Source organism: Gobio gobio (genome assembly GCF_949357685.1).
Source record: "Gobio gobio genome assembly, chromosome: 3".
NCBI classification, from domain to species: Eukaryota; Metazoa; Chordata; class Actinopteri; order Cypriniformes; family Gobionidae; genus Gobio; species Gobio gobio.
The window spans coordinates 64,026,189-64,097,384 of record NC_137099.1 but is presented as its reverse complement, the minus strand read 5'-3'; the positions used below and the strand labels follow the sequence as shown (position 1 = coordinate 64,097,384).

The following is a 71,196-nucleotide window of genomic DNA, read 5'->3' as shown; positions in this document are numbered from 1 at the left end:
GCAAGTATATTTATAGTTCATTACCGCGTGCGTGTCCATGATGAACGTAGGCTACTTCTCGCGTGTGAAAATTATGTCTGTATAGGCTACACAGAGGTGGCAAGATCGCAAGAAAGGCTTGTTGTAGTTTCCCCTGTTGCAAGTCTGCGGAGTGCACTCTTTACACTGTCCGAGCACTTTCGTGGTTGACTGTCGTAATTTATTTTTTTTTTTTTCTAAAACAACACGCTGTTAACATGCATTTAGAACAACGATTTGAATTTAGAAGTCATAATCACAATTGAGAATTGTGGCAAACACAATTAACAGTTACATCTGGGAAAAGCTGAATTTATTTTACCGTGAATGCTGATGGAAGCGGCCGAAATGGTTTAGAAATCTGTAAGGAAAAGATTTTAGCATTGTAGAATTGCTTCGAGCTGTTTGAGCTATTTTTAGGGATGGCAGACGCGAAACAGACGTTTCGGGGCTTTGCCGAGATCCCAAAGCGCAGATGTTTCGAAACACTGCTCCGAACTGTGATTCGAAACACCAATGTCACGTGACTACGGCTAAATGAAGCTTCAGAGTGTTTCATCAGGTGGCGCCTTCCGAAACTGCGTTGATTAAAGGGGGCGGGAACAAACCATACAGTCACACATCTGTATAAACCTAATTCACCACAGTTTAAAAGTGAAGTTAATCCATCTTCACCTCGTGGGTTTTTGTGAGAGGAGAGTGATTTTGTGATAGCAGTGAGATTTATAGTGCGCTTTGGTTAGTTATATTTAGGCTAGATTTAAATTAGATATATTGACTGATAGGTATAGACAGTGACATATAGTTAGGATAGATATAGTGACACATTCATATAGGCTAAGTTAGATAGTGACAGATAGATAGCACAGCATAAGTTAGATATATAGAATTATATAGATATAGATTCATAGGTGATATATAGATAGATATATTAATAGAATATATAAAAATGGAGGCTACACGCAAGAGATGCCGTACATCTGTGGTGTGGGAGCATTTCCATTTGGAAGCACCAAATAAAGTGAGATGTGTGTATTGTGATAGGCAGCCTTCTGCAACAATACATCGTCCATGTATTTACATCATCCAAAAATATTTGTGCATGCCAGCATCAAGTGTCCCTTGTGAGAGGATTTTTTCAAAGGCTGGAGAAATTATATGTAAAAAAAGAAGTCAGCTGAGTCCTTCAACAGCAGAGCAATTCATATTTTTGAATAAAAATGTTTTGTGACAAATGTGACACATTGTGGCTTTATTTATTTTATTAATGTTCATTTTGTATAACAAACAAAATATATATAGTTCTTTACAATGACGAGGCTACAGGTTACAAAACCAAGATCATGTAGTTGTCAGACAGATGTTAAAAACATTTTTTTTTTTTTACATGGATCATTGTCAAGGTATTTCAGATCAACACATGGAAATGACCACTAGGTGTCGCCGTAGAGACGGGTGTCAGATTGATTCGAAGCTTCGAAACAATATGACACATTTGCTTCAACTGCTTCAGTGCTTCACGAAGCCTCGGTCTGCCCATCACTAGCTATTTTAGGCTATACAGCGTGGGCGGGTGGGGCGACCTTGCTAGCAGTCCATGCTAAAATAAAAACGGTCAACGAAAGAAGGTGAATATGCTGTATATATACACACACCTCTTATCGTTGATTAAATCGATTGGCTTGATGTGCTCCACATGTGTTTAATTAGGTTTAATTATCTGAGGGTGCTCCACTTGGGTTTGATTAGGTTACATTATCTGGCGTGCTCCATTGTTTAGATAGGTTTAATTATCTGGACGTGCTCCTGCCGAAATTAGTTACTAAAACTTCACTTAATATCTGTGAGTGCTTTCTGTTGCCCTTTTTATAATACAAAACTATTATTTTAAATATATTTACAATACAATGTATGTATTTTGGGGAAAAAAATCTAACATTTTAAAGAAACAATCCTTGCCAAACTGCTTGAAAAGGACAAATGTAAAAGCATTGAGGAGAATAAGAAATGCTGGTTAGGGTTATTTTCTGTGGTAATCGACAGCATGGACAAAAACACTGGCGTTTACAGAAACTGTAAATAATATTTAATATATTATAAGATTAAGATCACTCTCCATCATATGAGCTCTGGGAGAAGAGTTGCATTGTGGGAAATGTAGTGTGTGTTTAGCTGAAGCCTCAAAGCTCTTCCTGTGGCTGTAGTTTCACTTCCTGTTTGGCAAGTGTGTGCCAAAGACATCTCATGTTTAATTGAAGTAAAGGCCTCCTAGTGTTATGTTGATAAAGCTATCCATTAGCATTAGCATCTCAACAGCAGTTGCTTTTGGGAGCCTCTGAAAATATGATGTTTATACATTGCTTTCAATGATTTATCAGGATATTTTGACAGATACTTTGGCAGCAGATTATTGTAGCTTCAACATCAACCAGCAGGAGAAGATGAAACTAACCAGACAAACCCTGAACTGAACACATTAATAACTACAGACTGACACAATTGATGTATATCAGCTATAAACATATCAGGATCAAACATGACATTGCTACAGCACAGATTATTACAATAAGAAAGACCAAATAATCAAGTCATGAAGATGAATCTGATATTTCTGAATTGTGAATAGAAAAGACTAAATGAGCTTGGTGAGGACTCGTTTTCAGTAAAACAATGAACATTGTGAGAAGGATGAAGATGATTTCTCTTGGTTCTTAATATTCTTATGAATATATATTATATTTTGTTATAGTATATCATATTGAAATGAACTAATTTGTGTTTGTGGTGTTGGTTGAGGAAACAGCTGTAAACCAGTTGTTTCTGTGTCCTTGTCCTCAGTTGGTTAGTTAACCCTTAAAGACCTAGACAGCCGGCGGCGGCTAAAAATAACTATCGTTCTAAAATGTTTAATAACTTTTAAACCGCTAATCCAATGTATGCTGTATAATGCACCGTAAAGAGGAGAATCTCAGCTTTTCAGAAGTATCACATTTCTCGCGATTGATTATTCAGAGGCTCAATAGTGAGCGTGGATGAGTCATCAAAATCTGCAGCATTGATTCGTCAAGGAAACGCATGTGGGTTCTTCCCCTGAGCCAAACAGAAACGATTGCTGATCATTAGTCCCACCCCCTCCCTCATCAACTCGACCAATAAACATAGCGTTTGGTCTTTTGAACCACCAATCACAATAAACGCATGCAGAGCACTCACTCATATAGCACGGCACACAAAAGTCTGTATATTTCTCTATTTGTATGTCATTTGTGTTTTACACTGTTTCAGTGTTCTGTTATTATATAACAATCTTTCTATTTACTTTACTCCCTGGACTTTTGTTGGACACATCTACATTGTCAGTAAATAAAATACACCTGTTTTCACTCAAAAACTCCTAGAATAATATTATAATAAATGGCTATAACTTGCTGAGGGATTGTTACATGTAGACAAAATTTCATCTGGAAGTCTAAAACAACCAAATCTAACTTTCTAAAGGAAAAAATCCAAACTTCATGAAGCTCTGTTTGAGTTCACAGTAAAAACACAAAAGTTTTGCTGCCTTTTTTCTTAAAATTCTATTCATTTAACCCATGCTCAGACTAAATAAATGTAAAATTGGGACTTTAAATGAGCTAGATGGAAACTTCATGTTCTCCAGTTTAAAATGATATATGGCACTTGATGCTAACTGCTAGAATGGTTGAGAAAATCAAAAGAAAGTAGAGGCAAGTCAGACGCCCCAAAAATGTCCTAGGTCTTTAAGGGTTAACAGACCCCTCAAACATCTCAATAAGAGGAGAAATCTGTTTTTCAATTTCAAAGTACTAAAAAAAATCCTATTTCAGCATCATCAGAGTCGAGCAATAAATACAGCTCAGATTGTGTTTCAGGAAATCTGTTCATGCAGGAAACTGAAAAATACAAAATCAGACTCACCCGTTCATAAATCACTGGATTAAACACTACAATGGTGGATGACAGCAGACCTGAGCAACAGATGAACTGTAGAGTAAAGTGTAATTAGTTAGACTTACTTATAGCTAGTCTATTTTTCATTTCTTTTAAAATTGTATTGCTAACGCATAAACACTGAAACTTGATATAATCCCTGCATATTTGTGGCAATATCTTGCACATAGACTTTGCACATAAACAAAACACAACAATGGTAACAATTACAATTTATTTATCATGTAATCTTTTTTTAGTTACGAAAACTCTTACTAAAACTATACTAGCATTTGTCAGCACAATATACATAGGTACGGAGCCCGGCACGTCACCTATAGGAGACAAACAATCAATCCGTGCCGACGGTTTTGCAATCCGTTCCCTCAGTTTATAAACCGTGATCACGAATTCTTAAACTGTTCCCTTGGTTTAACAAATCGTGCCCACGGATTAATAAACCGTACCAATGAATTTCCAATCCGTGCGCTCAGATTTTGCAAACCGTACCCTCGGTTTTTAAATCCGTTCCCACAAATTCATAATCCGTGCGCACGGGTTTGTAAAAACTTTACTCACGGATTCATTTTAGAAGAAGAACAGCAAACTCCCAGGTAGCCTATAACGAATCTTATTGTTTTATTGTGTATTATTCATCAATTTATATTAACGGCAGTGATTCTCTATAAACGGGTGGCGGAATACAACGATTTAATAAGAATTATGTGCGTCAAATCTTGTTTAACTGTAATAATCTTAGCACTTTATTATTATTGCCTAATAAACCAGACATTGTGTATTATGACTGACTTTTAATTTCTTTGTTCCCTTTTCTTCTTCTAAATGCATGTAGCCTAAATGTAACAATAGGCAAATAATAATTATAATAATAATAACAACAACAATTATTATTATTTATTGTATTGATTTTTTTAAATGTATTTATTTATCAATTATTTTTTATTTCTGACTATAAATGAGTGCACTTAAAACAGTATGTTTATCATAAAATAATTAATTAATGCTTTATTAAAAAAATAAAAAGTTTTTACCGTTTTAGAAATGTTTGTGTAGGCTACTACTCATTTTTAACATGAAGACTTGTTTTGGTGATTTTATTCTACTATGCTTTTTGCCCAAAATATACTTTAAAAGATACAAATAATGACTCTCTGTGTGTCTGCCCTGAGGCGTCATGCTCGGCTAGATTCGCCTCGAACTCGTTCATCTTCAGACAGTGGCGGCACCAGACAATTTTGATTGGGGGGGGGGGGGGGGTCCTGGTCATTTCAAGGGGGGTCTCATGAAAACCAACAAAAAATACAGTGGACACGGCTTATAACTGCATATTACTGTTACTAAACAACAATAATATAACTTGAACCAAATAACTTTTTCGATTTGGTTGACTGCATTTTTAGTTTGATGAATAGACTGTGAAGTTTGGATTTTCCCCTTAGGTCTATAGCAGCAACAACTTATAGCCTACTCCTTCATTTATGGTATTGTAGCTTGTCTATAGGCTACGTGTTGAAGGTCTTGCATATTTGAGGTTTTTTTTTTAATATAAGTTGTGTATTTGTTTATTATTATTATTATTAGGCTATATGTTACGGTGACACATTGCTGCCACATACATATTACTTTTTTCACTCAATTATGTCGTAATAACGAGATCTTATTACGAGATCGTATCTTATGTTGTTAAAACGACATATTTTTCTCGTTAAAACCACATATATTTTCTCCTAATAAGGACATGTGTTGTACAGTGATGTCTACAACATATGCCTGTATCCACATTAGAGAATTCATATAGCCCATGTGCATTTGTCACACTTCCATGTCTGAAAAGCAGAAGCAAGCTCAGAGTAAAATAGGCTCTTCCGCTGCCTGTACCAATGGCAGTGCCCATAGCACGAAAGTATTGTAATTTATTGATGTAACCTACAGTTCATAACAGCCACGGGTAGCAGGTGCCATGCCAACTTTAACCTAGAAATCACGGACCCCGGTGCACAAATATCATAACTATCTATAATAGGCCTACTGTAATATATTGTATGTTATACTGTAATACATATATTCTAGAAATGTATTAAAAAGAGAGATGCTTTCAGCCTTACTCAAAGGCCGCGGAAACAGGCCAGTGTCACATGTCTGTCCTGTCTTGTGGAGCACATGTGGTGTGTTGTTGTTTTGGGCTGTGCTCATGTCTTTGTCTGATCCCTCCCCCTTGTTATCTGATTAGTGTTTGATTTCCTCCACCTGTGTTCCCTCGTTACCTGCCTTATTTGTCCCCTTCATAAGTTCCTTTGTGTTTGCAGTCTGTGTGGTATCGTTGTAATGTCTACGTCTCCCTTCCCTGTGTTCCGCTCCCTGACTTAGTTTGGTATGTTGTTTGGTTTATTTATGTTTTCCCCCTTGTGGGTTTTTGTTTTGTGTTTCTGTTATTTTGTTAAATAAAACCTTTATCTGCACTTGAGTCCTCGCACCTCAGTTTTCTTTCAGCGTAACGTGACAGAACGATACCACCACTAGAGGACTCAGCAGAAGATGGGTAGCTTCCTTTTTTCATCTCCCTCCAACTACCTGCAAATTGCCAAGTATGTGAGTTTCAACTACATCCGTCAGCAGGGGGCTGACGTGAGGGACTTCGCCTGCAGTCTCCTCATTAAAGTAGACCACATGACTTACACTGAGGCTGAGATTAAGGAGGTATTGAACATTTGTTTGGACATGCCTCTCAGCCCGGGGGAGATGGAAAAGCTGGGGCATCTGGGATTCTGGGACTTTGTCCGCCACATCTACCATCTTGGTGAGTCGGAACATCTGCGGCTAACAGAATCCCAGCCCACTGACAGTTCCCTTCCATCGACTGTCAGTGGAGGCCCCAGTCCTCCGATGACCCGGAAACGGAGAAGGAGGAGGAAGAGCAGGCCTACCTTGTCAGACACCTCCACTGGAGAGGATCCTACTTCGGGGGTAGGAGAGCCGGTGGTCCCAGTTCCGGTGGATGGTGTTCCGGTGGATCGTGCCCCGGTGGTCCCAGTTCCGGTGGATCGTGTTCCAGTGATCCCAGTTCCGGTGGTCCCAATTCCGGTGGTGGTCCCTGTTCCGGTGGTCCCTGTGCCGGTGGATCGTGTTCCGGTGGTCCCTGTGCCGGTGGTCCCTGTGCCGGTGGATCGTGTGCCGGTGGTCCCTGTTCCGGTGGTCCCTGTTCCGGTGGTCCCTGTTCCGGTGGTCCCTGTTCCGGTGGTCCCTGTTCCGGTGGATCGTGTGCCGGTGGTCCCTGTGCCGGTGGATCGTGTGCCGGTGGATCATGTTCCGGTGGTCCCTGTTCCGGTGGTCCCTGTGCCGGTGGATCGTGTTCCGGTGGTCCCTGTTCCGGTGGTCCCTGTTCTGGTGGTCCCTGTTCCGGTGGTCCGTGTGCCGGTGGATCGTGTTCCGGTGGATCGTGTTCCGGTGGTCCCTGTTCCGGTGGATCGTGTGCCGGTGGTCCCTGTTCCGGTGGATCGTGTGCCGGTGGTCCCTGTGCCGGTGGTCCCTGTGCCGGTGGATCGTGTTCCGGTGGGTCGTGTTCCGGTGGGTCGTGTTCCGGTGGTCCCTGTGCCGGTGATCCCTGTGCCGGTGGTCCCCGTGCTGGTGGTATCAGGGACGGCGGACACTGCTGTGCTGGAGGTGCCGATCGGGCGCCCCGCACCGCCCCGGCGCCCTGCTCTTCCCGCGCCGCCCCGGCGCCCGGCTCTTCCCGCGCCGCCCCGGCGCCCGGCTCTTCCCGCGCCGCCCCGGCGCCCGGCTCTTCCCGCGCCGCCCCGGCGCCCGGCTCTTCCCGCGCCGCCCCGGCGCCCGGCTCTTCCCGCGCCGCCCCGGCGCCCTGCTCTTCCCGCGCCGCCCCGGCGCCCGGCTCTTCCCGCGCCGCCCCGGCGCCCTGCTCTTCCCGCGCCGCCCCGGCGCCCGGCTCTTCCCGCGCCGCCCCGGCGCCCTGCTCTTCCCGCGCCGCCCCGGCGCCCTGCTCTTCCTGCGCCGCCTGAACTCTGCTGGCCGCTTGAACTCTGCGGGCCGCCCTGGCCTCCCGAACTCTGCGGGCCGCCCTGGCCTCCCGAACTCTGCGGGCCGCCCTGGCCTCCCGAACTCTGCGGGCCGCCTGAACTCCCCGTGCCGCCCTGGCCGCCTGAACTCCGCGGGCCGCCCTGGTTCCTGAACTTTTTGTTTCCCCCTTCCCTCCCTGGTCTGTCTCCCCCGTCCCTCCCTGGTCTGTCCCTCCCGTCCCGCCATAGGTCTGTCCCTCCCGTCCCACCCTGGTCCGTCCCTCCCGTCCCGCCCTGGTCCGTCCCTCCCGTCCCGCCCTGGTCCGTCCCTCCCGTCCCGCCCTGGTCCGTCCCTCCCGCCCCGCCCTGGTCCGACCCTCCCGCCCCGCCCTGGTCTGTTCCTACCTGGTTTGTCCTCCCGGTCCCGCCCTGTTCTTGTGGAGCGTCTGGTAGCCGCTCCTTAAGGAGGGGGTAATGTCACATGTCTGTCCTGTCTTGTGGAGCACATGTGGTGTGTTGTTGTTTTGGGCTGTGCTCATGTCTTTGTCTGATCCCTCCCCCTTGTTATCTGATTAGTGTTTGATTTCCTCCACCTGTGTTCCCTCGTTACCTGCCTTATTTGTCCCCTTCATAAGTTCCTTTGTGTTTGCAGTCTGTGTGGTATCGTTGTAATGTCTACGTCTCCCTTCCCTGTGTTCCGCTCCCTGACTTAGTTTGGTATGTTGTTTGGTTTATTTATGTTTTCCCCCTTGTGGGTTTTTGTTTTGTGTTTCTGTTATTTTGTTAAATAAAACCTTTATCTGCACTTGAGTCCTCGCACCTCAGTTTTCTTTCAGCGTAACGTGACAGCCAGTGGGTTCGTTACGCACGTCAATCAGTTCCCGGCGTTCTTATTTTGCTTCTTATTTATTAAATATAGGCTACAGGCAATTAGTTAATGAAACCTTGATTAAAATTAAAATTCAATTTATAGAAAACGAAATTCACTTTAAAGAAATTATTTCTGCAAAACAACACTCAATAAAAATCATGTCTGACCCCACTCCATGTCTCCAGACATATTGCGTGTCTTATAGCCTATCTTACTCATGCCGACAAAAGTGCCCGCGAATTCTTTAATATTTATAATTTTTGCAGTTTTTTAACCACTTCGTTATTTTGGCTCGGAATTTCGTTTGTTGGAAATATGAACTGAATTTAGAAATTAAATTTGAAATTAAAAACCTTGCGTTTAAACAAATACATTTTTGAAGCATTTGGAGTGGATTTGGCTACATGCAAAACGTAGCCTATTAAGATTCATAGTTAGGCTATATGTTTAAATATTAGCCTATTATATTATTGTTTTAATTATATGTTGATGATGAAAAGTGAGCAGCATGAGTATAGGCTATAAGACGCGCAATATGTCTCGAGACATGGAGTGGGGTCAGACATGATTTTTATTGAGTGTTGTTTTGCAGAAATCATTTATTTAAAGTGAATTTCGTTTTCTATAAATTGTATTTTAATTTTGATCAAGGTTTCATCCACTAAATGGCTGTATATTTAATAAATAAGAAGCAAACCAAGATCGTCGGGAATGTATTGACGTGCATACGAACCCACTGGCCTGTTTCCGAGGCCTTTGAGTAGTCTAAGCCTGTCTTTCTGTTTTTAATAATTTTTTTGAATATATGTCTTAATTACAGTAGGCCTATAGATAGGCTAGTTATGATATTTGTGGCTGCACCAGGGTCCGCCATAAGTTACGGCTCTTCAAGGCGTTTATTAGGAGGGTCTTGAGACCCCTCCAAGACCCCCCCTGGTGCCGCCGGTGTCTTCGGATGCGGAGCCGCGCGCACTGTTACAAAACAAGTCTTCATGTTAAAAATGAATAGTAGCCTACACAAACATTTCTAAAACTGTAAAAACTTTTTTTTTTTTTTAATAAAGCATTAATTAATTATGAATTTGTGGGAACGGATTTAAAAACCGAGGGTACGGTTTGCAAAATTTGAGCGCAAGGATTGGAAATTCATTGGTACGGTTTATTAATCCGTGGGCACGATTTGTTAAACCGAGGGAACAGTTTAAGAATTCGTGATCACGGTTTATAAACTGAGGGAACGGATTGCAAAACCGTCGGCACGGATTGTTTTTTTTTCTCCTATAGGTGACGTGCCAGGCTCCGTACATAGGCAATTGGTTCGCATCATTTTTTTTTTTTAAGTAATTCGATTTTACAATCTAGCGGCTTAGGTCTTCCCAGTCAACAATCTGATCTCACAGTGATTTCACCATGAGCTCCAGGATACTAGTGATGTGGTCACAATGTGTGGTCCTACCAGCATCATATTCATGTGGTTTGAGGCTTTATAAACATCTATAGCTACCCCTACCCTAAACCTACCCTTAAAACAATGCAACTTTTTGTTAATAAATATAAAATATTGATTTGGGCATGCGCAGTAAGCCCTGGTAGGACAATCTGACGGTGGAATGAAATGTCAGGACACCTGTAACATGTGAGAAGTACTAAGTACATAAGAGAAAAAGTGAGGGTACGCTACTGAGAAAAAGTGAGATTGACACTGTTGACCACAACATACTTCTTGACAGGCTGGAAAAGTGGGTTGGGCTTTCTGGAATGGTCCTCAAATGGTTCAGGTCATACTTAGAAGGGAGAGGTTATTATGTGAGTATAGGTGACCATAAGTCTGAGTGGACATCCATGACATGCGGAGTCCCACAAGGGTCAATTCTTGCACCACTCCTATTCAACCTATACATGCTGCCACTGAGCCAAATAATGAAAAATAACAAAATGGCTTACCACAGCTATGCTGACGACACCCAGATCTACTTAGCCCTATCACCTAATGACTACAGCCCCATTGACTCTCTATGTAAATGCATTGATGAAGTTAACAGTTGGATGTGCCAAAACTTTCTTCAGTTAAACAAAGACAAAACTGAAGTCATTGCATTTGGAAACAAAGATGAAATTCTCAAGGTGAACGCATATCTTGAAGCTAGGGGTCAAACAACTAAAGATCAAGTCAGGAATCTTGGTATGATTTTGGAATAAAATCAGTAGTCATGTCAAAGCAATAACTAAATCAGCTTACTATCATCTCAAAAATATATCAAGAATTAGATGCTTTGTTTCCAGGCAAGACTTAGAGAAACTCGTTCATGCTTTTATCACCAGCAGGGTGGACTATTGTAATGGTCTCCTCACCGGCCTTCCCAAAAAAGACCATTAGAAAGCTGCAGCTCATACAGAACGCTGAGCAGAACCAGAACATATGACCATATCACACCAGTCCTCAGGTCTTTACACTGGCTTCCAGTTACATTTAGAATAGATTTTAAAGTATTATTACTGGTATATAAATCGCTTAATGGCCTAGGACCTCAATACATTGCAGATATGCTGATTGAATACAAAGGGTTCATACCAAGGGTTCACTAAAAGCAAGGAGAGTCTGCTTTTAGCTATTATGCCAGCCGTAGCTGGAACCAGCTTCCAGAACAGATCAGATGTGCTCCAACAGAAGCCACTTTCAAATCCAGACTCAAAACACATCTGTTCAGCTGTGCATTTACTCAATGAGCACTGTGCTTTGTCCGAACTGCTTGCACTTTAATTTATATGTTTCAATTTAACCCTGTTTTTATTTTTATTTTTAATTATACTTTTTTTTTTTTTAAATTTATTATCTTTTATTTTGTTAAGGCTGTCTGGGTGGAAGAGGTTGAGAGACGGGGGAGCGATAAATTGTAATCCCTCCGGCGCGAGGACGATCCGTTTAGATCTGCTCTGACGGATAGATCTGTATAGCCTTGGTGGTAAGAGGAAGGACCGTGTAGATCCGCTCTGACGGTCAAACAAAGTAGAGATAGACCTGGTGTTCCTGTCCAGGAAGATTTGTCTGTAAGGATAATGTTTAAATGCACAGTTACCTGACAAATATTTTTATAGTAAACCTGACTCCATTTTCTTCCACTCCAGATACAGGATTTTATCTTTATTTTTATTTATTTTAATTCCTATTATAACTGTTTCAATTATACTTTTTATAATTTTTTTAAGGCTGTCGGGGTGGAAGAGGTTGAGAGATGGGAGCGTGATAAATCGAAATCCCTCCGGCGCGAGGATGATCCGTTTAGATCTGCTCTGACGGATAGATCTGAGATATCCCTGGTGGTTCAGTCCAGGAAGATTTGTCTGTAAGGGTAATGTTTAAATGACAGTTACCTGACAAATATTTTTAACGTAAACCTGACTCTACATTTTCTTCCACTCCAGATACGGGTTATATTATATATATATATATAAATATATATATTTTTTTTTATTTTTTTTTTAATTCACTTACAAATATTTTTTATTAATTTCTGTGTAAAGCACTTTGAATTGCCACTGTGTATGAAATGTGCTAAACAAATAAACTTGCCTTGCCTTGCCTTTCCTACAGCTTAACCCCATCAGACCTGAATTATGTTTCAAGTTTCGGAAATTTCAACACTCTTTTATTGTGATTTTTTTGTCCATTTCAATGGACATCAGGTCAAAATAGATGATGAAATATAATGAAATAAAATAATAAACATAAAAATTGTTGGTCTATACTTTAAGCTTCTTCTCAAGGTCAATAACTTTAATTTCGAGGTTTTGGTTTTTGTACAGATTGCACATCGTTTGTAACAAACAAAATATCTTAGAATCAATCAATGCAGTCCCGTTAGAGTCATTTCCTGTGTGCATCTTTGAAACTATTTCTCTGTGACACAAAGCAGTAGTGCACCTTGCACTCATCACAGAAGACGTGTTTCCATTTTGCATCTTGTTGCTTCTTTTTTTTTGTATCATAATTTGGAGGTGGTCCACCATATCTTTTTGGACTTCAAGAACTGGCCACCATTCCCTTGCCCCTCTCTTTTGTCCAGCTTCATCATGTGGAGTTGGAGAGATACTGGCTGTGTTAGAATTGCTTGGCCTCCCACATTTTTTGAACCCTGTGGCTTCCCAGAACACGCAAGCACTTCGGCCACATTCATGTTGAATTCAAGGAGATCCATGCTTTTCTATGGATGAGTTCCTTTGTATTAATTGTCCCTGCGGTACTCAAGCCAGCTGTTCACTTCAGCAACATCAAAAGCATGAGTAATCATGTGCAGTGGCCATTTGCGGGACTTGATATCAGTCCTGTAATGGCTGAATAGCTGATCAAGCTTGTCCACCCCTCCCATCACCTTGCTGTATTTCTTCTTGACCTTCATAAACTGCCTCTCTTTCTAACCCCACCTCTCAACTTCGTCTTCATCTCCAAAACCAACAAAGTTGGAGGCCAGCACAACAAATCAGTTCACTAGAACAACTTTTCCATCCCTACTTCTAACTTCATCATGGTATCCCAGCATTTTCTTAGACATTTACTGTCTTCAGTGTCGGATTTGCTGTTCCAGCAACATTCAAGGATATTGGTGAAGTAGAGCTTGTGGTTGGGAGCTTGGATTCTCTGGCACAGGGTGAAGAAAACAGAAGATCCACGCCCTAGAACCTATTGACGGTACTGCCAACTGGTCCACTTTGAGCAGAGTTACTTGTCAAGTAAACAAAAGAGAGTGTAATTCAAGTGAACATGGCCACAGTGAAAATGCAGTTTATAAGAGTCTTTTCATGAGTCTCTTTGCAGCTGATTTCAGTTAAACTGGGTCATTTAGATGGAGATTTGCTACATAATAGTTATAGGAGGGTGCACAAGCTCTGTGTAGTAGTTTACATCACCCATAGAGGGCGCAATGACGAATATATATTTTGGAGCAAAACAACTGAGCACCTGTGACAGTGGAATTTGTAGTTGTAGAGAATAGACACAGGTGTGTATTAAGGGTTGAATGACCTCAGAGTTTTCTAAGTAGACTGTTATGTGATTAAAGTTGAGTTGACGTTAACTACTCGCTGATAACGTCATTAATAACAACACAAGAGATGGGAATGCTTTGTTACATGCCACAATTTGCAACTAGAGTCTAAAGTTTGTGAACAGTTTGAGATGCTGGCTTGAGAAGCCTAAACATTGAGCAGAGACTCAAACTCGGGTCGCTGTAAGGAACCACCAACTTCACCCATAATCACCATTATGGGTGAAGGTATAATGCGTGTAGGATTTTTAGCGTTTCTGTGAAGTTCCTTTAATTTATTAAAATTTTGTTTACATTTTACTTTAGCCTCACACTTAATCTGACTCCAATTTTTCACTGTTTATTACATTTAGATTGTGTTTCTAATTAGGAGCTAATTATAAATATTGAAAGATATAAACAGCAAAAACTCCAGTGTTAAATTAACTCTCCTGAGAGTAAATGTGAGACCACACTCAAGAGTGTTAAAGTGTTCAAATAAGAGTGTTAAAGTAACCCTGAAGCAGTTTTAAAGTAATGAGATGATTAACTGATTAACTGAGTGATGACTGACCATTAGTGATGAACACCTTATGATAACAAGCATAATCACCAAAGGAGAAATATCAAAATCACCATTATGGTGATCAGTGTTTGTTTTAGTTGGGCTCTTGACCCTTGACTTTTTCATATTTAATGTATTTATTTAGATATTTGATTATACAGGGTATCCCATACTTTCAATTATTTGTTCATTAGGAACCCAATATTGCACGCCCTGGTCAGTGATATTCAGAAATCAAAAAATCCCACATGATGTGCCACATGCTCCTTTCATTGGGCCTTTAGTTTGACCTATCCTGATGCAGATTTGCAGAAATTCTAAACTCCACTTAATCTACTGGTCATAATGATTTCAGAAGAATCCAGAATAAATAATTTTATTTATCAGGTAAAAGTATATCATGCCAATTACATAATTAAACAATTAGAAGCCAATTCAGAAACAATAAATACATAACATCAATTGCTCAAAGATGACTCTAAAGGTCCTTGCACAGTCCGAAATTCTCATCCAAAATTTCTGCACGTTAAAAAATAATAAATACAACCTCACATTGTTTCAAACACGTTGTGTTTACACACTGCCTCTGAAAATTCGGGTTTGATTTTCGGTGTTTTTCGAATTCATAGCAAGTGTTTTGTGCATTCAGAGCCACCGTACAAGCAAATGCCAAAATCCGGATTGGCGTCTGACAAGTTAATCCACTTCATCTTGCAGTACAAACCACTGTATGACAAACAAAGTGCGGGATACAAAGTATTTGCTAGCAAAGCATCAAACTGAGCCACTGACATCCTCAAGTAAACATTTCTCAGATTTAGGAGCTGGTTTTAGCACTAAAATGCTTTGTGAATACTCTTAGAGCCCTAAAATTAGGACTGATACACCCATTATTTTTTAGAGCTTCTCCTAAATCTGCAAGTTAGGAGCTACTTTTAGCTTTAAGATGTTTTGTGAATACGGCCCCTGGTGCACTAATTACAACAACAACAAAAAAACATTAATTAACACAAATTTTTTTATATTTTCGGCTTATCTTGTTAGTAAGCCATAACTGACTGTAAACCTTATTTATAAATTATACACTTTAAAAAAAACAGAAAAGTGTAAAAATATAGAATAATTAAAGCAAAGAAGATTTGACCAGATTCTCATTCTTTCATTTATGGTTGATCACTGAATATATCGGACCCTCGTCTGTTGTGGTGTTTTGTGGATGTGTTGCTGTTGTGTAGATCAGTTCTGTCCTGCTGTCCTGCGTTGCTTCAGGCGACTTTATATTGGCATAATAATCACAGTCTGTATCTGTCACCGGATTGGTCAAGTGGGTGTTACCAGGGTTTGAATCCGGCTGCTGATTGGTTACTGTGGCGTAAACAATAGAGACTTTTGGGCGGGTGTTGAGGTGTGATGCAGGCGTCTGATTGGATGAAGATACAGGCATCTGATTGGATGAAGATGCAGGCGTCTGATTGGATGAAGACGTTACTGCGGCGGCGTCTGTGTTTGGAATCTCTTCATACATGCAGTCAGTCTGAAAAACAACACATACATCAATAATTTAATAGTTGATATAAATAATCATAAAATCAATAAACAATAATTGAACATGTATGTCTGATCTTCTACAGGTAAAGATTTGAACACACACCTCTGTATTTTGATGCACACTTTGCTGAAATAAAGCTGAAAGAAAACAGAGAAATACCAAGTCAATTCCCACTCTAAAACATAACTTAATAATAATAATAATAATAATAAATATAGCTGCAAGCAGCAATACCGGGGCCAAGCGCAAAGAAGAAGACAAGACATGCCAAAAATGCTGGCAATGTCAAATCAACTGCAGCAATGAGCAATTAAAGACCTATTAAGGTTATTTTAGGCAAAATAGCTGTAAAATGATAAATACAGTCAATAATAATGATTTAATGATTTATCACTTTCAACCAATAGGTGGCACAGTTACAAAATTGATGTGGTGTGGTCAGAATAAGGGAACAATGACACATGCAAAGATTGGTGTCAATATATCAAAGCAGAGTGTCAATATAGTGTCAATATGTCATTGCAGAGATATAGCCTCAAGAGGCCTTTTCATTATAAGTATGGACCACATGGCGGTGCTGTTTTGAAACCGTTTAAGCAGCTTAAAGGCATGGTGCTGATGGCCAATTTCAAGTTTCGTAATGATACACCAATTCATTTGTGAAGCATAGCATTTTATATCATAAAACTGCATTGTAGTCAATGGGAATTTCATGTTTTGTTCTATTATAGCGCCACCAAGTGGCACAATCCTATCATTTTTTTATGTGTCCTTGGAGTGAGCCCATACATGTCTGTGTCAATTTTGGTGAAAATATCTTGTTTAGTTTTGGAGTTATATACATTTATATGAAAAAAGACATGAAAAATGACTGACACCTGACTTTGATTGGATTTTACACCCCCTTACTATCAATATTTTGACATTTGGGCATTAACATCTAGCTATCGACCTATGTTTTCGAACTTCTGATGCTGGTTTCGTCTCGATCGGACTAGCGGTTTCGAAGATATCAGCTAATGTTTTTAAAGTGCTAAATTACAACGCTGCACAAATAATACGCCTAAACCTGGCAAGTCTGGTATCGTTGGACTCGGCGAGGATTCAGGAGACAAAAAAAGTTACTCTCATGAAAATAAGTCAATCTCACCTAAAGTTATAAGCATTTGAAAAAAAAAATTATCCACTAGGTGGCGCTGTTTCGAAACTTCTTGGGCTCATTCAGGGCACCGTGTTGATGACCCAAACCGAGTTTCGTAACAATCCGTTCATGTGTTCATAAAATACAGCATTTTAGCACATAATTCAAAATGGCCGACAGCCAAAATGGCCGATATGGTAAAATTGAATATCAGACGACTCGGCATGCCGTCCTGAATGTAACGAGACCACTTTTATGATTTTTGGACAAACAGTTCAGAAGTTATAAGCAAAAATAGCAATTTTTCGTATCTCCGGACCAGTAGGTGGCGCTGCGCCGAAACACTGTATGTTGCCTCAAGTCATGCTTGTGATGACATGTACCAAGTTTGGTTTGAATACGATAAAGCGTTGTGGAGATATAGGCTTATGAGTGTTTTTGCAACCGCTACGCAAAATTTGTGCGCGTTTATCGAAAACGATTTGACAAATCAACTTGATTTGCAAGATTTTTTGTCAGCGTGGTCTGAAGATGATCTGGTTCAATTTTCGTGCAAATCGGACAAACCGTCTAGGACGAGTTCGTAAAAGTAGGTTTTTTGGAAAATTAAAAATGGCGGGGAAATTATCATGACCGAAAATGACATCATAGGTTGCAATTGAATCGGCATGAGCCAATGACTCTATTATGACCAGTTTCAATATACTAGGCTAATTTAATCAAAAGTTATTAGCATTTTTGTCAAGTTTGTTATATCTTTTGACCACAAGGTGGCACTGCCCTAAAACTTTTTGAGTACCTTCAGGGCATAGCAAGGAAGTCACATACCGAGTTTAGTAACAATATACTAATGCATTTGTAAAATATAGCATTTTTTGACAAAATTCTAAATGGCCGACAGCCAAAATGGCCGATATGGTAAAATTGAATATCAGACGACTCGGCATGCCGTCCTGAATGTAACGAGACCACTTTTATGATTTTTGGACAAACAGTTCAGAAGTTATAAGCAAAAAGAGCAATTTTTCGTATCTCCGGACCAGTAGGTGGCGCTGCGCCGAAACGCTGTATGTTGCCTCAAGTCATGCTTGTGATGACATGTACCAAGTTTGGTTTGAATACGATAAAGCGTTGCGGAGATATTGCCTTAAGAGTGTTTTTGCAACCGCTATGTAAAATTTGTTTGCGCGTTTATCGCAAATGATTTGACGAATCAACTTGATTTGCAAGATTTTTTGTCAGCATGGTCTGAAGATGATCTGGTTCAATTTTCGTGCAAATCGGATGAACCGTCTAGGACGAGTTCGTAAAAGTAGGTTTTTCGGAAAATTCAAAATGGCGGGAAAATTTTTATGACGGAAAATGACGTCATAGGGTGCAATCGAATCGTCTTGAGCCAAGGAATCAGAGGAAAAAAGAATTTTGTTTCTAGCCCTTATGGTTCAAAAGTTATTAGCATAAACATGAGTCAAATTTTGGACTGATGGTGGCGCTAGAGGGATTGAGTTTGAGACTCCAAATTTGCTACGGTGACATTTCAGACTGTCCTCTATTAGTGTGCCAAATTTCACAACTTTTTACCATACGGTTCTATGGGCTGCCATAGACTTCGTGGCGGAAGAAGAAGAAGAAGAAGAAGAAGAAGAAGAAGAAGAAGAAGATGAATAATAAATATAGCTGCAAGCAGCAATACCGGGGCCAAGCGCAAAGAAGAAGACAAGACATGCCAAAATGGCTGGCAATGTCAGATCAACGGCAGCAATGAGCAATTAAAGACCTATTAAGGTGATTTTAGGCAAAATAGCTGTAAAATGATAAATACAGTCAATAATAATGATTTAATGATTTATCACTTTCAACCAATAGGTGGCACAGTTACGAAACTGATGTGGTGTGGCCAGAATAAGGGAACAATGACACTTGCAAAGATTGGTGTCAATATATCAAAGCAGAGTGTCAATATAGTGTCAATATGTCATTGCAGAGATATAGCCTCAAGAGGCCTTTTCATTATAAGTATGGACCACATGGCGGTGCTGTTTTGAAACCGTTTAAGCAGCTTAAAGGCATGGTGCTGATGGCCAATTTCAAGTTTCGTAATGATACACCAATTCATTTGTGAAGCATAGCATTTTATATCATAAAACTGCATTGTAGTCAATGGGAATTTCATGTTTTGTTCTATTATAGCGCCACCAAGTGGCACAATCCTATCATTTTTTTAATGTGTCCTTGGAGTGAGCCCATACATGTCTGTGTCAATGTTGGTGAAAATATCTTGTTTAGTTTTGGAGTTATATACATTTATATGAAAAAACACATAAAAAATGACTGACACCTGACTTTGATTGGATTTTACACCCCCTTACTATCAATATTTTGACATTTGGTCATTATCTTATTGCTATTGACCTATGTTTTCGAACTTCTGATGCTGGTTTTGTCTCGATTGGACTAGCGGTTTCGAAGATATCAGCTAATGTTTTTAAAGTGCTAAATTACAACGCTGCACAAATAATACGCAGAAACCTGGCAAGTCTGGTATCGTTGGACTCTGCGAGGATTCAGGACACAAAAAAAGTTACTCTCATGAAAATAAGTCAATCTCACCTAAAGTTATAAGCATTTGAAAAAAAATTTCTCCACTAGGTGGCGCTGTTTCAAAACTTCTTGGGCTCATTCAGGGCACCGTGTTGATGACCCAAACCGAGTTTCTTAACAATCCGTTCATTTGTTCATAAAATACAGCATTTTAGCACATAATTCAAAATGGCCGACAGCCAAAATGGCCGATATGGTAAAATTGAATATCAGACGACTCGGCATGCCGTCCTGAATGTAACGAGACCACTTTTATGAATTTTGGACAAACAGTTCAGAAGTTATAAGCAAAAATAGCCATTTTTCGTATCTCCGGACCAGTAGGTGGCGCTGCGCCGAAACGCTGTATGTTGCCTCAAGTCATGCTTGTGATGACATGTACCAAGTTTGGTTTGAATACGATAAAGCGTTGCGGAGATATTGCCTTAAGTGTGTTTTTGCAACCGCTACGTAAAATTTGTTTGCGCGTTTATCGCAAATGATTTGACGAATCAACTTGATTTGCAAGATTTTTTGTCAGCACGGTCTGAAGATGATCTGGTTCAATTTTCGTGCAAATCGGATGAACCGTCTAGGACGAGTTCGTAAAAGTAGGTTTTTCGGTTAATTAAAAATGGCGGGAAAATTATTATGACGGAAAATGACGTCATATATTATATATTATATAAAGATTCACTGATAATATAAGTTAATGTTTTATCACTTTTGACCAATAGGTGGCACAGTTAAAAAATTGGTGTGGTGTGGTCAGAATAAGGGAACAATGACACATGCAAAGTTTGATGCCAATATGTCAAAGCATTGCAGAGATACAGCCTCAAGAGTCATTTTGGCATCATGGCTCAACTTCGTCACTGCGGTTTACAAAACGGTTTCATCTATTGATGCAAAATCCCTAACTTTTTGTTGACACAGTCTGAAGATGATACGATTCGATTTTGGTGGAAATTGGACAACCGGTCTAGGATGAGTTTGAAAAAGTAGATTTTGATCAAATAAGAACATTGAGGACAGTATGTTTGACCAAATATGGCAAAATTAGTATCTATATTCTTGGCATGAGCCAATAAATGTATTTTGACCCGTTTCATTAAACTCGGCTAATTTAATCAAAAGTTATTAGTTTTTTTGTACATTTTGTTATAACCTTTGACCACAAGGTGGCACTACCCCAAAACCTTTTGAGTACCTTCAAAGCATGGTGCGGAAGACCCATACCAAGTTTCGTAACGATACACTAATGCGTTTGTAAAATATAGTATTTTAGCACATAATTCAAAATGGCCGAGAGCCAAAATGGCTGATATGGTAAAATTGAATATCAGACAACTCGGCATGCCGTCCTGAATCTAACGAGACAACTTTTATGATTTTTGGACAAACGGTTCAAAAGTTATAAGCAAAAATAGCCATTTTTTGTATCTCCGGACCAGTAGGTAGCGCTGCGCCGAAACGCTGCAAGTTGCCTCAAGTCATGCTTGTGATGACATGTACCAAGTTTGGATTGAACACGATAAAGCGTTGCGGAGATATAGCCTTATGAGTGTTTTTGCAACCGCTACGTAAAATTTGTGTGCACGTTTATCAAAAACGATTTGACGAATCAACTTGATTTGCAAGATTTTTTGTCAGCATGGTCTGAAGATGATCTGGTTCAATTTTCGTGCAAATCGGACGAACCGTCTAGGACGAGTTCGCAAAAGTAGGTTTTTTGGAAAATTAAATATGGCGGGGAAATTGTCATGACCGAAAATGACGTCATAGGGTGCAATTGAATCGGCATGAGCCAATGAATGTATTATGACCAGTTTCATTATACTAAGCTAATTAAATCAAAAGTTATTAGCATTTTTGTCAAGTTTGTTATTACTTTTGACCACAAGGTGGCACTGCCCCAAAACTTTTTGAGTACCTTCAGGGCATGGAGTGGAAGTCACATACCGAGTTTAGTAACAATACACTAATGCATTTGTAAAATATAGCATTTTAGCACATAATTCAAAATGGCCGACAGCCAAAATGGCTGATATGGTAAAATTGAATATCGGACGACTCGGCATGCCGTCCTGAATCTAACGAGACAACTTTTATGATTTTTGGACAAACGGTTCAAAAGTTATAAGCAAAAATAGCCATTTTTTGTATCTCCGGACCAGTAGGTAGCGCTGCGCCGAAACGCTGCAAGTTGCCTCAAGTCATGCTTGTGATGACATGTACCAAGTTTGGATTGAACACGATAAAGCGTTGCGGAGATATAGCCTTATGAGTGTTTTTGCAACCGCTACGTAAAATTTGTGTGCACGTTTATCAAAAACGATTTGACGAATCAACTTGATTTGCAAGATTTTTTGTCAGCATGGTCTGAAGATGATCTGGTTCAATTTTCGTGCAAATCGGACGAACCGTCTAGGACGAGTTCGCAAAAGTAGGTTTTTTGGAAAATTAAATATGGCGGGGAAATTGTCATGACCGAAAATGACGTCATAGGGTGCAATTGAATCGGCATGAGCCAATGAATGTATTATGACCAGTTTCATTATACTAAGCTAATTAAATCAAAAGTTATTAGCATTTTTGTCAAGTTTGTTATTACTTTTGACCACAAGGTGGCACTGCCCCAAAACTTTTTGAGTACCTTCAGGGCATGGAGTGGAAGTCACATACCGAGTTTAGTAACAATACACTAATGCATTTGTAAAATATAGCATTTTAGCACATAATTCAAAATGGCCGACAGTCAAAATGGCCGATATGGTAAAATTGAATATCAGACGACTCGGCATGCCGTCCTGAATGTAACGAGACCACTTTTATGATTTTTGGACAAACGGTTCAAAAGTTATAAGCAAAAATAGCAATTTTTCGTATCTCCGGACCAGTAGGTGGCGCTGCGCCGAAACGCTGTATGTTGCCTCAAGTCATGCTTGTGATGACATGTACCAAGTTTGGTTTGAATACGATAAAGGGTTGCGGAGATATTGCCTTAAGTGTGTTTTTGCAACCGCTACGTAAAATTTGTTTGCGCGTTTATCGCAAATGATTTGACGAATCAACTTGATTTGCAAGATTTTTTGTCAACATGGTCTGAAGATGATCTGGTTAAATTTTCGTGCAAATCGGATGAACCATCTAGGACGAGTTCGTAAAAGTAGGTTTTTCGGAAAATTCAAAATGGCGGGAAAATTTTTATGACGGAAAATGACGTCATATGGTGCAATCGAATCGTCTTGAGCCAAGGAATCAGAGGAAAAAAGAATTTTGTTTCTAGCCCTTATGGTTCAAAAGTTATTAGCATAAACATGAGTCAAATTTTGGACTGATGGTGGCGCTAGAGGGATTGAGTTTGAGACTCCAAATTTGCTACGGTGACATTTCAGCCTGTCCTCTATTAGTGTGCCAAATTTCACAACTTTTTACCATACGGTTCTATGGGCTGCCATAGACTTCGTGGCGGAAGAAGAAGAAGAAGATGAATAATAATAATAAGAACGGGAACGGTTTCAATAGGTGCCTCCGCACCTTCGGTGCTTGGCCCCTAATAATAAGAACGGGAACGGTTTCAATAGGTGCCTTCGCACCTTCGGTGCTTGGCCCCTAATAATAATAACAACAACAACAATGAGTCACAAACTGTTACCTGTCCCACTTTTCCTCTTCCTCTTTTTCAGGATGAGGAACGTTCCAGAACACAGAGTCAGAACCAGCAGAACTAAACCCAGACCACCAGCAACAGAAGCCAGGTCTGTACCAACATTATATTGCATAAAATACACTGCTGATTCTGATTATACTGTCAAATGAACAATAACATTCTTATCATTGTTACAAATCATTTTTATTATAGTACTATAGCGTATTGTAATAGCTTATTGTGTAACTGAAGTGAAACCACAACGGTAAACCTCAACTCTTCAGAAGGAAACGCTTCTCTTTATGGTTGATGTCAAAGCAAGTTAACCACACGAGTACGTGCCTCCACATGTTCAAACCAATTTCCTTTCTCCAGAATGAGCTTATGCTACGTGATCAAAGCTGGGGCCGTTGCATTATGGGTAGTGTAGTTTGTGTACTTACTGTTGTTTGGCTGAGAGAGTACATCTGTAGTATTTCCTGTTGTTGTTCTTGTTGTTGTTTCAGTTTCTGTTTGATGAGTCACTGATGGAGAGAAACACCAGTGACGTGTGAATGTGCCGCTCATGCAGTCAGAACATGAACACACATAAACACAGCTCTAAAGTCACACACACAAACCATTCACATCATGTGAATATGAATAGAAGCTGACTTTTTTATTCATAACACTGATTACTTACATTTTAATGTTCATTCTAAAGACCAAACATCTGAGGACTGAACCGTCAGTGTTCAACACAGAGCTTTAATCTCATATTCAAATGTATTCAGGCACATTTAGATAGACAATATTCAATAAATAAGAGTCATAGAGCGACAGACAGAACTGACCTGACTGTGGATTCAGTTCTGTTGTACTGAAAGACGACAGTGTTTTTGAAGAAGAGCTGATGGTTGAAACCTCAGTGGTCTTTTTTTCTGAAGGGTCACAGGAAAGATCAACTTAAAACAATGACACAGAACTCCTTTAAAATACAAACAAGCTTACAATATATCCCTGTTTTAATCAGCGTCATGTTGTGCAAAAGAAAGAACATTAACTGAAAAAAGTGTAATTAAAAGTAAAGGTGATATGACAGTGGAAAACGTTCCTCTGTTGGAGTGTGTTTCAGACATCAAAATCACAATGTGTTTATGTTTACGAAATACAATTAAGTTGTTCAATGAAAACATTGGGAATACTTTTTTATATATATTTTTTAAATATATATATATATATATATATATATAAAAAAAGTTATGCTATTAACAAAATTAATCACTTACCCTTTTTAACCAGCAAATAAATCTCTGAATAGACATCAGTTATAGACATATCAGTAGATAAAGTCCTCTCCACAGCACACCAGTATGGGCCTTCATCTGCTGTTCTCAGATCAGTGATGGTGACGGTGAAAACTCTGGCCGTCGTGTCGTCAGTCAGAGAGAATCTCTCGTCTTTAGCTGGAGATCCTGATTTAACCATGATGTTTCTAATCCCAAAGATACACTCGCCTTTACAAAAAAACTTTGAATTTGTTTCATATCCAGATTTATATGAGCATCTGATGTCAACTCTCTCTCCTCTGTGTCCTATAACTGTCTCTGGATCACCAACAACAACAGCTGAAAACACAAATATCATTATATAGAGCTGTTCTGTGTGAGCAAGAGTCATAAGCAGACCAGAATAACTTACAGATATCATCCATATGAGTCTGATGATCATGTGATAACAGAGGAAAAACAAGAGAACATGTCAAACTCAGTGTAAAAGAGCTCAGAGTCTCAAACTCACCTGTACAGATGCTGGAAAAGAGCAGCAGGACGTCCCACATGATGAAGTGTTTCGCTTAAATAAAACACCAAATTCTGTGTGACAAACGTTGCGCTCGTTCTCTTCCGTACTGAGTGAACAGTGTGCGTCAGTAACAAAAATAACCATTTCCTTCCCCTTTCATCACTTCAGCTCTACACGACATCTTAAAAAGCACATTTACTCTAACAAACAGCACATGCTTTGCTTATTCTGATCTACAGTAGGCTACTTAGTTCCATAATACATTAATGTTTGTTTTATCAAAATAGGTTTTGTAACTAGATTCTTACCTTCACTAGTTTATTTTAAACGGTCTTGTGGTGGACTAAAAGTAAAGATATTCTGTAACTGCTGTTCTAAATAGTTTCATAGAGAGTATAAAACATGGATGGCGAGTTTGAAATCTGCTCAAAACTGAATATTCACCTCAGAATGAAGTTATTTGTCAAGTAAACAAAGAGAGTAATTCAAGGCCACACAGTGAAAGTAGTTCAATGAGTTCACTGTCTATTTGCAGCTGAATTCAGTCAAACTGAGTCATTTTAGATGGAGATGTACTACATATTAACGCTTCCCCGCCAAACACAGAATTTTCTGTGTTTCCATGTTTTTACTGTTAGACGCTAGGGGGCGCTATTACACATCTTCTGAATGAGTACAGAATCTCCTGATCAAAACACGCGTGAGGAAGACGCAGTAAAACAAGCGGTCGCATGTAAGCAGATGCTTATGTAAAATAACGTGATCATCAATATTAAACAGCATATCAAAACTATCTAATGTTACTGAACGAAATGTGGACCCAGGACGAGCTCTAGAACTGTGCAAGCATTAGGGGTGTTGATGGAGTCGATCTACTCCATCTGTGTTTGATCATCACTCTGAATCTGATCTGGATGTAGTCTTTCACAAAAAGATTGTAATGAAAACCAAACCCAATTGTCTTCTAAGTATTTTATTCGTGCAAGAAGGCCATTCACATACAGACAAAGTTTCTGCAGAGAAGGACAGCCTCACCCAGTGCGGGCTGCCTTATATATTCACTGTTACCCCTCACTCTGCTGTTTTCCTGTTATGCTTAAATGGAATTGAAGATATATACAGCAAAAGGAGGCAAAGGCCATCTCTCATTCTCCGAATAGATGAACCACTTCTAAGAAACAGCAGGATGTAGACATGTAACACCTTTTGTTGCGAACACAATTTTAGTTTGTCTTGTCTGACACATGAGATAGCACACATGCACAGTAATTTTCCACTAAGATCAGTTGTCTGTTGTTATGCAAACACATAAATAATATAAAGTAAATACAATCTGCATAAAAGCAAAATTTATTTCCACTACAATATGTATGTGTGTGTAGTCTGGAGCAGAACTGGGCCACGGAGCAATGGAAGAAGGTGGCCTGGTCTGGTGAATCACGTGTTCTTTTACATCACGTGGATGGCCGGGTGTGTGTGCGGGGCTTACCTGGGGAACACATGGCACCAGGTGCACAATGGGAAGAAGGCAAGCCGGAGGCAGTGATGCTTTGGGCAATGTTCTGCTGGGAAACCTCGGGTCCTCCATCCATGTGGATGTTACTTTGACACACACCACCTACCTAAGCATTGTTGAGACCATGTACAGCCTTTCATGGAAACGGTATTCACTGGTGGCTGTGGCTCTTTCAGGAGGATGAGTTTGCTGAATGTATCAATATCTCAGAGTATAATCAAAATACTTGACTACTAATACTATCAATTTCCGTCCACTAATTGATAAAGATAATAAAGAAGTAAACCTAATGTTGTTTGCATTTATTTACTTTTTTGCTCCATGTTTTTTTATGCCTTTGTGGCATGATGAGCTGGAGTGACGTCATGGAGTTGCGCCCGCATTTAGGTTGGAGCGCACCTGTGGTGGGTTCTCGTCTGTTTGTTCGCGTGCCTGGCATGGCGCTGCGGTTTTGTGTGTTGCTGCGACCGTTTGAGGTGAGTGGATTGATTGTAGTCTGAGTGCGATCTCCAGCGTGTATGTAGTAACTAAATGGTTTGTTTATTTAGTGAGCAATGGTTTGCTGCTGTAACAGAGTTCCCATCAGACTTTGGTTCGGGGATTTTCCCGTTTGTTATCAGCTGGCTGCTGTGCGGGCGTCTGTGCCCTTCAGTCCATGATGTATGAATGGCTACTGCGAACTATTAAAAGGATGTCTCTTTCTCATTGTGTACCTGATCCCACAGCCATGTAATGGTAAGTCAGAATCTAAATTTCCCCTGGTAAAAGAGAAAAGAAACCTAAATTGTCTTTTAACCATTTGTATGAATTTCAGGAGGATTTTGGTCAGTGCAGTGCACCGCTGTTTTGTCATGGGATGTTTTGATACTGTTGCTTGAAGTATTATACTCACATACTCGCTACTTTACATGGTTTGAGTGTTCTTTTGTTTCCTATTAAGATTCTTATTTTGTTTGGTTTGTTTTCATTATTTCCTAGCATAATTTTGTTTTGTGTTTTTGACTGATTTGGTCATGAATTGTTTGCTTAAATCCTGATTTATTTAATTTGATTTAATTGTGGATTTGCAAATTGTGTATAACAATATATATTTGTTTATTGGTTTTAATTTGAGCTTGATTGTTTGACATTCAATTGTTTTTTTTAATAATTGTTTTCTTTTTATTGTGTGTATGGTGTGGAGTGTTTATTTCTAGGAGCTGCGGCCGCCTTGCGTAGGTAATTGACTTCCCCTTCCTTGCTGTTGGTGGTGGTGTTTACACCGTGTGCCTGACTGATCATTTTCACTGGCCCATGTGATGTGAGCGTGCAGTACGTGTGAAAGGAGCGTGTCTGTCTTTTGCCAGGTATTCCTTGAACGAGGCCGCAGCTTCTGTCCTTTTAACACCATAACTGAGTGATTGGGGCTTGCCCTTTTCTTGTGCCTCAGATTTTATTCTGATAAATCATAATAAACTTTTATACTTTTGTAGTAAATACCTATGTCTCCATTCTCCTTCTCTTTAGTAGGGAACCTGTTCACTGGTCATATTCTCTGGGTGAAATTCCTAAGGGGGCGTAGTCGCAGATTAATATATAGAATATAGTATTTTGTCTCTTTAGTGTATGATTTATTTTGTTTTTTGAACCCCTTTCCATTGTCCGCTCCTCGTGAATGCCACACCTTCTATATTATGTTCTATATTATTTCTTCTTGTAACGTACTGCTCGGAGACTTAACTGGTTGAGAATCCAAACACAGCTTTATTAAAGGGTAATCCACACTCGTAGTCAACAAACAGGCAAGACGTCATAACAGGTAATCAGTCCAATCAGGCAAACAAGACAGGAGAGACAGGCAAACAGGTAATCCACGGAACAGGCAAGAAATCCTAAACCAGAGGCATGAAACCAGGGAAACCGCTGAGAAATGCAGTTAACAACAAACAAGACTTTGCAATGAATGAAAGACATGACCAGGCTTATATAGTGTGAGCTAACAAGGTAATGAGGTGCAGGTGGATGTAATAAATGAGTGCTGATGAGTCCGGGTGTAGAGGGGAACCTCTGGATTGTTCAGATAGGCCTTGAGGACTGGAGACTCCGTTAAGAGAGTAAGGGCTCGGAGAGTTTCATAAAAAAAACTTTAATAACGTTGGGCACTTAAATACAGGTCGTTGGTGAGCAATTGGGTTGCAATAGATTACACAATTACAGGGGTTTGTGTATGTAGGTATGTGTGTGTGTGTGTGTGTGTGTGGTCTGAAACAAAGAAAATAGTACAAATTAGATAAATGATATTGCAATTGTCGTTAGGATATTAAACATTTCCATACTGCCCATAAACAGACATATACATATAGGTTCAAACAGATAAACAGGTAAATAGTTGTCTGCAATTCGTTGACATTCACAATTATGACGATGTAGCATCCCAAAATGATCTTAATATGGCTCAGAGCAACATATGTACATTAATATAACAATAATACGATGTAGCACATGGCTTTGTATATAGCACGCTAGTTTTCTGACATCAATCAACAAAGAACGTCATATTGTGCAAATATACTCCCACAAAGCCAATACAACATCACAACAACAACATCAGTATCATTAATATGTATACATTTTCCCAAGAAATTACAAATAAACTTACTTTTCTGCATGAACGCACACAGCTTTAAAGTTGCGAGGCTCACCGTGACCCCGCGCCTGCAGTGTATGAAGCGCATTGTCTTAAAGGGAAAAGAGGGGAAAGCACATATTCTTAAAGGGGAAAGTGTATAGCATCAGTAAGCTGGATGGCCTCTAGTGGTTAAACATAAAAGTGCAATTAAAGGGAAAGACTTTCCTACACCAGGCAAGGGATTATGGGAGATGTAGTCCTTGATGGAGTGACAGTCTAGGGTGGAGTGCCCTCTGGTAGTAACCACAGGCACTCACACTAGTGAATTGTGACATAGCAGCCCCCCCTTAACTGTTTGTTGAGTCCATGGCAAAAAAAAATAAATCAACATAAAGTCCGGGAGGTTGGTGATGTTTGCGATATTCAGAAAGTCTCTGATGTGGTCCTCGAGTGGGAGAGTTCCTTGGCGTAGACGGACAAGACATACTACTGGATCCGTGTTAGGCGAAGTCTTCTGTAACGTACTGCTCCGAGACTTAACTAGTTGAGGATCCAAACGCAGCTTTATTAAAGGGTAATTCACACTCGTAGTCAACACACAGGCAAGAGGTCATAACAGGTAATCAGTCTAATCAGACAAACAAGACAGGAGAGACAGGCAAACGGATAATCCACGGAACAGGCAAGAAATCCTAAACCAGAGGCATGAAACCAGGGAAAAGGCTCAGAAATGCAGTTTACAACAAACAAGACTTCGCAATGAATGAAAGACATGACCAGGATTATATAGTGTAAGCTAACAAGGTAATGAGGTGCAGGTGGATGTAATCAATGAGTGCTGATGAGTCCTGGCAAAGGATTATGGGAGATGTAGTCCTTGATGGAGTGACAGTCCAGGGTGGAGTGCCCTCTGGTGGTAACCACGGGCACTCACACTGGTGAATTGTGACACTTCTAAACCTGGTTATTAATACAATAATATGCAATAATTCATGATATACATACATTTAGTGTGTAAAAAGTATATACTAAATTAATTTAATCTTTTAAAATCAAAAATACAATTATGAGTATTATTCATACGATCACTGTCTTGTCATTATTTGCCTTGCTACCTCCTACTTCTGGTTGTAAATGGCAGCCAACATCCAGTTTTAGTAGCAGCAACTTCCTGCTGCCGAATTTTCATTGAGCCTCCTCTTAACTTGCTTGAAAACAGTATTTTGCAATTGTGTTTGAGGATGCTAATGACCTAAAATATAAAATGACATAAAATATACATTCACCAAATCAGAAAATGAAAGTTTTACCTCAGGTTGAAGATGCTCCTGTCTGAAGACAGAGATGACAATATAAGAAAGATTTGTTCAGAGTCCGGTTTTATTTTATATCACTTTTGACATGCAAAATTTCAAAGCAGCTATACAGAAAATCATGCGTTAATGTCTAATGCTTTAAATCCCCAATTGAGCAACTTAAGCAAGCTAAAATTGACTGCATAAAACACACAGAAATGGCCTCATCTGGAGGAAACTGACATTGCAGTCATTGTACATGCATGCTAAATATTATCTGTGTAAGCAGTGCGTGTCTCATTTGGTACTGATCTCTTGTTTTCAACACACATTCTTTGCTGTGGAGTTTCAACTGATGAGACAGATGATGAAGATGGTGGTGGAGATGATGGTGATGTTAATTCTGGACCTAAAACAATGAAACTATGAATTTCTAAAATATGCTTTTTTCATACAGAACTTGACATCATGTTTATAATGGAAAAGATATGTGTTACTGATGTAATTCACACATTCGTTAGACGTGTGAACAGCAGTAATTACAGTCAGAGTATCGTGATGTTGTGGAGATCGTCATGGGTTTGAGGCTCTCAGTTACTCACCTGTTATAACCTCCAGATTCACTTCAATGTATAAATCTTCACCGATAAAGATATCAGTCCCACAGTAGTACGTGTCAGAATCCTCTTGACTCAGATCTCTGATGGTCAAAGTGAAGACTGCTGAACTTGTGTTGTCATACAGAGAGAATCTTCCAGAGTCAACCCATTTATTTTTCTCATTAGTCTTGATGAGGTCAAAGCATATGAACAAGGGAACTTGTCTACAAAAATTCTTTGCATTCGTCTTATATATTTTGTTATATCTGCATGTGATTGTGACTCCGCCTCCTGAATATCCCATCACACTGAAGCTCACGACACCTACAACAAACCAGCATCTTCATAAAAACACTAATATTAATGGAGATGAACTTTCAAATTGCTTTTAAAAACCAATTGAACAACATGAACTGAAGTGAAAGACTCTCCTCATCAAATCTATGCTGTTGTTAGTGATTTACTCTGAGTTCAGATTCTTACCAGGAATCATCAGCAGAGTGAAAGTCCAGATGATCTTCATTCTTCTCTCTTATTAAATGATCTTCTCTGTTGTCAGTAGATTCAGTTCTTCTGAAGCTCTCGATGTGTGTTCAGATGAGCTTTGAGTGTTTCTTTCCTGGTTACATGTTTAACATGAAGTGCTGAATGTGACAGAGATGCCCACTTCCTCTGAGAGAGAGAGAGAGAGAGAGAGATAGAGAGAGAGAGAGAGAGAGAGAGAGAGAGAGAGAGAGAGAGAGAGAGAGAGAGAGAGAGAGAGAGTGCGTTTGTGTTTATAGCTTTGGGGAGAATCCTTTGAGGGGTTGGGGAAGTTGGATTTTTAATAATTAGTTATAATAATATAAAATAAATAAATACACCTTCAGAGCAGGAAACCAAATCCTCCAACACACACCCATGACAACACCTATCTGTAACTAAAAATATGTTCAACAGGAAACTTCAATCTTGCTGTGAATGAAAAGAAAAGGGAGTTTTCTACATGATACAATTCAATATTTCAAACAATTCTAATTTAAACCTGGATAAAAAAAGCAAAATTTGCAAAAGCACCCTAAAAGCAAACAACTTGTGAACTGAATTAGGACAATACCCTCTATTAATCAGTATCCAATAAAGAGCTCTGAAATTCTATAAGCACCTGAAATGCAGTGAGCCGAGCTCATACCAGCACAGGAGGTGCTGCTGACAGCATAATCTGGCCCAACCAAAACATACAAATCACACACAAAAAATTACATTGCCTATTGGAAAGATGCCTCAATTGCAAAAGAAGAGATAACAAACCAGCAGAATACCTGAGCTGTTTAAAAGCTTTTAAAGTAAGAAAGACACTAGCTAATACAGACTGAGTGATCACTGCTGGCTGTAGATAGAGGACGGCACAGACAGAGATGGCAGCCACGAGAGAAGAGACTACGTGAGATTCAGAGAGAGGTGGAGATTGAAGAACACTTCCTTCTACACTGTCATCACTATCACATTGCCTACACAGCAAAATCCCCAGAATTAAATCATCACTGCTCAGAGCACATATGGTCCCACTCTACAGAGGGTTAAAGTAACACTGAATCAGTGTTAAAGTGAATGAGATAATTAAGAGATTAATTAAGTGATGATTGACCATTTGTGGTAACACCTGATGATAATGTTCTAAAGCAGGGGTCTCCCCGCGGGATTATTTTGTGGCCCCCTACTTGACATCAAAATTTAGTGTTAGTGCGGCCCGCACGTTGTTCTGAAAAGCACCTTTTTGCTGAGTCGTTGTGTGTGCCGCGATTGCCATGCTTGCTGCCTCCTAAACTATTTTTGCAAATATATTGGTTTGTTGCCTCAGGGCAACAATGTGTTTTGAGGGTACAAAAACTCCAAGGTTTCTACATCGGTGGAATAAGGAAAACAAGTGATATGTGCATTAGAAAAGGTTTTATTTTGAAAAATATCAATCACAAATGGTTTCAACCAATCCCAAAAATTAAACAACCCCAAACTACTACTAATTATAACTAACTCCTCCTTTATAAATTCAAGTCAAGTCAAGTCAACTTTATTTATATTGCGCTTTTATGTAGATTGTTTCAAAGCAGCTTTACAGTGTTAAACAGGAAAATAATGCAGCATAATTTTATTCAGCTGTATAGCCATTCTGGAGAAAACGCTGATGTCATCAGTTCATTTCAATTATCATACAGTGACAGTGTTTCACGAATTACGAAATACCTCTAGTTTTGTTTTCTTCCAGCTGCGCTCCATTTTTCTGGCTGCTGTTTTAAGGGCCCGGGTGTGCTCATTGTACCACGGCGTTGGACTATTTTCTCTTCTTTAAGCGCAGAGGAGCAACTGTGTCTAAAGGACTGGAAAAGAGAGAGTCAATAGTTTCTGTTGCAACATCGAGTTCTTCTATACTATCTGGGTTGCTGAGGAGATGATACTGATGAGGAAGATTATTTAAATGTTTATTATCATACAATATTCATATAAACCAAACAAACACACACACATACTCATGCACACACAAACATGTTACTAACCCCTAACTGACCACTGACCTCTTATCTCTCAAACCGGATTCAGGGATCCAGTCGTCCTGACTCCCTCTCAGAAGGGTCATCTGGTTTATCTGCAGTGGAGCAGACCATCAGATCATCTGGTTTATCTGGAGTGGAGTAGATCACTGGATCATCTGGTTTATCTGAAGTGGAGTAGATCATCAGATCATCTGGTTTATCTGCAGTGGAGTAGACCATCAGAGCATCTGGTTTATCTGCAGTGGAGTAGATCACTGGATCATCAGGTTTATATGCAGTGAAGTAGACCATCAGATCATCTGGTTTATCTGCAGTGGAGTAGACCATCAGAGCATCTGGCTTATCTGCAGTGGAGTAGATCACTGGATCATCTGGTTAATCTGCAGTGGAGTAAATCACTGGATCATCAGGTTTATCTGCAGTGGAGTAGATCACTGGATCATCAGGTTTATCTGCAGTGGAGTAGATCACTGGATCATCTGGCTTATCTGCAGTGGAGTAGATCACTGGATCATCTGGTTAATCTGCAGTGGAGTAGATCACTGGATCATCTGGTTAATCTGCAGTGGAGTAGATCACTGGATCATCTGGTTTATATGCAGTGGAGTAGACCATCAGATCATCTGGTTTATCTGCAGTGGAGTAGATCACTGGATCATCTGGTTTATCTGCAGTGGAGTAGATCACTGGATCATCTGGTTTATCTGCAGTGGAGTAGACCATCAGATCATCTGGTTTATCTGCAGTGGAGTAGATCATTGGATCATCTGGTTTATCTGCAGTGGAGTAGACCATCAGATCATCTGGTTTATCTGCAGTGGAGTAGATCACTGGATCATCTGGTTTATCTGCAGTGGAGTAGATCACTGGATCATCTGGCGTATCTGCAGTGGAATAGATCACTGGATCATCTGGTTAATCTGCAGTGGAGTAGATCACTTGATCATCTGGTTTATCTGCAGTGGAGTAGATCACTGGATCATCTGGTTTATCTGCAGTGGAGTAGATCATCAAATCATCTGGTTTATCTGCAGTGGAGTAGATCACTGGATCATCTGGTTTATCTGCAGTGGAGTAGATCATCAGATCATCTGGTTTATCTGCAGTGGAGTAGATCATCAGATCATCTGGTTTATCTGCAGTGGAGTAGATCATCAAATCATCTGGTTTATCTGCAGTGGAGTAGATCATCAGAGCATCTGGCTTATCTGCAGTGGAGTAGATCACTGGATCATCTGGTTAATCTGCAGTGGAGTAGATCACTGGATCATCAGGTTTATCTGCAGTGGAGTAGATCACTGGATCATCTGGCTTATCTGCAGTGGAGTAGATCACTGGATCATCTGGTTAATCTGCAGTGGAGTAGATCACTGGATCATCTGGTTTATCTGCAGTGGAGTAGATCACTGGATCATCAGGTTTATCTGCAGTGGAGTAGATCACTGGATCATCTGGCTTATCTGCAGTGGAGTAGATCACTGGATCATCTGGTTAATCTGCAGTGGAGTAGATCACTGGATCATCTGGTTTATATGCAGTGGAGTAGACCATCAGATCATCTGGTTTATCTGCAGTGGAGTAGATCATTGGATCATCTGGTTTATATGCAGTGGAGTAGATCACTGGATCATCTGGTTAGTCTGGGTGGAGTAGATCACTGGATCATCTGGTTAATCTGCAGTGGAGTAGATCACTGGATCATCTGGTTTATCTGCAGTGGAGTAGACCATCAGATCATCTGGTTTATCTGCAGTGGAGTAGATCATTGGATCATCTGGTTTATCTGCAGTGGAGTAGATCACTGGATCATCTGGCGTATCTGCAGTGGAATAGATCACTGGATCATCTGGTTAATCTGCAGTGGAGTAGATCACTGGATCATCTGGTTTATCTGCAGTGGAAAAGAGAGAGTCAATAGTTTCTGTTGCAACATCGAGTTCTTCTATACTATCTGGGTTGCTGAGGAGATGATACTGATGAGGAAGATTATTTAAATGTTTATTATCATACAATATTCATATAAACCAAACAAACACACACACATACTCATGCACACACAAACATGTTACTAACCCCTAACTGACCACTGACCTCTTATCTCTCAAACCGGATTCAGGGATCCAGTCGTCCTGACTCCCTCTCAGAAGGGTCATCTGGTTTATCTGCAGTGGAGCAGACCATCAGATCATCTGGTTTATCTGGAGTGGAGTAGATCACTGGATCATCTGGTTTATCTGAAGTGGAGTAGATCATCAGATCATCTGGTTTATCTGCAGTGGAGTAGACCATCAGAGCATCTGGTTTATCTGCAGTGGAGTAGATCACTGGATCATCAGGTTTATATGCAGTGAAGTAGACCATCAGATCATCTGGTTTATCTGCAGTGGAGTAGACCATCAGAGCATCTGGCTTATCTGCAGTGGAGTAGATCACTGGATCATCTGGTTAATCTGCAGTGGAGTAAATCACTGGATCATCAGGTTTATCTGCAGTGGAGTAGATCACTGGATCATCAGGTTTATCTGCAGTGGAGTAGATCACTGGATCATCTGGCTTATCTGCAGTGGAGTAGATCACTGGATCATCTGGTTAATCTGCAGTGGAGTAGATCACTGGATCATCTGGTTAATCTGCAGTGGAGTAGATCACTGGATCATCTGGTTTATATGCAGTGGAGTAGACCATCAGATCATCTGGTTTATCTGCAGTGGAGTAGATCACTGGATCATCTGGTTTATCTGCAGTGGAGTAGATCACTGGATCATCTGGTTTATCTGCAGTGGAGTAGACCATCAGATCATCTGGTTTATCTGCAGTGGAGTAGATCATTGGATCATCTGGTTTATCTGCAGTGGAGTAGACCATCAGATCATCTGGTTTATCTGCAGTGGAGTAGATCACTGGATCATCTGGTTTATCTGCAGTGGAGTAGATCACTGGATCATCTGGCGTATCTGCAGTGGAATAGATCACTGGATCATCTGGTTAATCTGCAGTGGAGTAGATCACTTGATCATCTGGTTTATCTGCAGTGGAGTAGATCACTGGATCATCTGGTTTATCTGCAGTGGAGTAGATCATCAAATCATCTGGTTTATCTGCAGTGGAGTAGATCACTGGATCATCTGGTTTATCTGCAGTGGAGTAGATCATCAGATCATCTGGTTTATCTGCAGTGGAGTAGATCATCAGATCATCTGGTTTATCTGCAGTGGAGTAGATCATCAAATCATCTGGTTTATCTGCAGTGGAGTAGATCATCAGAGCATCTGGCTTATCTGCAGTGGAGTAGATCACTGGATCATCTGGTTAATCTGCAGTGGAGTAGATCACTGGATCATCAGGTTTATCTGCAGTGGAGTAGATCACTGGATCATCTGGTTAATCTGCAGTGGAGTAGATCACTGGATCATCTGGTTTATCTGCAGTGGAGTAGATCACTGGATCATCAGGTTTATCTGCAGTGGAGTAGATCACTGGATCATCTGGCTTATCTGCAGTGGAGTAGATCACTGGATCATCTGGTTAATCTGCAGTGGAGTAGATCACTGGATCATCTGGTTTATATGCAGTGGAGTAGACCATCAGATCATCTGGTTTATCTGCAGTGGAGTAGATCATTGGATCATCTGGTTTATATGCAGTGGAGTAGATCACTGGATCATCTGGTTAGTCTGGGTGGAGTAGATCACTGGATCATCTGGTTAATCTGCAGTGGAGTAGATCACTGGATCATCTGGTTTATCTGCAGTGGAGTAGACCATCAGATCATCTGGTTTATCTGCAGTGGAGTAGATCATTGGATCATCTGGTTTATCTGCAGTGGAGTAGATCACTGGATCATCTGGCGTATCTGCAGTGGAATAGATCACTGGATCATCTGGTTAATCTGCAGTGGAGTAGATCACTGGATCATCTGGTTTATCTGCAGTGGAGTAGACCATCAGATCATCTGGTTAATCTGCAGTGGAGTAGATCACTTGATCATCTGGTTTATCTGCAGTGGAGTAGATCACTGGATCATCTGGTTTATCTGCAGTGGAGTAGATCATCAAATCATCTGGTTTATCTGCAGTGGAGTAGATCACTGGATCATCTGGTTTATCTGCAGTGGAGTAGATCATCAGATCATCTGGTTTATCTGCAGTGGAGTAGATCATCAGATCATCTGGTTTATCTGCAGTGGAGTAGATCATCAAATCATCTGGTTTATCTGCAGTGGAGTAGATCATCAGATCATCTGGTTTATCTGCAGTGGAGTAGATCATTGGATCATCTGTTTTATCTGCAGTGGGGTAGATCATTGGATCACCTGGTTTATCTGCAGTGGAGTAGATCTCTGGATCATCTGGTTTATCTGCAGTGGAGTAGATCATTTGGATCATCTGGTTTATCTGCAGTGGAGTAGATCATCAAATCATCTGGTTTATCTGCAGTGGAGTAGATCATCAGATCATCTGGTTTATCTGCAGTGGAGTAGATCACTGGATCATCTGGTTTATCTGCAGGAATGTAGATGACAGACCCTAAATGTGAGACGTGACCTGTAACAAATGTAATGTCCTTTACACTGATATATAGATGCAACACACGCAAATATTCAAGAAATAGGAGTCATAAAGAGCAGCAGACAAATATGATGATGTGTTTGAAAAGGGGCTGATGGTTGAAACCTCAGTGGCGTCTTATCTGATGAATAACAGGAAAAAAAAACAATTTAGGTTGTTTTCACACCTATAGATCGTCTGTTCAGATACAGGAACTTATTTTTTAACACTTTTGCATTTTCTTCTTGGTTTGGTTAGGTTCGTTTTCACAAGGCAACCTTTCAAACTGTACCAAAATGTGTTCACGCAAGTCACATGCAAGTACAACTGTCCTCTTATTGGTCAGAGTTTCCTCTGCATCATCCATCAAGATGATTGACAAGTTAGCACCAAGAGCTTTTTGTGGCTTTAATTGATACACGCAAATACTATACTAATGTAGCCATTATTCCATTGTTAAGTTATATAATGCATTCATATATATTGAGATGGTGGTCCAATGGGTTAAACCATGTAACTGATACGCAGAAGGTTGCTGGTTCGATCCCAGCGGTCACCACCAGTGTGTCCTTGAACAAGGCACTTTACTCCAGGGGGATTTTCCCTGTAATAAGGACACTGTAAGTCACTTTGGATAAAAGCGTCTGCCAAATGCATAAATGTAAATGTAAATATTAATACTGCAGCAAATTCAAACACGCTCTCTCTGGATCTCCCAGTGCCGTCTAGAGGTTAACAAGACACACGCAAACACTATACAAATGTAGCTGCATTATAACTAACGCAGCTAGAGCAGGAATCAAGGCTTCATCGGGACAGCATTCTTGCATGGAGAAGTGCAATTACACAACATTTTAAGATGAAGAGGAGCTCTTTTGGTTTTCAGCTGTGATAACTAATGTGCTCACTCACAGAATCAGACACTAACTGCTTTGTATAGCACATTTCCCATTATGAATTATAATACCATTTGGTTTGTTAGTCCGTTTGGTTGGATTGCTTTCACACCTCAAGCAAACTGTCCCAGAGTTCGTTTGCCATCTGGCCGATTGTTTTGGTGCGGATCCAAGCGCGGATCCCAGCAGGCACAGGATGTAGTCAGTCAGAGGTTGGGTTTTGGTTGAAAATGAAAATTGGTTTGACGTCTAAATCCAACATTTGTTTGACGTCAAGCTCCAACGTTGGGAAGGAGTTGAATTTTTGTTGGAATAAACATTACCCCATGTCTGACGTTGATGTCAAACAAACATTGGGTTTATACGTCAACACGACTTTCATTTTGAACCAAAATATGACGTATGACTGACGTTGGAGTCCAACGTCTTACTGACATACTGTGCCTGCTGGGAGTGTTTCTAAAACACTGACACTGAATTCAACTTAAATTAAATAAACATTAATATGTTCTAATGTCTTCTGTAGATCTGCCTAATAGCTGAAAATTAGGTAATTGTATAATTGATTAACTTTGCAACACTGAAACTATTGTTTTCCTGTTTATTACTGTGAAGCTGCTTTGAAGAAATATTGTAAACTTATTTTATTTGATGACCAATTGGCCTGTAATTAATTTCTACTACAGCTACACTTCTAATAAATACAATCACTTACCCTGTTTAACCAGCAACACAATCTCTGAATAAACATCAAGCAAAGGCAAACATAAAGGCAGAATTAAAGGCCTTCATCCTCTGTTCTCAGATCAGTTATGGTGACGGTGAAAACTCTGGCCGTCGTGTCGTTAGTCAGAGAGAATCTCTCGTATTCAGCTGGAGATCCTGATTTAACCATGATGATTTAATTTAACACTGAACACTTGCCTTTACAAAAATACTTTGAATTTGATTCATATCCAGATTCATATGAGCATCTGATGTCAACTCTCTCTCCTCTGAGTCCTATAACTGTCTCTGGAGCACCAACAACAACAGCTGAAAACACAAATATCATTATATAGAGCTGTTCTGTGTGAGCAAGAGTCATAAGCAGACCAGAATAACTTACAGATATCATCCATATGAGTCTGATGATCATGTGATAACAGAGGAAAAACAAGAGAACATGTCAAACTCAGTGTAAAAGAGCTCAGAGTCTCAAACTCACCTGTACAGATGCTGGAAAAGAGCAGCAGGACGTCCCACATGATGAAGTGTTTCGCTTAAATAAAACACCAAATTCTGTGTGACAGACGTTACGCTCGTTCTCTTCCGTACTGAGTGAACAATGTGTGTCAGCAACTGAATTGACAATTTCCTTCCCCGTCTGTCTCTCTTACCACATCCACCACGGGACATCTTAAAAAAGCACATTTAGTCTAACAAACAGCACATGCTTCGCATACTGATCAAAACAGTAGGCTACTTAGTTTCATAATATATTTAAAAAATGTTTAAATCAAAATCAAGACTAAGATAAGGTCACAATGTGTATATTTTAGGTTTTGTAACTAGTCTCAGTTTCAGACTGCACCCTCTACAGGTGATGATGACTACAACTAATCCAACGTCAGTCAGACGTCTTATTTTGATTGAAAATGAAAGTCGAGTTGGCGTCTAAACCCAACGTTTGTTTGACGTCAAGCTCCAACGTCAGACACAATTTTGGTTGGAATAAGCACCGCACTGTAAAAAAAGGGTGAAATGTATGAGCAGAGGAGGATTAAACAACTCCCCAAACAGCATTACCAGCTTCACACATTACTAACCAGACTGACTGTATTTCTGTCAGACGTCTACAGAAGCTCTTATTGAGAATTAACAGAGGTTTAGATGTTGACATTTTATTGAAAAAAATTGTTAGTTTGAAGTCAATTTCAATTTTATTTTAGTTGGGTAGTTTGACTCTTGACTTTTTAACATTAGTTTTTCTCTGGCTGCTGTAACTGTGTGTGTTATGGCAAGAACTGCAAGAGAAAATGTGATCAGATGATATTGTCTTACTTGACGATAAAGATATTATCATCATATTTCATATTTCACTGATGTCATCCAGAATCTAATCATTTCATACATGATCATTTAGTATTATTGATTATAGCAAACCTGTAATTCTTCATTGTCCACTAAACATGTTTATCTCCAGCTCAGACATCAATAATCACCAAAAAGGAGCTGTGTAGTGTTTTATGCATTATCTTGGCAAAGCTACTGCCTTTTGCACCTGAACTTCTTCACGGTGACAATCGCGGCGTTTTTTTTTACTTGTTGTTAACTTTTCTGGTTAGTAATATTATACACTCTATATAATACTGATAACAGTAAAGAACACTTTGGAAATAAATAAATAAATGTAGATTTTACTATATTTGTACAGTATTTTTCATTTATGGTTGATCACAAATTCAACATTTAAAGGCACGTATACACAATACAAATTACACACATCACAAAAACACAATTAATCACAAAAAAGTACCTTAGTTACTAGGGATGCAACAATACAGTTAGTCCACGGTTCAATACATACCTCGTTTTTAACCATGGTTTTCGGTTCGGTTCTGATGGCTTGTCACATCAGTTTTTTACTATTCTATTTTTATAGTCAGGTCCGAATCTTCAAGATTGTGTAACCCGGAAGGCATTTTTGAGGAAAAGTTGTTATACCACATTTTTAGAAAGTTCAATGTCTCCTGAATAAAGATCCACCGTATAACATTGAAATAAGGGTCCCATTTTCTTGTAATTGTAATCGAAACAATAGGTGCATTATTCACAGCCGAAACACTACAGGTGGATAGGGTAACATTTTTAGGTTATATATATCACCATACAACTTTTCTAGTTTGTCACTTACATAGAGACCAAAAAATGTTGTATTACAAGTTTTCTGAAATGTCATGTTTACATATGCAAATGAGGCATTATCTGTTTAAATATGTGCTAATTTGCATAATCTAAACTTTTAAATCGGAATTGAAATCCACAGACTCGAACAGACAAAGTGTAATGAAATTAACAGTTGTGCTATGTATTGTTGTGTATTTTCTTTACACTGATCTGAAGGAATACAAGTTAAGGAAGCAAAATAACACAAAATCTCAATTGACCACTGCATAAAAAAACAACAACAGTGTTTTTGGTTGTACTTCAAGTTAAATAGTGCCATGAGCATTATGCAGGGATCAAATGCCTAGCCCTTTTTGTAACAAATTTGATGCAGTGCCACCAAAACAGGGACAACAGCGTTTGGATATGTCAGTGAAGTCTCTTTAGCATTATAAATAAGACGTATAATTTCTTCCAGTTTGCATTTCTGATTCGCCTGATCATGGAAGCTGTTTGCAGTCTCAAGCGGATTCACCAGTCCCCAAATTTAGAAGAATGTCTCATCTGTCAAGATGATGCCTCATCCTCCTCATTGCTTCTCTGCATTGGTTATTGGTTATGACACAATAAAGTACTCTTTTCATCACATACCGCCACAGCAAAAACTGCACATTGCAACCAGTTTCAGAAAATTGTTTGGTGCGATATGATTCCAAATTTAGGGGGGCCAAGCTTGTTGACACGGTGGCTCTGGCCTCCCCCTAGAACCACCACTGGACCTGCACCTTTGTGCATTCCAGCAAATGTTGCCCTATTTCATGCGGTATAACCACATCAACTATGCTTGGTGGGGGACCATCTACCTGAACGAGATGCACCAACTTCCACAGACTGTGAAGAAGGAGTTTGAGGCTGGAAACTTTGTAGTCAAGCGCTCTTTACATCGCTTCAACCAAGTGGATCCCGATCATAGTCAGGAGTGGCTAGGCTGTATTGGAAAAAAGGGAGGAGGAATTGTTGGTATCACAAAGACATCTTCAGCTCTTGGCAGATGGGCTCTGTCTTTCAACTTCCGATCCCGAACCCATCTCACAGAAAGGGCAAAGTCAACTGGATACATTTGTAGAGGAGAGGCTGTTGCCATCTGAGGGGAGAAGAGTCACTTTCAGGGACAAACTGAACAAGAACAAGTATTTGACTTTTGCTTCCCTGTTTGAAGTTCAACAGTCAGACCCAATCACTGGGAAGGCAAAAACTGTCAAGGCAGACAGAAACATTCTACAGCGCCTCATTGCTGCATATGAGGCAGGACGCCCAGTCAACCTCAAAAGCATTATGATGCATGAATATTTCATTGTACCTCTGTCCTTGGCAGAAGATAATGGGCAGCTTCGTTCAGGTTCAAAGGCGATACTTGTTAAGGTCTTGACTGTTGACATTCCATGTCCCAACCACCTTGGTGCCACAGACCTACAAGACGAATCAATGCTTATCGTTGATGGTCAAGCTTTGGTCATTGCTATTGGGAAGCCACAAGAAGCAAAGACTTTTGGAGACCTGGCAGACATCTTTGTGGAAACTGTTCTCCGAAGTGGAGCACAGTTCCAGCGAATCAACTTGATCTCACAGAATTCCGTGAAATGAACACGGGCTCCTTAATTCAAAATCCGTGGCAGTGTCACGGAATCGCCAAAAATTCGGAAGTGATGCCTATGTAAGTCAATGACAGTAGACGCGTTGGGCATGTTGGTTATCATCATGAAACTATGATTTTTGCCATTATGACATGGAGTGTGATTCTCGATTTAATCAGCCAGCATAATTTTATTTACAAATATTTTCATTTTTTTACAGTATTTAGACACGTTTTGAACACGTAACCCAATCCCTTCCCTAAACCTACCCAACCTACCTACTCATTTGTTAAAAAAACAGGATATAACAGGCAGATACGAATGCAGGTACAATTTATTCAAAAAGTACACATATTCCAAGTGTTCCGAGGCCAAACGATTAATTTGTGTGAAGAAAATCCCCAAAAGCAATCAGCAGCGTCGAGTCCATCCGCCAAATATCAAAAATACATTTAAAATTTTACCGCCGGAAGAAACGTTACGTCAGCTTTGACAGCATTGGCTGTCGTATGTCTCGTGACCAATCGCGTCATTACGTCGGCTTTGATTGTAAAATGCCATTGGCTCTCGTGTGTCTAGTGACAGATTGCGTCACGCTAAAGAGTAGTGTGTATTATTTGAATGAGATATGAATGAGTGTGTTCACGGAGCGGCGGGATCATCATTTTAGCGATTAAAACATTAAGATCAACTCTGTTCTTTTATATGAAGATATCGTATGACTTCAGAAGACTTGGAATGCAACATGAGTTAATACTTTTATACAGTTTTGGTCAGTTTTTGCAATAAATACCTGTGGCTGTACTTGTATTTGCCTGTTAAGAGTTTTATATTGTTGAGAGTGGGTAGGTTTAGGGTAGTAGTGGAGTTAGTTGCTCCAAAATATAAAAGTAGCCTATAAATATTCATAAAATCATGTCTACTTTTTTACTGTCATTGACTTGCATAGGAATCACTTCCGTGGACCCATCACGGAATTTTCGGCGATTCCGTGAAACTGACACGGATTTTGAGTTAATGGACCCGTGTTCATTTCACGGAATTCTGTGAGACCAGCGAATTGATGTTCTGTTTAATCGCTACCACACACACTCAATCAAGAGAGGAACACGTAAAAGGCGTGGAAGAGGCTTGGTGGCAATCAGAAGACTAGTTGAGGGCAGAGATTTACCTCTTCCCACAAAATGGGAGAACTTTATCGCTCACAAGGACAACAAGGCAGACCTTGCTCGATTTCTATCACAACAGCTGATTGTGAGAGCACCAGACACCAAGATTATAGTTGCTGCAGGTGGCTTCAGCGATGAAGGGAGGGTTGAAGCATCTAATACAACCCTTAACACTGACAGTTTGGAAGCTAAACATGAAGAAGCAGACACAAGAATTATCCTTCACTGCATCAGAAGCAAAGCATCAAAAATTGTTGTTTCTGCAAGAGACACCGACATCTTACTGCTGATTGCCCACTTCCACATGATGCCATGCCAAAAGATCTGGATGAAGACAAGTACAGCAAAGGAGAGAAAGTACATCCCAGTTCATGCTGTAGTGGAACAACTGCAGATGGAGCCACAGGTCCTCGAGCTACTTCCTGGTTTCCATGCTCTCACTGGGAGTGACTCAAATTCATACATTGCAGGACATTCAAAGAAGACATGCTGGGAAGTTTTCAGAGTATTCACATCTACTAACGGGGCTTGGCGAGGGTCCTGAAGTGAGTGACCACACCATTCAGAATGCAGAACAGTTTTTCTGCAAACTCTATGGTGTAAAGGATGCTGATAACATCAATGAAGTTCGAGCAAGCATGTTTGTCAAGGGCATGACAATAGAAAGACTGCCCCCAACCAGAGACGCTCTCTACTTCCACATTCAGCGCTCTCACTTCCAGGCTTTGGTCTGGCGGCAGGCCCACCTGCAACAGTCAGTTCTGCCCCCCCTGAAACCATGGGATGGAAGACAGAGGGGAATTCCCTTATTCCTCAACTCATGTCACTTCTCCCAGTTCCAGATGCCTGTGAGGAGTTAATCACCTGTGCCTGCACCACTGGGTGCAAGACAGCCGATGCGGCTGCAAGCCTAATCCATGCACTGCATCTTGTAAATGCAGAAAGTCCAATGATACTTGTATGAACAAATAACTTTTGGAATATCTGTGATCACAGTATTGTTGCTTGATTTTGTTGAAATGTCAGAGTTCCAGCAGCCATTTAAACATTATAAATTGTCCCTTTCACGTTAATGTTGTTTTTTTATTGTTACATGGTTAAATATTCTGAGAATGCACAGTTTAGTTCTAATGTTTAAACTGCAATAAATGCATAAAAACTTTTTTTTTTTTTTTGGCAGCCATTTTGTTTTTATTGTTTATGCCAAAACAGTGATGTTTACAACTAGTTATATGGCTGAAATGGATTCAGCACCTAAAAATCATATAGAAACAACACACAAGTACTTTTCCTCAAAAATGCCTACAGCATCTTATCCAGGGCTATTTATCTATTTTGGGACTCGACTATTAGGCCACAGGAACAGCAAGAGGGTAAGGAGAAAAAATACTATTTTTTATTGCAATACTCTATAAAATATACATTCATTCTTATTAAAGCTACTGTATTCAAGTTTTTCAGTCAAGAGCAGTGAGTGATTTTCTCTTTGTCTTTTGTTGTTTTATTAACCATTAAAGGGATAGTTCACTCAAAAATGAAAATTCTGTCATCGATTACTCGCTCTCAAGTTGATTTACACCGAATAAAGTCCTTTCTTCTGTTGAACATAACATATATTTTGAAGAATGTTGGAAACCACACAGTTGCTGGTCCCCATTGTAGGAAATAATAATATGGAAGTTAATGGGTACCATCAACTGTCTGGTATTCAACTGTCTGGGTTCAACAGAAGAAATGAATACAGGTTTGGAAAAACAGAGTGAGTAAATAATGACATCATTTTTAGAGGTGAACTGTCTCTTTAAGGACAGCGTTTTCACTAGGCTACGCTGCTGTCAATTTAAGACCTGCATGCATCTAATATACAGACACACGCCGATTTTACTTTCACTTTAGACATAACCGACTGTGTTTATGTTAACCTTGTGTGTGACAGTATTAGCGCAGTAAGACTATAATCACGTGTTTGACAAGAGCTTAGTGTGCGCGCTCGGAAAAGCGCATGTTAAAACCGTACATAAAACCGTACATAAGCACACGAATGAAATGTTTAACCGGCAAGGCTTTAAAACGCATGCAAATAATGAACTTTCGTGATTGTGAATAATTATAGTGTTCCGTGAGTATAACTCTACCACTAAAGTGTGATGTGAATGTATGTCGCGTTGTTCAGTATATTGTGATGGAGGCAAATGATAGAATGTGTAGAAAAATTATTAATTAAATGCAAAACCGATTAATGCCGTACCGAACGCCAATCCGAGTTGAGCCAAGGATTCCAACAATAAAAGACACTTGAGCCATGCCTAACGGCTCAGAAGTTATAAGCCATTTCGTACTTTTGCCCGCTGTAGCGCCCCCGTCAGGCCGATCGGGGTGTGCCTCGGTGACGCTGGAAGTCATTGTGAGTACTCCCAGCCCTGAAAGTTTCAAGTCTCAACGACTTACGGTTTGGTCTGCCTGATCAGTTTTAGATGGAGAATGATGCATTAAAGGGGTGGTAAAACACATTCTTTTGAAGGCTTGACTGTGTTTGTGGGGTGCACTGTGACATGTGTTCATGCTTCGTTTAAAAAAAAATTGCCTTATTTTTCATATATTTGACCTTTATTCTACACTGCTCTGTCCCTCCTTGTAAAACGGTCTGATGCTTTCCGGGTTGTATGAAGCCAGTCCCTCAAAAATACGCAGTGGGCTCTGATTGGTTAGCTGGCCCAGTGTGTTGTGATTCGCTAACCGCAGTGCACGGGGAAACGTCACGCCCCATACCTGGAGGCTGTGCTTTGGTCGGCGTCAATAAAACCATATGAGAACATTTGAGTGAAGATGATCGAGCAGAACCTGTTCAGTCGTCAAGTGTAAAGACTGCGGATCTATAATGATCGCTACTGAATGGCACTTTAACTTTTGTATTTTTAGAACGATTATAGCCAAATATCTGTCGCAAGAACTAACCCAAAACGAACACTAAGCACTGGCTTTGCTATAGTAGCCAAATCACACACAGAAACATGTTTAGCAAGCCTGAAGATAAACAATACATAAAAGCTCTAATCAAAGAATAATTTACACTAATGTCAGGTTCGCTGTTGAGATTTTAACGTTAGTGTTTGTAACGTTAGGTGTTCGTCGGATAACGTTAAGTATGAATGAGCATTTAACAGACTGGTTTGCAGAACAGTGTTGTCATCTGTTTACTTCCTTGCTACAACCTATTACAGGAAAACACATCGATGAAAAATAAATCAGACTTACAGGTTGTGGCCCGTAAACAGCTTCTGTTTGTAAATCCAGCTTTCAGGACAAGCCGTTGTGCATATCCTGTATTGAACTCGCGAAGTTTGTGGAAGTTTGTGTTGTCCTCCGTGAAATGTGCAGCGCGCGCGTCGTGCATCCACGCACCGGCAGTGTTTTTTTCACGCAGCTGACGTTGTGCAAATCCGGCATTGAAATCGCGAAGACGGTGGATGTTTTCCTATGTGCTGCAGGAGCCCTGCGCGCCTGATTCCCCGCTGACTCAAACACACGTGCATATAACATGCTGTGTGTTAAACGCTCTGCAACGCACCCCCGTCCCAAGGAAGGCTGAACAGAGCAAGTACCCCAGACCTGCAATCCGGATGGAAGTAACAGCGTTTCCTCGTTATCGCGGCAACAACACTCCAGCCTAACTAACTTATACCACAACAGCGCCGCGATACAAGATGGCCTCACCCTCCCTTATTTAATATTCTCGGAGGAGGGGTTTATGTAAATATTGAGCCTGGTGATGTCAGCAAGCCCTGGAGGAATGTGTGTAGTCGCCTACTGGCCGTTTGCTGTAGTCCTTAGAAACTGATTTCTTTAAAAGCAAATATCTCCCTTTGCTTTAAACTTTGAACGTTGTAACTTTGCAGATGTTGTTTATGCTCAAGCAGCAACATTACACGCTAGCTAAAGTTAGAATAGTGAAATCGTGGTTTACCACCCCTTTAAGGGAAATTTAGCAATTACAATAGGGTTTCAGTCCTTTGGGCTTGAACCCCTAATAAGAAGGGCATAAAAAGGGCCTAAAAGCCTATAAAAAATAAACTATAGTGTCTGAGAACTTGACTTTTTAGCTGTTGGTTACAAAAACATTATCAAGCGTTTTGACATGTACATCGGCGCGTAAAAAGGTTGATTTTTGCATTTTCAGCTCATTTATCATGGAAATGTGGTGGTTTTCTTTTAACCTTTTAAACTGTAATACCTATCCTGGTGGCTCAATCTCCGCACGCTTCTTTAGAATAATATAGCGCACATGCTCAGCTAATTTGGTGAAGTTTTGCCCAGAGCAGACCATTTTTCAGTCATTTAATTGTCATTTTGCATAGGACAATATAGAGCATTTTTTCACCTTTATAAGAGTTAAACCCCCATTAATGGCCCAAAGTCCATAAAAGTTTGCAAGCTTCTTTAGGATCATGTGATGCATGTGCACACCCGATTTGGTGAAGTTGTATGCAAATCAGGCAGGAAGAGGGACGCTTTCAGCCATATGATTGGATTTTCCATATAAATACATCATTTTGACACCTTTTTAACTGTTGTAGCGCCACCAAGTGGCCAGCCGCTGCGTCCTTTATCACGCATCCACAGAATGAGCTCTTACATAAGCGTGCTGAGTTTGGTGAAAATATCTTGTTTCCGTGGACGAGTTATGGCTAATTAAGTTAACGAACATTTGGGGGCCCTTAGGGACCGTGAACCCAAAATTACACTTTTTTAAAAAAAAAATTTGACATTCAGACTCCAGAGAATCTTGCTGCGCTGGTCTGGTTCTGGTCAGGCCAAAAACCTAGGACTAGTTCGCAAAAGTAGGTTTTTGGAAAAAGCCAAAATACCCAACATTTTTCCCATTGTGACGAGCCAATCCGATTCCAACGATATAAGACACTTGAGCCCACGCCTAACGCTTTAGGAGTTATGAGCCATTTCGTACTTTTGCCAGCTGTAGCGCCCACTTTGTGCTTTGACCCCTAATAATGATATATGCTTCACTTGCAATCCAGAAAAAAACATAGTTAAATTAGTCTATTAAACTGCAAATATAAGTATCACATGAAGATTCAGCTTCAGAAATTAATGCAATTATTACATTTATATGGTTCTTAATATGCTTATAAATATATATTATATTATGTTATACTATATTATATTGAAAGGATCTCATTTGTGTTGTGGTGTTGGTTGAGGAAACACAGCTGTAAACCAGTTGTTTCTGTGTCCTTGTCCTCAGTTGGTTAGTTAACAGACCCCTCACAAATCTCAATAAGAGGAGAAATCTGTTTTTCAGGCTCACATGGTTTAACACATGAATATGATCATTCATAAACCAGCTGCAGGAGATTCAAAATACAAAGTACTGAAAATCCTGTTTCAGCATCATCAGAGTCGAGCAATAAATACTGCTCAGATTGTGTTTCAAGAAATCTGTTCATGCAGGAAACTGAAAAATAAAAAATCAGACTCACCCGTTCATAAATCACTGGATTAAACACTAATGGAGGACGCCAGCAGACCTGAGCAACAGATCAACAGTACAGTAAAACGTAATTAGTTAGACTTACTTAAAATCTCTACAGCTAATCATAAATTTTGAAAAATATACACAGCAAAAACTCCTGTGTTAAATTAAATATCCTGGGAGTATATGTGAGACCACACTCAAGAGTGTTAAAGGAATAGAGTGTTTAAATAAGAGTGTTAAAGTAACACTGAAGCAGTGTTAAAGTAATGAGATAATTAACTGATTAACTGAATGATGACTGGCCATTAGTGATGAACACCTTTTGATAACAAGCAGAATCACCAAAGGAGAAAAATCACAATGGTGCTTTAGTTGGGCTCTTGACCCTTGACTTTTTTATATTTAATGTATTAATTTTGATATTTGATTATACAGGGTATCCCATACTTTCAATTATTTGTTCATTATGGACCCAATATTGCACGCCCTGGTCAGTGATATTCAGAAATAAAAAAATCCCACATGATGTGCCGTATGCTCCTTTCATTGGGCCTTTAGTTTGACCTATCCTGATGCAGATTTGCGGAAATAACATACTCCACTCATAATGATTTCAGAAGAATCCAGAATAAATAATTGTATTTATCAGGTAAAAGTATATCATGCCAATTACATAATTAAACAGTTAGAAGCCAAATCAGAAATAACCTCAATACAACCTCACGTTGTGTCAAACAAGTTCTGTTTACACACTGCCTTTTTCGCATTTGTAGCAAGCGTTTTGTCCATTCAGAGCCACTGTACAAGCAAATGCCAAAATCGGGACTGGCGTCTGACTAGTTAATCCACTTCATCTCACAGCACAAAGCACTGTATGACAACAACTAGCGAAGAATCAAACTGAGCCACTGACATCCTCAAGTAAACTTTGAATCGCTTGGGATAATCCTAACATTTCACAGATTTAAGAGCTGGTTTTAGCACTAACATGCTTTGTGAAATACTCTTAGAGTCCTAAAATTAGGACTGACAAACCCATATTTTTTTTTGAGTTTCTCCTAAATCTGCAAGTTAGGAGCTACTTTTAGCTTTAAGATGTTTTGCGAACACGGCCCCTGGTGCACTAATTACAAAACAAAACAAAAAAAACATTAATTCACACAATTTTTTTAAAAATATTTTTAGCTTATCTTCTTAGTAAGCCCTACCTGACTGTAAACCTTATAAAACTGTTTTGTACAGAAAAGTGTAAAAATATTGAATAATTTTATTTTACCATATTCTCATTGATCACTGAATATATCGGACCCTCGTCTGTTGCGATGTTTTGTGGATGTGTTGCTGTTGTGTAGATCAGTTCTGTCCTGCTGTCCTCTGTTGCTTCAGGCGACTTTATATTGGCATAATAATCACAGTCTGTATCTGTCACCTGATTGGTTAAGTGGGTGTGACCAGGGTTTGAATTCGGCTGCTGATTGGTTACTGTGGCGTAAACAATAGAGACTTTTGGGCGGGTGTTGAGGTGTGATGCAGGCGTCTGATTGGACGAAGATACAGGCGTCTGATTGGATGAAGATGCAGGCGTCTGATTGGATGAAGACGTTACCGCGGCGGCGTCTGTGTTTGGAATCTCTTCATACATGCAGTCAGTCTGAAAAACAACAAATACATCAATAATTTAATAGTTGATATAAATAATCCTAAAATCAGTAAACAATAATTGAACACACACCTCTGTATTTTGATGCACACTTTGCTGAAATAAAGCTGAATGAAAACAGAGAAATACCAAATCAATTCCCACTCTAAAACAGAACTTAATAATAATAATAATAACAACAACAACACTGGTCACAAACTGTACCTGTCCCACTTTTCCTCTTCCTCTTTTTCAGGATGAGGAACGTTCCAGGACACAGAGTCAGAACCAGCAGAACCAAACCCAGACCACCAGCAACAGAAGCCAGGTCTGTACCAACATTATATTGCATAAAATACACTGCTGATTCTGATTATACTGTCAAATGAACAATAACATTCTTATCATTGTTACAAATCATTTTTATTATAGTACTATAGCGTATTGTAATAGCTTATATTGTAATTATATTGTGTAACTGAAGTGAAACCGCAACGGTAAACCTCAACTCTTCAGAAGGAAACGCTTCTCTTTATGGTTGATGTCAAAGCAAGTTAACCACACCAATTTCCTTTCTCCAGAATGAGCTTATGCTACGTGATCAAAGCTGGGGCCATTGCATTATGGGTAGTGTAGTTTGTGTGCTTACTAGTGTTTGGCTGATAGAGTTCAACTACTGTTGTTGTTCTTGTTGTTGGTTCAGTTTCTATTTGATGAGTCACTGATGGAGAGAAACACCAGTGACGTGTGAATGTGCCGCTCATGCAGTCAGAACATGAACACACATAAACACGGCTCTAAAGTCACACACACAAACTATTCACATCATGTGAATATGAACAGAAGCTGTCTTTTTTATTCATAACACTGATTACTTACATTTTAATGTTCATTCTAAAGACACTTTCTTATCCCAAACTACTTGTACAGTTTTAATAACAGGGAGCAAACATCTGAGGACTTCAGTGTTCAACACAGAGCTTTAATCTCATATATAAATGTATTCAAGCACATTTAGATGCACAATATTTAATAAATAAGAGTCATAGAGCGACAGACAGAACTGACCTGACTGTGGATTCAGTTCTGTTGTACTGAAAGACGACAGTGTTTTTGAAGAAGGGCTGATGGTTGAAAACTCACTGGTCTTGTTTTCTGAAGGGTCACAGGAAATATCAAATAATGAATTGATCATTCACTCTAAGGGACATAATTACAGATATCAAAATGAACGACTCACCCTGTTTAACCTTCAACAAAATCTTTGAATAGACATCAGTTATAGCCCCATCAGTCTTATAAGTCCTCTCCACAGCACACCAGTATTTGCCTTCATCCTCTGTTCTCAGATCAGTGATGGTGACGGTGAAAACTCTGGCCGTCGTGTCGTCAGTCAGAGAGAATCTCTCGTCTTTAGCTGGAGATCCTGATTTAACCATGATGTTTTTATTTGACAAACAATGCCCTTTACAAAAATACTTTGAATTTGATTCATATCCAGATTCATATGAGCATCTGATGTCAACTCTCTCTCCTCTGTGTCCTATAACTGTCTCTGGATCACCAACAACAACAGCTGAGACTGCTGAAAACACAAATATCATTATATAGAGCTGTTCTGTGTGAGCAAGAGTCATAAGCAGACCAGAATAACTTACAGATATCATCCATATGAGTCTGATGATCATGTGATAACAGAGGAAAAACAAGAGAACATGTCAAACTCAGTGTAAAAGAGCTCAGAGTCTCAAACTCACCTGTACAGATGCTGGAAAAGAGCAGCAGGACATCCCACATGATGAAGTGTTTCGCTTAAATAAAACACCAAATTCTGTGTGACAGACGTTACGCTCATTCTCTTCCGTACTGAGTGAACAGTGTGTCAGCAACTGAATTGACCATTTCCTTCCCCTTCTGTCTCTTTAACCACATCCAGCTCTACACGACATCTATAATGACTCACCAATTCACCAAAGCTGTGTTTTATTTGGTACAGAGAGATTGAGGAAGGGATGATTCACTTCATTATAAGGGGGTATAACACAACCGTAGTTGATCCAAAGTGCTTTACAATGCAATAAAAATAAAACAATACAAATAGAAATGGAGAATAAAATCAACTATCAAAATGTACACATACATAATGTTGAACACCAGTTAAAATTTATTTTAATTTAAAATACATACATAGTATCACTCAAACGCTAGAGAGGAAACACAAGTCTTTAAACTGGATTTAAAAGCCTCCAGTGATGGAGAGGTCCTGATGTTCAAAGGTAGACTGTTCCAGAGCTTTGGGGCAACTACAGAGAAATCTCTATCAACTTTTGTTTTACAATGAGAACGAGGGACAGATAAAAGTAACTGATCACAAGACCTTAGTGACCTAGAGGCTGTGTATGGCCTGATAAGATCACAAATACAATATGGGGCCGAATTGTGCAGTGCCTTGTATGCGAAAAGAAGGGTCTTAAAGTCGACTCTAAATTGTATTGGTAGCCAATGCAAAGAGGCAAGGACAGGGGAGATATGAACCCTTTGGCTGCTGAACTGAAGACAGTGCAGATTGAGGTAGGCCAACGTACAGTTACAGTAATCCAATTGAGAGGAAACTAGTGCATGAATCACAATTTCATGGTCTTTACTAGAAAGAAAATGTTTCACTTTTGCTATAGATCAGAGTTGAAAAAGCTACTCTTTACATGCTTGTCAAATTGGAGAAGAGGGTAAAAATGGACAGCAAGATTTTTTGCACGATTGTGTAGGTTGTTACTTAAAGGGGTCATAGAATGGTACATGCACTTTTACAAGTTGATTATACAGAAATGTGTGTTGGCAGTGCCTGTACACAACCATCCTATATTGATAAAAAAACATCCAGTGTTTTTTTTTAATCTCCTTATATATTTTCCCCTGTCTCAAATCGAGCCGTCCGACCGTGTGACGTTACACGGTGTACGCCCCCCCTACGATTGTTGATTGACAGCAGCGTTTCAACACAGACCCGCCCTGAGCGAGCTGTCATCAGTCCGCCATTGTTGATACTCTGGAGCAGAATGGCGTCTAAGCGATTGTGGTGTTGTGTTGTTGGGTGTAATAACGAACACAGCAGTCATTTTGATGTTCCTAAATCCGAACTGCTGAAGACCCAGTGGCTGCAGTGCTGAGTTTTGTTTTAGAAGGGAATATTCCCCCCGATCAACGTCAATGTTTGCGCAATCATTTCTCAGCAGACTGCTTTATAAACGAGCGTCAGTATAAAGCAGGTTTTGCTAATAAGCTGCTCTTGAAAAAAGGATCGTGTTCCTGCTGCACCTCAGGAAGATCGAAGATGTGAGTGTAACGTTTTATTAACCTTTATATTAATCTTTGCAAATCGCTTGCACGCTTCACGATGAATGAGGCTAAAGTTTACAGGGTAAGTTACATTACGGCATGCTTTCTGTTTATGACGTTCTCAATATAATTCATAATCCCACGTTTATAATGAACATCGCGTTATGTTTGTTATTACAAACTGTGTACTCGGGTGATAAAGTTAACGTGGTAACACTACACTAAGCTTACTTTTGTACATGGTTTATAACGGTGTCTGTTACTGATTAAGAAGTAATGTAAAAAAAAAATCTTATAACATAACATCAATCTGTCAATGAACTAACACATCAGTAAACACATAGCAACTACGCTACTCTGCCAGTACAAAGATAGATCAAAGTGACATGACGTTAACCAACCATTCAGAAACGTCCTGTTCGAACTTCGATGGGTTCGTCATCTGTTCCTGGTCCGACTCCGGTTCAAAATGATAAGGTTGCTCAGATGTGTCCTCAGAGACTCCCGTTGCCATTATTTCTCGAAAATATACCCTCAAATGTTGTCAAGGCAACACTCCACGTGTGTTGTGGTGTTGTGTCGGGTCGAACCAAACGCCCCACAGAGCAGAGGGGGCGGGGTGAGCAAAGCTCATTATCATTTAAAGTCACATACACTGAAATGACTTGCTAAAAACTGAGCTGGTTTTGACCAGGTAAATTGAGTGTTTTCTTACAATACTAATGAGAATTTTTAATTAAAGTATATTACAAACTTTTCATTTAGACACTAAAGAATCATATTAACTTGCACAAAAATGTCATTCTATGACCCCTTTAAGGAGCCTAACAGTGTTTTATGGAGTTGTTGGTAGCAGCAGGACCCAGAAGAGGCACTTCGGTTTCATTTTCATTCAGTTGCAGTGAGTTATTTGTCACCCTTCATTGGGGAATGCGTAGAGATGATCCAATGAAAAGTAATTTCCTGGTTTGTGTTGTAAGGGACAAATTATGAGTGTTGCACATTGTTTTTGTATGTGTTCACATTGAATTGCTGTCTTTATTTGTGTGAATTGCTGTGTTTCTTTGTGTGGATTGCTGTGGGGCTTTTGTTTCTTTTGTAAGTAGTATTTCCAAGCCACGCCTCTATTTAAACTATTTAAACTGAGTGACGAACATGATTGGGTTTGGGCAGTGAATATCCTTTTATAAAAGGACAGCTGTGACTGGAACAGCAGGTGGCAGCAGTGTGCGAGCATAACGAGAAGCGGCCTACGAGAGGGTGAACCGAAGGAAATGTATCGCTCGCGCATGCATTGGCATCAGGCAGTGAGTGATTCAGATGCAGTGAGACGGCTTATGGCCAAGTGAGTGTGCAGTACTCTGAAGGAGAACACAAGCGGAGGAATCATTTGTCGTGGAGCGCCGTTCGGATCAGCAGCGTGAGACGAGTTGGTGACGAGCTGTGAGTGCCTACTGCCTGCAAGTGCTGTGGAGACGAGAGTGAACACTGACGTGGTCCTTCTCCCCGTGATTACATTGGACTGGATAGCAGAGTTGCTATCCGGTCACGCTGTGAGTACCAGTGATTTTAACTTAACGGTGTGCCTAACAGTTTCAGTCGGCTGCCCTTAAAGGAAGAGAATGCGCTGCTTGATTGAAAGAACTTAAACTGTGTGGAAGTGAAGTGATCGTGAAATGGACGGTGTTGCTGGCAGTTGTTTTGTTTTGTTTTCCAGTGCTGTCACTTCTGCGGCTTTTCCGGGAGACTGATAATTAATTGACGACTCGATGGCCCAGCAGAAACTGAGTTGAACCTGACTGCTCATCGAATTTCAAATCAATTTTCAGTGTAATAAATAATTGTTGACTTGAATTTGTCAGGAGTTGTTTTTCCACTGTTCTTTCCCCCTGATAAAGAACCTGTGCTGATAGTGAGTTCCTGGGGTCTCAGTTTTAACTCTAGGTGGCGTAGTCGGGTACAAATACATTTTCTACATCTATAAATAGATTTAATGGTGTTATCGGCCGCTGACATAATTTTGGCGTAGTCGAGCAGGGTTGGGTACGGGAACAGTGGAACAGCACTTGACAAAATATAAACAAAACAAAAATCTGTAAAGATGATGATGCCAGTGTTCCCTGGTGCTCCTTGGGTGCCTAAGTTTACAGGCACAGATAATGAATTTAAGTATGGAGACTGGAAAGAACAAATGCAAGGGCTTTTAGAAGCCCAAGAAGTAGCTGAAACAAAGAAAGTTAAAATTGTAATGGGTGCTCTGGGTGGAGACACAAAGAGGGAAATAAGTGTTTTGGCTGATGATGATAGGGATAAAGTCAATAAGATTTTTGAGCATTTAGACACCTTGTATGCTGGAGAAATACCCCTCCCTGTTCTTAAATCATATTTTTTTAGTTGTAAACAGAGACAAGATGAGCCCTTCAAGACGTTTGTGTTGCGATTACGAGAACTCTATTGTAGGTTGCGGCGACGTAGTCCAGATGGGGCCCTCGTTGAAGACCAGCTGAAGGAGCAGTTGCTATTTGGGTTGGAGGATGGACCTTTTTTGAGAGCCCTGATAACTTATGCTCGCCAAAATCCAGGAGGAACGTTTGCAGACCTACATCAAGAGGCTTTGCTGTTGGAAGCTGGATATGGTCAACCAAGGTATGAACTTGCTTGTGCTGCTGTTAGTGGGCCTGGTAGAATTGACTCTTGCCTACAGGAAACCGATTGGAAAGCGGAGCTAAAACGAGAAATCTTGGAGGAAGTTAAAGGACAGATGCGAGAACTGACACAGGAAATGATGAAGGAGATTAAGTCATCCAATTCAGTTACACAACCAAATTATACACATTCTCATTAAAAAAACTTCTCCTCTAGGCGACGAAGAGGGCAGCCTGCCTCAAATATGTGGGATGCTGAGGGGAGGCCCATATGTCGGCGGCCCTGCTGCTGAGGTCCAGGCGGTGGGGCCATCGATATCATCAGAAAACTCTAGGACCACTTTTTCGTTCATCGGGGATTGTCCAATGGTGAGCGTTTTGATCCAGGACATTGCATGTACAGGATTATTAGACACTGGCTCTCAAGTCACTTTGATGCAGCAGAGTATGTTTGAAGAGAAGTTTCCACAGTATAAATTGGGCCAAGCCCCTGTTTTGACTCTAAGAGCTGCAAATGGCCTTGAAATTCCCTACATTGGATATGCTGTGTTTGATTTTAAGGTTGCTGGAGCCCAAGTTACAGAGCGGGGCGTTGTCATTGTGAAAGACGAATGTTCTACAAATCCTTTAATAATTGGCATGAATGTCATTTCACAATGTTGGAGTGCTCTCTTTCAGAAGGAGGGGCAGTCTTCGTTGCTGTTTCAGAGTACTAAAAAACGACAAGCATGGCAGCAGATTACAGCAGTTTGCCAACGTGTTGCGGCACGGATACAACAAGATGGGTCCCTGGGATATGTGTGGCTGTCGAACAGACGAGGTGTACGTATTCCTCCAAGGAGCGAAGTCATAGTCTGGGGACGTACTCGAATGGGCCTACAACAGCATGTTTATTGTGGGCTTGTGGAGCCTGTGTCAGAACAGCCTGTCACTGCCGCACGAACAATTGCCATGCTGAGAGATGGTACAATTCCTGTGAGACTTTGTAATCTACATTCTTACAGTGTTTTTGTAAGGAAGTATCAGAAACTTGGACGGCTATATGAGGTCAATGGCCCTGATATTTATGGAGGCAGGGACCTTGGACTAACGTTGGATACTGACGGTACTGTGGAAGTGAGCCTTATTGAAGCTAGCCCCACGGTAGAAGATACAACTTCCTCTGAGGTATGTCAACTTTCTCAAACATCTGATTTGACTACACAGCAGGGCCAAGATCTTGATGCACTTTTGAACAAATGGTCTAGAGTTTTTGCGGAGAGTGATGATGATGTGGGGCACACCGAGGTGATACAGCGTAGGATTCACACTGGGGATGTGCCCCCCATTCGAGAGAGATTTCAACCTTTACCACCTATGATGTAACAAGAAATTAAAGTCTTGTTGGCAGACATGTAGCGGTTATTGGCAGGTGGGTGTCCACCCAGAGGATCGTTCTAAGACTGCCTTTGCCACTCCTTTGGGGTTATATGAATTTCAACGGATGCCCTTTGGGCTGTGCAGTGGCCCTGCCCCTTTTCAGCGGTTAATGCAGCGTTGTCTAAGTGGTTATATAACAGATTTCTCACTGGTGTACTTGGATGACATTATTGTATACTCATTTGATTTTTCTACTCATCTTAGGCACCTTGAACAGATCTTTCAACGGCTGTCCCAATATGGGTTAAAATTACAACCTGATAAGTGCCGACTCTTCCAACGACGCCAGCGTACACCAGCCTTATCCACCACATGGCCGAGAAACCTCACCTAGATTTCTCGGCCATGTGGTGGATAAGGCTGGGGTACGTCCCGATCCTGAAAAGACAACTGCAGTCCAAGGCTGGCCCACCCCTACAACTGTCCGGGAGGTAAGGGCCTTTTTGGGCCTTGCAGGCTACAACAGGCGCTTTATTTCTAAGGCGCTTTATTTTTCCAAGATCGCCCACCCTTTAAATGCTCTCTTTGTGGGAATCTCCGAAGTTAAAAAGTCTGGTGGACGTCAGATTGAGTGGACTGCTGCATATCAGGCTGCTTTCGAGACCTTGAAGTCATGCCACACTGAAGCCCCTGTATTAGCATATGCTGATTTCTCTTTACCGTTCGTTGTGTATACAGATGCCAGTCATCAAGGGTTATGTGCTGTCCTGTCACAAGTACAAGAGGGAAGAGAACATATTATTGCTTATGCCAGTCGAAGCCTCCATCCTGCAGAGAGAAATTATAGTTCATTCAAGCTAGAGTTGTTGGCTTTAAAGTGGGCCGTAACGGAGAAATTCAAAGATTACTTGACTGGATCAAAGTTTACTGTGGTTACGGATAACAACCCTGTTGCCCATCTGCAAACAGCTAAGCATGGGGCTGTAGAACAACGTTGGGTTGCCCAACTTGCCAATTACGATTTTGTAGTGAAGTATCGAGCGGGCGAGAAAATGGAAATGCAGACAGTTTGTCCCGTGTACCTGTGCCCCTAACAGAGCAGGAAGCAGTTGCAGAGGTCCAGCAGATTGATGCCAGTGGGGAGATTACTCCTCTTGGTGCTTTGGGAATTGACGAGTGGCGAGAGGCACAGCAAAGGGATGAGGATCTTCAATTAGTGATGCAGTATGTAAGGTCTGCTAGTGCAGTGTTTCCCTTTTTTCAGTCATGGCACCCTTTGAAAATGTTCTCCATTTTGTGGCACCCCCTCGCATACGTTACGCTAGGGGTGTAACGGTAAAGATTGCTCACGGTTCGGTTTGTATCACGGTTTTAGGTTCACCGTTTCAGTACGGTTCCGTATTTGCTATGTTCAGGGAAAAAAGGACTACTGTCAAAAAAAAAGAAAGAAAATAATAAGAACAAATAATTTAAATACAAGCAGCAGCACAAATAAATACTATTGAGCAAAGATAGGCCTACTAATAAAATAAACTATGCTTTTCAGGTTTTTCAGGTATGTCTAACATTTTCAGGTACAGAAATTGATCAAATGTAAAATAACATAACATATTTGACTGTATAAATTAAAGATTACTCCTATTAAACTTACAAAAGCTATTCAATCAAGAGCAGTGAGTGATGTCCTTGTCTTTTGTTGTTTGACATTAAACAGACAGCAGTAAAGGCTACTGCCCCTTTAAGACCTAATGCTTGGATATCCGTCGTCTTTCTCGAATGTATAAAGTTTACTTAAGGCATATACAGACTATGTCTGCTAGAATACTCATCAAGATGGACATGTTGACATACTTTTTGTGTGAGTTTGTCCGTTCAAGAGCAAGACTTGAAAGAGAACTCAATATTTGCGTGCTGTGAGACGTGTGCGCGCTGTCGGATGAGTGCAGAGACAAATTGTGAGACGGCTTATGGCCAAGTGAGTGTGCAGTACTCTGAAGGAGAACACAAGCGGAGGAATCATTTGTCGTGGAGCGCCGTTCGGATCAGCAGCGTGAGACGAGTTGGTGACGAGCTGTGAGTGCCTACTGCCTGCGAGTGCTGTGGAGACGAGAGTGAACACTGACGTGGTCCTTCTGCCCGTGATTACATTGGACTGGATAGCAGAGTTGCTATCCGGTCACGCTGTGAGTACCAGTGATTTTAACTTAACGGTGTGCCTAACAGTTTCAGTCGGCTGCCCTTAAAGGAAGAGAACGCGCTGCCATCGGAATGTTTTTATTATATGATTGACTCTTGAATCGGCCGACCTTTTTAAATGAGCTGTTTGATTAAATGAACTTAAACTGTGTGGAGGTGAAGTGATTGTGAAACGGACGGTGTTGCTGGCAGTTGTTTTGAATCATGATTATATAATTTTTTTATCGACAGTAAGGTTAATGATTAGAGCCCTGTGAAATCCATTAAATTGCTTTTTGTTTTGTTTTTTAAAATTCGGTTGTATTTTTTTCCTAATTCCGTTTTTTCCGTTTTAATTTTTCTCGATTCCGTTTTTTTTTGTAATTAAAAAGCATATCTAATTAATTGAAATAATGAAACCTGTACAATTTAACAAAAATTACATATTTAGGGCCCTATGAAATACGTTTTCTCCCATCCAAATCCGTTTAATTTAAATTTTATTTTTATTTTTTTACCAAATTCTGTTTTCAAATCAAATTAAGACATAAAATATTACTTTAATTTAAAGTCCCTGTAAAGGCAATTCTGAGATTTTTTTCTAAACACATTATAAATGTTAGAAATTTTTAATGATTTTTGGTATATTTAAGGCTATTGTGACGTATACTTTGAGGGTGGAGGGAGACAGCCAACCCATCTTTTACAGAAAGGAAAGCACAACATTAATCGAACACCTAGTTGGTCCGTAGAGGCGCCTCGTAGAGGGGAAGCCGAAGTGATGGTGTCTACCACTGCTTGTGGTAGGCCACCTAGAACCTCCGCGTCCCATCTAGGGACCAGACATGGAGATTCCAGAGGTCTGGATGCGGGTGCCATAAAGTGCCCCGACCCTGAGGAAGCAGGTCCTTTCTTAGGGGGATCGAGCAGGGAGGGGTTGTCATGAGGAGTGTGAGTTCGGGGGAACCAGGTCCGGTTGGGCCAGTAGGGCGCAACTAACAAGACCTGCTCCTCGTCCTCCCTGAGAAGGCTCGCTGGGGGAAAGCATACTTGCGTAGGTCCCGGGGCCAGCTGTGCGCCAGTGCATCTGTGCCTAAGGTACCCCCGGTCAGGGAATGGTACCACTGGCAATGGGTCGACTCCGGAGAGGCGAACAGGTCTACCTGCACGGCTCCGAAGTGGTCCCATACAGTGAAGCCAGTAACGCGTTACTTAGTAACGCGTTACTCTAATTTGACTACTTTTTCCAGTAACGAGTAATCTAACGCGTTACTATTTCCAAACCAGTAATCAGATTAAAGTAATTTATCCAAGTCACTGTGCGTTACTATTTTTGTCATTTTCCTTAGTAAAAATATATATTTTTGCTTTCTTGTTTAGTCTCAGCAGGAGTTTTCCGGCATAGAGAATTACGAGGCGGTCGCCTCAGTCTGTCGACAAAACTCAAGACATGCAGTCACTTGCTCAGATTAGGCATGTCGTGATGATTAAATAATCATCAGAAATATATATTGTCACATTATCCTTCAGCAATCATTATTAGTATATTATGATTTGCTAGAAGCCTACAAAGTCATCTAAAGCCATTCCATAGCTGAACGTCTTTCCTCCGCTGTAGCTGTCATTCTCCGTTCAGCATTCAAACTGCGCGTCGCGTTCGGTTCCAGTCAGCAGCACGGTAAAGCTCACTCCAATATGATATATTACCGTTATAATACTTGATATGTTGATAAAATAATTTATCTTCCTGGAGTTTATCTAGCGGTTTCTGAAAGATGTTGTGCTCGAGCTACCCAGGTGACAACACAAGGACTATTAATTAGCATCACACGCACAATAACCGGAATTTAAAACTGTGAAGAAACAAATAATCAGTGAATGTTTGGACCGATATAGGCTACATAGTAGACTAGGATTTGTGGGCTCAACGCTCATCTTCTCTTTATGCCGTGAACTTTTCAATGTGCACTCGCGCACACTCTGCACACTCTGACTCCATGTTGCTTTAAGCGCATCATTCTGCACCCGGGATGCGCATAAGCGCTTTGTTGCCGCTCTGTTTTGAAGCGTTTCATATATTTTCATAGTTTTGTGCACTTAAAGATTATTAAAAAATATATTGTTCTCACGTATCGATCATATATTTGTTTTCCCTTTACAGAGCTGCACATTACGTTTACAATAAAATATAAATCTTGTAATTTTATATTATTTGTGTAGGCCCATATAATTATTTATATTCATATATAAATATAAATTAAATATAAATTGTTTTTCATAAATGTATTTAATAAGAACACAAAGTAATTTGTACCTTTTCATTAACATGTTTAGATTTTATAAAATTAGTCAAAATATTTTTTTTGGAGATACAATTTCAGGAGATACATTGTTGACGTTACTGTTAAAAATGCACTTTCCAATAAAGTGTTGTCAAAAACGGTTGTCATTTTTATGTTGAGGCCAGTGGTGGACAGTAACGAAGTAAATGTAATTCGTTACTGTACTTAAGTAGTTTTTTCGAGTATCTGTACTTTACTGAAGTATTTCCATTTGGGGATACTTTTTACTTTAACTTCACTACATTTCAAAGTCAAATATCGTACTTTTTACTCAACTACATTTTGCGAAATCAGTCGTTCCTTTTTATTTATGAGTGGATTAAAAAAAACTGAAGAGGTCAAGCACGCGGCAAGCCACCAATCAGGGTACAGCGCGCGCTCTGTTTTGAACTTGGTCTGGTAACTCTGGTTACTGCTTACTTAGTGCGTCAGTGCAACTGCATAACATTTTGCGAGTGCCGATTGTCTTCACTCTTCATTAAGATGGAAGAATCACAAGCTCCTGAATCTAAAGTGCCAATTCCACAACATCCGTGGCCTTATTTGCGGGTTTTTTTTGAAGTCGTTGAAAAGAAGAAAGAGTCCTTCATTTTCAACTGCCTTCTTTGCCTGCCTCGGGACTGTAAAATTTCTTCTTACTGGAATTCTCCTTCCAATCTTAGGAAACACGTTGAGGTAAGCCATTTTCATTCTTTTGGTCATTTTTAATTGAGTAATCTAATCTAACAGTAGCTCTCACCATTGTGTTTTAGTTAAGTTAACGTTAGCTGTTTCACCAACGTTTGTAGTATTTGAAACTGATCGAGTGATCCGATATTGTGAAATGACACTTTTTGGTAGAATATAAATTAAATTTTGACTAGTTTTGCATGCAGCTTATGATGCTAAACGGTTGACCGGTGTAGTGGTGCTGCTTTGCTTATAAACGTGATTTTCAAAAGTTCAGCTTCCAGAGCCCCGCACATGACATGCAAGAAAAAAAAATATTGAGCACGATTCAATGTTACTGTGTTTCCCCCCGATTGATTTACTAAAACGTGCGCACAAATTACTATTTCTCTCCCTCGATTTATAAATCATGTGCATGATTTTGAAACTCGAGGGAACAAATGAGTAAATTGTGCGTACGATTTAGCTTTTTTTGTGTGCATGTCATGTCTGGACCTCCGTTTTGATCTACGTTAAGCCTAATTTGTAAACATTTCACTAGATTTATTGAAATCAATTACATCTATGACATGCAAAAAGCATATTAAATGATTATTTTATTTGTCAAGGGGAGGAAGACTGATCTCTAGATATGTAACGTTAGTTATTTTTTTGAATATTTTCTTTTTGCAGAGAAAGCATGGTAGCCACTTGCAGCAATATATTGCCTTAACAGCGCCAAGGAAAAGAAAAATGGAGAGTGAGGAGGCTCCTTCAACCTCTAGACAGCTAAAGCTGGGAGAAACTAAACTAGTCACACAGAAGACTGTGGATCGAGCAGTGTTGAATTTTGTGACCCAGAGTCTCCAACCATTTAGTGTGGTGGAACAGCCATCATTTAAAACTTTATTGCACGATCTTCAGCCTAATAACATTCTAATGTCAAGGACCACTTTACGTCGTAAGATGGATGATGCAGCGCTTGAGATGAAGACTAATGTGAAAAAGGCAATGTCAGGCATAGATTACATAGCAACGACAACAGATTGTTGGAGTTCAAGGAGAAGAGGTTTCATCGGTGTCACTGCCCACTGGGTGGATCCTAACAGTCTGGAGAGGTCGTCAGTAGCACTAGCATGCAGGCAGCTCAAAGGCCCACACACTTTTGATGTTTTGGCTTGTGCACTAAATTACATACATTCTGAATTTGGCATACAGAACAAGGTTGTTCGAACTACTACGGACAACGGGTCAAATTTTTTAAAGGCATTCCGTATATTTGGAGAGTAAGATGAGAACAACAACTCTTCTGAAGATGAAGCTAAAGCTGAAGATGAGATAAATGATGAGATGTGTGACGATGAGGATGCGGATGGTGTCGAGGTGGACTTTGTAGACATCACAGCTGTTCTAGACGAGGATGATGGCCTACAATTCCAACTTCCAAAACATCACCATTGTGCCTGCCACTTATTAAATTTGATTTCCACAGTGGATGCAGCCAAAGCCTGTTCAAACGAAGCCTACAAGAAGCTGTCCCGGTCAGCCTTCGCAAAGTGTCATGCATTATGGAACAAGAGTGGCAGATCTGCGGCTGCAGTAGAGATTATAGAAGATGTGTGCAAAATTCAGCTGATCCGCCCCAACGCAACAAGGTGGAATTCCTTATTTCTTGCCGTTGAGAGAGTGCTGCGAATCATCAAAGATCAGGGTGAAGGGGCTATCAGGACTGTCTGCACTTCACTCAAGTTGCCAATGTAAGTGCTGTTTTTTATTTCTTATTTTTTATATTCATCTTCCAAATAATGTTAATACTAAAACTGTTTTTAAACACATTACTTTGAGTAGTTGCTTTAATCCTCAAGGATCTGATAGGAGTAGATACAGCAGGGAAACAGTAGATACTGTAAAATGACATGCCCCTATCTCTCCCTCTATCTCTCTCTTGCGCACACACACACACACACACACACACACACACACACACACACATACACACACACACAGGGGGGTTTTTGTGAAATGTGGGGACATTCCATAGGCGTAATGGTTTTTATACCGTACAAACCGTATTTTCTATCCCCTTACACTGCCCCTGCCCCTAAACCTACCCATCACACACACACACACACACACACACACACACACACACTGACCCTACCCCTAAACCTACCCATCACAGGAGACTGTGCAGTTTACTTTCTGTGAAAATAACTAATTCTGTGATTTATAAGCATTTTGAAAAGTGAGGACATGGGGAACGTCCTCATATTTCACCCTCTTTTTGTAATACCCATGTCATTATACACATTTGTGTCCTGATATTTCACAAAAACATGCCCACACACACACACACACAAACTTAAAAGTGTAATGACATGAAATTATTAATTGTTTTTGTCTGAATGTGTAATAGGTTGAGTCCAGTTGAAATTGCCTTTCTGGAAGAGTATGCCAGAACCATGAGCCCCCTAGCCAAAGCCCTCAACATTCTTCAGGCTGAAATCGATGTTCAGATGGGATGGCTTCTGCCTACTCTGAACCTCCTCATCTCAAAACTTGAGCGAATTCGCATTACCTGCAGGTACTGCAAACCTCTGGTGGATGCCATCCAAGAAGGCCTGCAGCAGCGCTTTGGAGACATTCTGGTAGAGCCAGAATTTATTGCAGCTGCAATCCTTGTCCCGAAATTTAAAACATCCTGGACTTCGGATGAACAAGTTGTCAAACTGGGTAAGATTATTTTAGTTTTGTTTTTGAAAAGTGTTGTTAGTTAAAGATTCAAATAAACTGAGCCATATAATTTTTTAAAGATATCCAACTTAATTTATCTTGACATTCTCAATTTGTTTAAGATAGTTTTAAATTCACCTTGTAAAATACAGGCAATACAGTTCTATTAATATTTTAATCTGGAGAAATGTGTGAATAAAATTAAGTTTGATTCTTAGCACCTGTGTCCATTTCAGGCCTGGACTTCATCAAGGACCATCTGGAGGAAGAGCCTTCGAATCAACCACCAGCTGATGGTTCCAGTGCCTCTGAGGAAGAGGACTTCTTTGCAAGCATGAAGCCTACTCATGGTCAGGAAGGTATCAAGCAATTAGATGGCTACCTGGCAAGCAAAGCTGATGATAAAGAAATTCTCAAGTCCTTCCCAGCAGTCTGTAAGTTGTCTTTGCAAGTCAACACTGCTTTACCCGCTTCTGCAGCCTTTGAACGTCTTTTCAGCACAGCAGGGCTTATTTTCAGTCCTAGGAGGGCAAGAATGGACTCAAAAAATTTTGAGAATCAGCTCCTTCTCAAGCTGAATAAAAAATATTGCCAGTTTAGTTAGATCATCAGAGCCATACTGTACTAGCGCGCTCATCAGAAATGTTACTTGACATGTTGTGTAATTTGTTTTGAAATTTAACACACACACAGACACACACACACACACACACACACACACACACACACACACACACACACACACACACACACACACACACACACACACACAATATACACATGTGAAGCAGTTTAAGATTAATGCACAAACACTGACAATCATACATGAAAACATTACAAAATTGATTAATCCAAGTTTTTATATACTAAAAACTGTTACAATAAACCTTACATTGAATCTGTCTGCTTTTGAATCGTCTTATTTCATTTGGTTCTAAAGAAAATGGTTTAGCTTCAAGATTTTGGGATCATGATAATTTTAACATATATCAGTGTCTGAATAATTAATATAATTCTAGATCAGTGTGCTAAGAGTAACAGAGTCTTTCAACATAAACTGAGATGATTAAGCAAGAGACTTGTGAAAAAAAAATGATGAGGACATTATAGCCATAATAAATTATAGTACTTTGGATACTTAAGTATATTCGAAGGCAAATACTTTTGTACTTTTACTCAAGTAAAAATTAAAAGGGAGTACTTTTAATTTTACTGGAGTAATATTTTACCTAGTGTATCTGTACTTTAACTCAAGTACTTGGTTTGTGTACTTCGTCCACCACTGGTTGAGGCTGCAGAGGTGTTGTCGGTAACTGATGAATGTAATAAAGTAACTTGTAATCTAACTTAGTTACTTTTAAAATCAAGTAATCTGTAAAGTAACTTAGTTACTTTTAAAATCAAGTAATCTGTAAAGTAACTAAGTTACTTTTTCAAAGTAACTGTGGCAACACTGGTCCCATATCAGCTGGACGCTCTGGGGGTGGAGTCGCCATTCGCCCGGTGGTGTCGAATGACGAGAGAGCTCGTTGGCTGTCTGGTTTAGCGCACCTAGGATGTGAATGGCACGAAGTGACCTCACAAACTTCTGACTCCACAGGAGGAGATGGCGGGCGAGCCGGAGCATGCAACGGAAGCGTAGACCAGCCTGTTGGTGGGTGTACGCAACGGCCGCAGTGCTGTCCGAATGGACCAGTACGTGTTTACCCCGAAGCGGCTTCATGAACCGGGCCAGGGCAAGACGTACCGCCAGTAACTCTAGGCAATTGATATGCCAACGCAGTTGGGGCCCCGTCCACAGACCCAAAACTGCGTGCCCGTTGTACTTGGCCCCCCAGCCTGTGGATGAGGCATCCATGGAGACCACAGCATGCCTGGTCACCTGTTCTAAGGACACTCTGGCCCGGAGAAACGAGGGGTCCGCCCACGGGTTGAAGGTTTGGCGACAGTAAGGAGTAACTGAGATCCGGTACTTGCCACTCTGCCACGCCCATCTTGGGACTCGGTCGTGTAACCAGCGTTGAAGCGGTCTCATATGAAGCAATCTGAGCGGCGTTACCTCTACGCGGGGCAGAGTTTGCTCTTCTCTCGGATGACCCGAAGGCCCAACCGGCTGAGGTGACGGAGCACCATGTCCCTGTGTTCACACAACTTTGTGAAGCCGTGAGGCAACAGGGATGGCCCGAAGGGCTTCAGGTCGATCGCTGCAAACCAATCTCGGGGACGGATGCATTCGGAATGCGTTTCTGCGTTAACATTCTGAACGGGAGCTTGTGCAGGGCCCGATTCAGAATGCGCAGGTCCAAGATTGGCCTTAACCCACCACCTTTCTTGGGTACAAAGAAGTTGGGCCTGTAGAACCCTGAGGAACCGGCTCGACCGCGTCCTTCGCCAGCAGGACATCGAACTCTGACCGCAAGACATGGGCATCGCTGCTCCACATGGTGGTGAAGAGGATGCCCCTGTACTTGGGAGGCCGGCGAGCGAACTGAATCACGTAGCCGAGTCTGATGGTACGGATGAGCCAGCGTGGGGCAGAGTATGGGTAAGAAGGCTGCAGCCGACGACTGGGTGGAGGCAGCAGCTAGTCGTTGGGACAGGATGTTTTTTTTTTTTTTTTGCTTTTTTTTTTTTTTTTACCACCTCCATCCGCTTCAGGGCCACCGCAAACTGCTGGGTGAATGCTCGGCGGCGTCGCCGAAGAGGCCAGCCTGACAGACAGGGACGTTGAGGAACCGAACTTTGTCGGGCTCATGCATATCTGCCAAGTTAGCCCCATGTTCCTGGACCACTAATGTGGACATCACCTGACCCAGGGAGCGTGCAGTGACTTCCGTCACCCGGAGAGCGAGGTCCATCACCGCACGCAGTTCCTGCATAACCCCTGAGTCGGGACTACCCTCGTGCATGCAGGACAGAGGGTAGTGAGAGAGGGGAAAAAATTATACAGATTATGGCCATTTTGGTGTTCCATATTTTGACACCAAATAGTTCCACACTGCTAAATTTTTCCGATGCACATCCAGGCAGCCACCCAGGAAAGCATGGCTGTCAACTCTGAATCTGATTCAGCATGAGCACACACTATTATAGTGGGAAACTCAGCATCATCATCTCCAGCGCATAACAGCCCTCTCTCTGATGCAGCAATTGACATCTGTCCTCTGCCAGAGCCACAAATGAAATGCTAGGTCCCCCCTTTTTTCAAAAAAGGACCAGCAATCCCATCTGGGCTACCAGCAGGCATGAGAGACAGTGGGCGTGGCCGCCAGACTCGATGGTACACGGCATGCTTAAAGCTCAAGCCCCTATGAAAGGGGCAGAACGAACAACGCGCTGACGTGGCCATGTTCTTAAGAGAGAACATGAACCACCCAAGAACAAAGTCTCAACATGCTCATGATGCGATAGAGGAGTGGAAACTGGTGGAAACACAACTGGTGGAAACACCAGAAAAGAAACTAGATTAGGGAATAAGCAAAGGGACTCAACCCCGTTTGAGGTTTCATAGTCTGGACCGTGTTGCTCTTTTTAGAAGGAAATGCTCTTTTAGAAGTGCTGAAGCACTCAGGGAGATGACCGCGGCTCACAGCAGTCCGATGGCAAGGCAGCATGTGAGCATTCAAGAATGGAAACGCCCAGCCAATCAACACAGGAACAAGTGTATGTTCCAGCGGCCACTCGCTGACTCGCGCCGTCACACCAGCACCCAGGTAAGAGAGCGATCCTCCTCGAGACTCGTCTAAACACTCTTCGTAGAAACAGCTTGATACAGCAAACCATTCGGCTCCGAAGTTAAAAGCAATGATGCAGTATTCCACTTCCGTATTTATACCCGCGCAGCGGGGCGGTGCGTGGAATGCATGAACCGCATGCCAATGTCCATTGGCTCGTTTTTAATCACTTGAAGTAGATTGGTCTCTGAAAACAGATCCCAATTCGTCAGTCAGTTCCGACGTACGTCGAACGTGACCGACTGAAAGGGAACTCAACTTTTCAGAATG

The 71,196-nt window shown here is 40.6% G+C and overlaps 2 protein-coding genes across 4 annotated transcripts; both read right to left on the bottom strand.

Moving 5' to 3' along the window:
• Positions 1-14,580: 14,580 nt before the first annotated feature.
• LOC307123127 (uncharacterized protein) lies at positions 14,581-25,293 on the bottom strand. Of its 2 annotated transcripts, XM_079811532.1 has the most exons (7): positions 25,159-25,284; positions 24,648-24,986; positions 24,213-24,299; positions 23,823-23,903; positions 23,386-23,490; positions 16,109-16,143; positions 14,819-15,991 (listed from the first exon to the last, which is right to left on the bottom strand). In XM_079811532.1, exons 1-7 carry the CDS (start codon positions 25,196-25,198, stop codon positions 15,617-15,619), a joined length of 1,062 nt encoding a protein of 353 aa, XP_079667658.1. In that variant the 5' UTR covers positions 25,199-25,284; the 3' UTR covers positions 14,819-15,616. The 2 variants fall into 2 exon arrangements, with proteins under 2 accessions (XP_079667659.1, XP_079667658.1); XM_079811533.1 differs by lacking the exon at positions 23,386-23,490 and having other exon boundaries at positions 14,581-15,991; positions 25,159-25,293.
• A 5,360-nt stretch (positions 25,294-30,653) lies between these two features.
• On the bottom strand, positions 30,654-53,791 carry LOC307123101 (uncharacterized protein). Of its 2 annotated transcripts, XM_079811492.1 has the most exons (13): positions 53,712-53,791; positions 53,195-53,539; positions 53,023-53,109; positions 52,604-52,675; positions 52,180-52,284; positions 52,048-52,082; positions 51,592-51,966; positions 50,320-50,367; positions 40,361-40,414; positions 39,869-40,188; positions 31,663-31,851; positions 31,183-31,503; positions 30,654-30,989 (listed from the first exon to the last, which is right to left on the bottom strand). In XM_079811492.1, exons 1-10 carry the CDS (start codon positions 53,749-53,751, stop codon positions 40,156-40,158), a joined length of 1,194 nt encoding a protein of 397 aa, XP_079667618.1. In that variant the 5' UTR covers positions 53,752-53,791; the 3' UTR covers positions 30,654-30,989; positions 31,183-31,503; positions 31,663-31,851; positions 39,869-40,155. The 2 variants fall into 2 exon arrangements, with proteins under 2 accessions (XP_079667618.1, XP_079667617.1); XM_079811491.1 differs by lacking the exons at positions 39,869-40,188; positions 40,361-40,414.
• Between the last annotated feature and the right edge of the window lie 17,405 nt (positions 53,792-71,196).

Excerpts from the sequence above, each read along its gene's own strand:
- LOC307123127 (XM_079811532.1), bottom strand. The coding sequence starts at position 25,198 with ATGTGGGACGTCCTGCTGCTCTTTTCCAGCATCTGTACAG. Across the intron at positions 24,987-25,158 it reads CTTTTCCAGCATCTGTACAG|CTGTTGTTGTTGGTGATCCA; the intron begins GTGAGTTTGAGA and ends TTGTGTTTTCAG. Across the intron at positions 15,992-16,108 it reads GTGTGCATCAAAATACAGAG|ACTGACTGCATGTATGAAGA; the intron begins GTGTGTGTTCAA and ends GTTGTTTTTCAG.
- LOC307123101 (XM_079811491.1), bottom strand. The coding sequence starts at position 53,751 with ATGTGGGATGTCCTGCTGCTCTTTTCCAGCATCTGTACAG. Across the intron at positions 53,540-53,711 it reads CTTTTCCAGCATCTGTACAG|CAGTCTCAGCTGTTGTTGTT; the intron begins GTGAGTTTGAGA and ends TTGTGTTTTCAG. Across the intron at positions 51,967-52,047 it reads GTGTGCATCAAAATACAGAG|ACTGACTGCATGTATGAAGA; the intron begins GTGTGTGTTCAA and ends GTTGTTTTTCAG.